Source organism: Corapipo altera, unplaced genomic scaffold (assembly GCF_003945725.1).
Source record: "Corapipo altera isolate COAL_440 unplaced genomic scaffold, ASM394572v1 99, whole genome shotgun sequence".
Classification (NCBI taxonomy): domain Eukaryota; kingdom Metazoa; phylum Chordata; class Aves; order Passeriformes; family Pipridae; genus Corapipo; species Corapipo altera.
The window spans coordinates 315994-388082 of NW_020884988.1; the positions used below are offsets into that span (position 1 = coordinate 315994).

The window sequence follows — 72089 nt, forward strand, 5'->3', positions numbered from 1 at the left end:
ATCTAAATATAAGAATGGATGAAAGGCATTATTCAAAAAGCCCTACAAATTAGGGTTCTTGAAGCCTCTTTGACAAGATCAGAAACAACAGAAAAAGGATTTCTAGTGTAGGTCCTCCCACTTCATACTTTTGAGCCACTGAATGACAGAATTGTCAGTGGCCTTGAAAAGAACATTTTCTTAATGGAAAACCATGAAAATGCAAGAATTTAATGAGCCTTGCCAAGTATTCAACTAGTGAGAAATCGCTCCCCCTCCTTAGAGGCCTGGGTTCAGCAGTTAATACATTGACCAGAGAGAAAGCAGAGCACTTGTCTCCCTTTTACATGCAAGACTTGCCTCTTGTTAAATTGCTTTGACTTGGTTTGCCTTATTCACCAGTCTGCTGCTGTCCTGGGGCAGTGAACTCTGCTGCCAGGGGGTTCCCTTGAGTCAGAGGGAGTTGAAAGGGAGAGCAGTGGGGAGAGGCCATGGCCAGAATTGCCTGTTGTAAGCGCAAGCAGAGAAGAAATAATGTCTCCAGGGCTTAACTAATGGAATGATGTGACGCTAGATGGGAGACCTATGGTTGGATTTCCTAATTCCTTGGCTGATGGTGATTAGAAACTTTGTGCAGTGGAGGTGCTGGGTCTGTGTCATTGCCTGGCACCCAACTGCAGAGCGTGAAGCTGCTTTCTAGTTTCAGCCCTTTTGGCAGCTCTATTATGCTGTAACAGGCATAGGGAAGGCAGAGTAAAGCTTTGAAACAGTCCAAGGTTGAAGCAGTGGTAAAGGCCCACTTGGAGGACTTATAACTTAATATTGTGAATTCCTGTCTTTTAGAAAGGGGAGACCACCTCCAAATAATTCCAGGGACAGACTGCCAAGCTCCAGGGTAATCTAAATTAAAACAATTATCCTCTTACAATTTTAGTTTATTTTGGCAATGCTAGCAAATTCTTAACGGCAGAGCAATTTATTCTGTGAAGCCCCAGAGGAAAGCACTGGGCAGCAACAGACAACTGAAAGCTCAACAGATTCTGTTTTGTCACCCTCTGGCTCATTGTGCAGAGCATCTGCACCAGGGTTAGCAAGGGGAATGCAGACCTGTAGTGACATTAGACCTTTTATTTTTGTGTCCTTTTTTCAGACTAGCTTGTCCCTTGTCTGGTAGAGTCTGAGCATCTGCATGGTGAATCTGGCTGAAGTTGAACTTCAGAAATGTACTGGGAGTTTGGGATTTGCAAAATGAGGTGAAAGAATGATCCAGTGATGGTACAGGCAGACAGTGTGGATACAACTCTCCCAGCCTTGGTTAGGGTGACCAATGTGGTAGTGGTGGCAGCAGCTGCTGTGACCTGTTGAATGGCCTCTTATTCAACTATTGCAGCTGTGGAGAAATTGTTTGAGCAATAAACCAAATTCTTGACTGTTATCTCCAGTAGTGCTGCCAAGGAGGAACACCCCTACAGATTGAATACTTGTACTTTTATCTCACTGTGTTGTCCTTTGCTCAGACTGTGGCATATTTTATGGAGAAGGGAAAAACTGGTGTGATGTGTTGAGGTCAATTAGCATTCAGACAGGTGGACCAGGTGATTGTTGTAGATCCCTTGAAACTCAAATATTCTATTTTAATATCTATATTAAATCCTTAATATTAGATATTGTAATATAGCCATGAGCTAGTTCTTTGTGTGCTTATTTGCATGTACACTTGCAGACATACATTAATACATAATTAAAAAAGCTATTATGTGTACTTAAAATTATAGAAACTAATTTCATAGCTGAAGGCAGGCCAAGACTAGAAGAGACCATTGGTCCACTTAATCCACTCCCTACTTGGTCCAGGCCAGGAAGTTTCTTTTCCAAATATGTTGTATTAACACCAGAAATAAAATGTCTAATGAAGGATATTTTACAAAAAGGGAGGGAGTTTTGGATGTGAAGACAGAAAAACCTCAACAGAAACAAACAAGCAAAATGAATGCCCTTCACTTCTTTTGGTAGCGTGATATGCAGATTTATTGTTTTTACCACTAATAAAGTGTGAATTTTTTCAGGTTCTGTTATCCTCTAGGCTATGGCTCTTGCCAAGTCTTTCTCCCTTAGATTAAGTTCTGAGATAATAACAGGGTTTCTTAATATTTGTCTTGATTAAGAAAAAAACTAATCAGAGATATTATTAAAAACCACTTTTAAACTATGAGAATGAATGTTTTTGAATTTTCTTGTTCACACTGAATATCATATCCCTGGAAAAGCTGAGCCCATATTTTCTGCAGGTAGACACTTGCTGTTGCAGTTGGGATGGGGGAAGCCGTGTTCCCACCTTCCTGGCTAGTTGTGTGTAGAATCATGGCTGTTTGTGTGCAAGTATAAATCTCAGAACTGGACAATTTACCCTAAGATGTGATTCTGTGTTAAAAGGCAATGCCAGAAGGAGTTGGATATCAAGCAGCAGGATGTGCCTCTGACAGGCCGGATGTGCAGAAACCTCACTGGCAGATTTTGAGATGCCTTCAGTTATGCCCTGACTGTGCTATTTCTCTGACAGCGTCTCAGGGTTGTTGGTTTTGTTGTTTCAGGGGGTTGTTCTGGTTTTGTTTTTGTTCTTACTAGAGTTCCCAACCTGGAAATACCTTAATACTTTTGAGTGTTTTACATAACCCGTCTGTAAAAAGTCAGTTTCCTCTTGCACGTACAAATGTACAAGTGTTTGCAGTGATCCCACAGAGCCGACTGCCTGCTCATTTGCTGGCTTCAGCTCTTTCAAAAGCAGAAGAATGTTCGTTCACCTAGTCTTTGCTGCTAAAAACATGCATGTCTGACTTCATAAATAGAAATAATTTCTCCAAAATGGGCCCAAAGGACCTACTTCCTCCTGATTTAAAAAACAGCACAGTTACAGTCAATTGCTTAAATTTATGGGTAACTGCTGCTTAGTAAAATCATGACAGAGTAGCAGGAAGAAAATGTATTTTTAACAAATACAGAGTGTTAGTGAGACACAAACTGTTAAGCATGATTCACACTTCAGGCTGCTCTGTCTATTAAGTGTTTAAAGCTATGGCATTTTATTATAGCCTTGGCTGCTTTCTATGTATTGTGACAGAGGGGTTACTAAACCACTGCCCTTTGCTCTATTGACTGGAGCTGCCCTGCTGGGTGCCTGCAACCTGTCCTCCTCATAACTGGTAGAAAACTTCTTTCATTTAAAGGAGAAAGTGTATCTGAGCCCTCTCCTTGCTGCAACAAGCCCCTGTGCAGACTCAGACATGTGAGCGACTCTACCCTGACACCAAAAAGTCCTAAGTGAACCTGACTTCAGTTTTAAAAAACTCTAGAAGTAGAACAAGTTACATAAAAGTTTGACAGAGTTTTGTGCTGGGTTTTATATGGCCTTGAGATAAATAGTTATGCTGCTGGCCTTTGTTTCTTCTTGTGTAAAGAAGGTAGGTAAAAACCTTGCCTCAGTCTAAAAATGTCTTGGGACAAGCATGATGAGAGCAGGGAAGGCAAGGGCAGCGGCCTCAGTGACAAGGGCACAGTCTCAAAGTGCCCAAGAGAGGTGAAAAGAGAGGCCTGGAGAGGTGTAATCTGGTTGAGCCGTAAGTCTAGAGATCAAAAAAGTCCACAGTATTGGAACAGACCCAAAGTTAAAACAGGGAAGCAAGTCATGGGACATGGACAGGTACAGGCAGAGCTGCAGTGCTGCTCGGGAAAGGACTTTCCATCTCATGGTTAACTTATTACAAACAGGAAGGGGAGGGAGGTTTTACAAGTGGCTATCAGTAAGTGAAATTAGACCCAAAGTGTTTTTCAGGACGCATTTTGTGACTTAGTGTTTCACAGGTCAGATGTGGAAGGTTAATGAGAAGGGTCAGTATACTCCTACGAGCTTGTCTGACGTATGTAGGTGATAACCTGGCAAATGTTACAGTTGATGAACAGAAACAGATGTATTTAAAAATGACCTGTGTTAACCTTTAAAAGTTGCCAGTCTGAGACTGAACTGTGCTTTGGTTTAAGGATAGAAAATTTATTTCTGGTTTTGTGCCAATGATTTAGTCATTGGAGAATGGGTTTACATAAGCAAGAACAAAAGGAGAGACTGAACAGAATTCCTTCAACCCACCAGATGTGCAGAGTTTTGTAGGATTATGGTGTTGTTATTACAGAACGTAGGATGGTAGATTTGCCAATGTTGCAAAACATACGTAAGTTGTAGAGGAAAAGGAAACTATTTCAGTCATCAGTAGAAATGTGATTTAGCAAGTTCAGAGCTGAAAGGCCCAGTGCAAATGTTCCTCTAGTATATCTATGTTTCAAAACCCTTGCATATTAAATACAGATGCTAGAGCACGCACTTTGGGGCAATATTGACACAAGAACATAAAAATCTTTAAGGGATGGTTACTAAAGGGTCTTAAGACAGAGCTTAAATTATTGCAACACTCAAAAAGGATGCCTGGCAGTCATTAAAGCTAGACAACATTTTCTACATTGGTGCAGGAAGATGTTTATGGTCAGGACAGACCATATGTCCCTGAAACATCTCAATAGGTCCTGCAATCCTGAGAAAGCTGCCAGGTGTTTGTAAAAACTGCAACACTAACATTTTGCAATTACAGTTGCTTTGTTTTGTGTCTTATTTTGTTGGCTCTAGTACAGGACTAATTGGGAAGGTGATTAATGATTTCTGAAGAGAATGAGGATTCTGAGAAGGAGACAAGCCATCTTTCCTTTTGGCACAAGTAAAAATAGTCCTGGTTCATCCAGGTGAGGATTGTCTCTAGTAACCAACAGCTTCCCAAAGGGAGAGTTACATCTGAATAGGATTCAATGGAAAGATTGTTTGGTGAGTGCAGCCACATTAGAAATTTTATCTTTTCAGAGTATCATAGTAAAAAAACCTCTGCTTAGAACAGGAAAGCACTGAGTGTAAACATGAAGTTGTAGAGGACGTGAGAATAAACAAATGGATCATTGGCTTAGATGTTGGTTACTAGGCAGTTCTGTGAATCATGGACTCAGTGTGAGAGATTGGTTGAGAAGGACCTGGGCTGACCACCTGCATGATGCAGCCCATGGAGGCTCATGAAGTGTTTCATGTGCATGGAGCTGGATAAGATCCTTGGCCAGATGGTGTCTGCTCTCATGGGCAGGATTAAGGGTTTACATCTCTCTTTCTCAAGCTTACATCCCTATAGGATACATGTACTATCATGTCTGTTTTGTCTCTTCCTGCCTGGGTTGTGCTGGGGCAACCTGCTGATAAGGAGGAAGAGCATGGATAACAGACAGGCATCTGAGCTGTTGAGAGAAGGCAGTGGCTCTGTGGAGGCAGGGGCCCATATCAGCTCTTTAATGAAAATTGCCACAGTTGCATCTTAGGACTAACAGAGAAAACAGCCTAGGTTTCTAGATAAACCCAGGAATCAGTTTTATACTGAGGTAACGTTCTTTCCTTTGACAGGTATTTTGCTTTAACATGCTACTACATTTCTAATTTCAAATGATACAAGGAAACCTGGCCATGAGAGGTGTTGACAGTGTAATTTGATTTTATTTGTATTGTTGGCACTTCATGTGTGGGACATTCTTTCTTGGTTTATTTTTTAAATGAGAAATATTCCATCAGATTGTGAAAAGAACATTTTCTGTTGCCCAATGCATAAGCAAAAAAATCTAATTGACCAAAACCCCAACATTATGAAGAACAGAAAAATAAAACAAGTTAAACAATAATACTTGACTTCTATGTATAACGCATTGTCTTCAAAAATCTGAGTCGTTTCCATCCATATAAACAAGTTATATAGTAGTAACAAAGTGCATGAAGCAAATTGCTAAATTTAACTAAGGTATTAAAATAAAAAGTACTTTAAAACAATACTTTAACACAGTTTCTTGCCATGATTCCATCATGCATCAACACAAAGCAGATCCTGAGGCAACCTGTGCCTTTGACAGTCTTTCTGTATTATTATGTAAATAAATGGAAGTAATGATCAAACTCGCAAGAGGGTGAAAAACATCAAGACAAACCATCTATTTATAACAGAGTTGTACTTAAAAAAAAAATAAAAATCAAAGTGCACTGCTGGTACATCTCATTTGAGCCTATCTGGTATGTGTATAACAGAGGGGCGTGATCCAGTCTCCAGAGGTTTCAACGCTTTGTTTAAGCACCAAGGGAATACAGAACGGTGGCTGTTCTGTTAGTAGCACTACTATGACTAGCATGACAAAAATTGTACCAGAATATATACGTAAACATCTTTTGTATACTGAGGAGGCAAACACTCTTAAATTATCTGATGTGTACAGTACTGGTACTTCATGTTTTGGTGCCAGTACCAGACTGGTCCAGTAATTAGCATTCAGATCTATTTCTAATTACAGATAAGGCATATAACAAAAAAGTAAATATTTGGTTATTAATATCTCATAGGGCTCAGCAACCCAACCAGTCAGAACTTATCTTCCCAATTTTAACAATCTTCAAACTCTTGTCTTCCATTTGTAGATAGTACTGATCTTTGAAAAAGTAGGTGTATCCTGTGAAGATAAATAAAAAGACATGATCAGATGGATCTTGATCAAAGCTTTTTTGTCTATGTGATTTCATGAATCTCAATGAACTGGAAGACTTATTTCTCAAAATATTTGCATGTAGTTGTATTTGTATGATTAAAAAAAGATATATTTTTAATCTACATTAAAATTCCCCTCCTGTAGAAGAAAGGTCTTGTTAAATGGAGCCTTAGTCAAGTTACTACTTTGTGAGCCAGAATTTTCTTGGAGAATATGTTTGTTGGCAAAATAAATGTTGAAAATGTGACTGAGCAGAGACTCGTGATACCAGTGGTGCTTTCAGACATTTATGCAAATCTGTGCAAAATACAAGGCCGCTTAAAACCAGGGCCAGGCTCTCAGCTGCAGTTGATAGGAAATTAAAAACATTACAAAATAAACCCAGTCATGCCTGTGACCAGGGAGATTATCACACTGAGTTCTGACTGTGCTAGAGCAGGATGGTGCTGAGATGGTGCTGTGACTGTGTGCTGGTATGGAGCTATCAAGGAATTGGGAAATTTCCAAGCTGTAGGGAATGGCTTGGTTGTGCTTTCTGGTGTTAGGACATCCTGTGCATCAGGCTCAATTTGGCTCCTACTCATGGACCACAAGAAATTAAGGTCTTCAATAAGTTTCACAGCGGACAAATAAGAGAGGTCGTTAGTGACTGAAATCCAAATCACAGCTTACCACTGTCAGCAAGACCCAGGACAGCATCGAGGTTATCTGGAACACCATTCCATGAGTCAGCAATGAACTTAGGGGATGCAAGCTCCATTTTCTTCTTTTCTTCATTGTACCTGAGGGAAATTATGTCTCTACATTACAAATCTGTGTTTAATGTTAAAATGCAACATAATTTTTCAGGGAGTCCTCAGCAAATATGACTCTATAAAACAATCAAACAGAAATATAACATCTGAGATTGTAACATTGTTTCTCTTTCTTTGTAATTATTCCTGGCTCCTTTTTAAAACCCTGTGAAATTTTACATCTTTCCTTTGAAAATGCAATTCTTGCTGAATTGAGAAGAAACTTTTTAAGGAAATTTTTTTTTTTGAAATGTAATTTGAAAATTCCAAACATATTTCTAGGAAAGGTAACTTTTTTCAGACAGCAGCAAACATCTAAAGATAGCGGATTTTAATGTGAAATGACTGTTTTTAAAATTTTGTTTGAAATATGCTTGTAGTCCATGCAATTGATAGATTGCTATTAAATTACTAATTACTTTCCTTAACATTCCATTGAAATCCCCTGTTATTTTCACATAGTCTCTCTCTTGGTGATGATCAGCACACAAACCCCAAGTTAAAAATATGTGCTTTTCTTGAGGGGGACACACACCCTCAAATCCACGATGGCTTTTGCAATGTATGTTTTAAAGGAAAGAATCCTCAGCTGATGTAAATCCTCGTCAGTCCAGGGCAGTGAGATGTAACTTGCCATGTAAGGGGGTCTGTCTGTACCCACATCCACAGATTATCAGTTGTTTCCTGTAGTCCCTGTGCTTTCCACTGCAGAATGCACAGATAGCTTTGGGCAAAGCCAGTTTTACACTCCCCCTAAAAAGTAATCCAGGATTTTCCCATTCATATGTAGGGAGTAAATGTCCCAGGCATGCAAGCTCATTGACAGGGAAGGTGGAAGGAGCAGGGCTGTTTTCTGGTTTCCACAGGTTTCTTATTCTTAGGTGGGTCAGTGCGAAGCAAGAGTGGAGTTGTCCTGAGGAGCTGTGGTGTGGGATATAGTTTGGACCAAGCTTCCAGTGCATGTGAGGCCTCAGTCACCCCAGCAACACCTCTTCAGGAGCAGTGGACTTCAGACAGATCATCTTTGACTAGTACTGCAGGGAGGGAAACACTTATGTTCCCGATTTCTATTTATCCACGACTGTGGGTATCTCAAGTTACCTTTCCCTCATTGCTGTATGGAACTACTTGGATTATATCCAAAGTTACACCAGTACAACTGAGCAGTAGATGGCCAAGATCAATTTAAGTTATTAGTTTACATTCCTCACTATTTTATTCCTTGGATGTTTAAAGAAAGTCTAGTACCTTGCTGGGTAGTTTTAAAACTTCATCTGTGGAATCTGAGCCAGCTCCTCTTCCCACCCACCCCCCCCTCACAAAACTTTGCTATGCTTAGCAGTCTTGTTATAATAACACTAAAATAGCTTGTGGTTGGAATGAGGGAGAGAGAAGGCTTCCAAAAAATCCATTTAAAGTAAGTGTGATAATGGCACAGGAAGGGCTATGGTATGTAACTATTTTGATTCCATGTGACAGAGTCCTTGTATAAAATGTAACAGCCACATACTTAAGGGTTATAGTGTCTGTTAAACAGAGATGCATTTTTTCCCTGAAATATTTGTCAACTGCTTGCTTTCTTCTTTACAAAGATAGAAATCACTTAAGCTTATTTTGATTCCTTAAAAACAAATTACGCATTCTGCAGCGACTGCAACGGATAAGGTACCAAGATAGAAACACTGCCTGTGATTAGAGTGATAAATTACTTGGAGGCCTTGCAGTACAGTTAATCAAAACAATAGCTTGCACAGAGGAGACCAGCAGTTTTGCTAACTCATAGTCTGTAGGTTTTAGCAGGAGCCTAAAGTGTTGCAAATGGCTGTATTAGTACTACTTGTAAATGCTTAAATGATCTCTACGGCACAACAATAAAAAATTAATATAATTCTTTAGCTTTTAAGTTGTTTTTTTTCTTTAGATAACGGAGAAGATTACTGTCCTCAAAGTAATTGAAAGTTATGATCAAGTGGCAATTGTGAAAGGGTATTTTATTTACTTACAGGAATCCACAGCCATTAGGATATAATGAAGACAGTCATTCAGTTTGATCATAACATGAAATTATTGTTCACATAAAATGGGCTCAATTATACTGAGACCTCCTCTGATATTTTAGATAGACCATCTCTGAGAAGGAACTCTTATAGTTTGGAGAATCTTTTAGGTTTCTGGTTGTTGTTTCTGATGTTTAACTTGCTTCTCAATTGTCAGTTAATGAATGGGTCCACTTTCAGCTTGTTGTGTAATGTCTGCATTCCTGAAGTAAAGTCCTGTTCCTGGAACAGGCTTCTGACAGTGACCGCAGGGTTAGTGTCTCTGTTTTGTTCTCATGCCATTTTGATAGTCAGCATGGAGGTAACTCACAAAGTTCCTCAGAGCACCAAAGTGCCTCTGCTTTTTAAGGTGATCTTTTGTGCCAGATCTCTCTGCCAGTTATGCTAATGAGATTCTATTAAATACAATTAGTAGACTCTCCAGGTGTAACATAGGATATTTTTCTACCACGGTAATAACCCTGAGACATTTTAAGGACATTCTTTCTTAATCTAAGAAGATAAGATAAGAGTGTGGTAGCAGGTCACCTGAGTTTCATAGGAAACATGAAAAAGATTTAGAGACTGTCAAGATGAATTTAAGCTAAGATTTTTCTCAGAGTACTAACAGATACACTTGTGGTTTGTTCAGATTCCCCCTGTGCCAAATATATTAGTAGAGCAAAGGTGTGAGTGACTGGTGGATCAGCCGCTGAAAGGATTTACAGTCAGCCCCAGCATGCTTTGCTAGTCACACTGCTGTTTCTTTTCAATACAGTGTCTCCAAGCCTGCTGGCTTACTGAAAGAATTTCAAAGGCAATCTGGTCAGTCTTTGGATCCAAGTGATTGGAGATCAGTGCATTTTTAGGAAACTCCTTTTAGAGTCTTCTCCCAGCATTTGTGAGCTGACAGGAAGGACAGCTTGCCCCCCTTAAGAGCCTGAGACCAGCATGGGGCGGTTGCTGGTACGTGGGGGCAGAGGGATGGGTTGGTAGTGACGAGCAGCCTGATAGACACTCCAGATACCCTCTTCTGTTGTGAACTGTTTTCTCAAACAGTTTGCTGCTGCTGTATTGAAACCCATTCCTGCTGTCAGCTCTGTTCTGGCAGACCTCATTTTGTATTCTCAGAAGATGAACCCCTGTATTTGGTCCCTGCCTCCTGACCCTCAGCATGCATTCAGCCCTAGAGACAAAACTGCCAACAGCATCCTACCACCACTCACTGCATCTTACTTCCAGTATCTGTCTCCAGCAAAGATGTATGTCCTCTTGTTTCTGCCCCAGTTAAAAGCTGCATCGACTCGTTGCACATCAGGGGGCAGTCCCAGGCTGGTGAGTTTCTTTGGATAGCCCCTGTCCAAGTTGCTGGCTGAATAAACCCAGTACTCGTTTCCTAAGCAGGGGAGAAAACAAAGCAAACAAACACTGTTTATTAGTCAGTAACAGAGGTATATTTCTTCTTTTTTTACTTTGCTATGTGACTTTTTATTGCACTTGCTGTATTATTAGTCTTTCTAGTACTTTACCATCTGTGAAGCGTTAGGTCACAATGCAGGTGTACTATGATTACAACTGGTTCTGCTACTGAAGTGTTACTTGCCTCTCAGAAAAGACATCACCTCAGTGTGCTTTTGCTTCCTCCCTTCTTAGCTGACTCATCTTCGAAGCAGACACTATCTTGGTACATTGGAGTTATGCTAAAATAAATAGTTTATACTGGTAACTTTTTGTATGATTAAGATGGTCTGAAACCAGACAGGGGTACCTGAGTTTCAGATGCAGCAGCTCATGTTCACCCTCTGTTTTGTTGAGCAGTTCAATTGAGTGATTATCAGGAAGTTTTTGCTCAGAGTTGCTGTTGTCCTTTGTCATTTTCTAATGTCTCTCCAAATATGTACTAGTGGAAGATGTAGTAGTGTTCTGTGTTTTTTACATGGAATTACAATTTACATAGTAAATAACTTCACTGGATTCACTGAAAGCCACAGAAAGATTAATTCATTAAAGGACATTTCTTTGATTCTGTGCTAGTGGGAAATAAATAAGTGAGGTATTAATATGAGAAAAGTGTAAAGAGTAGCATTTGAGATCCTCGGAGGTTATTATTTCACCATTCAGGAGCAAAGGGTAGGTCTCACTAATAAGTATTTTAAGATAGTTGTATTATTTTCAAACCAATTTTTGTTTTCTGTTAGTTCTTATTTATTTAAAAAAAACCAGTTTAGTTATGTTTGGAACTTATAAAGAAAGGGAGAGGTTTAGGTGGAATAAGGTTAAACACAGTATATGCAATATTTAAAGTGTTTTGGCTTGCCTGAAATAAAACATTTTTAAGATTTTTTTTTTTTTTGTCTCCTCCCTGTAAGCTAAAGCAAATGGCCTCTGAGACATGTGGAATAGATTATCATTACTTTTTTCCCTCCTGTACTGAAAATGTACAGCAGCTTTGGCCATATGGTTTTTACATGATTGGAGATGTTTAGTCATGTTTTTAGTGGGTGCTGGAGCCCATTTTTTGCTGGCTCAGTTTTTCATGTTGAAAACAGGCTCACAGCTCTGCTCATTTGGCCACTCCAGCTGAACCATGTGTGACATGCAACAGAGCTGTGCTTCCTGTTCTCCTTCTCTCCCACGGAGGCAGCTCACACGGCCACCTGTGTCCTCTGCCTGATGAGCCACCAAGGAAGATGCTTGGAAGCCAGAGTGGAAGTCAGTTTTTGGCAAAAGAGGAGGAGACAAGGAAATGCATGAGGAGAAAAAAAAATGTAGTCTTCTCAGGCAACATATGCAGAGACAATACCTTAAAATGGAAGGAAAGGGCAGAAGAACAGAGCAGTGACTGATGAAACCGAGCTCCCACTGTTGTTGTTGCTTTTCCTTTTAAATAATGACTCTTGTTTAATCTTGCTTACTGTTGAATGTCTCTTCTAGGTGCTTATAGCTCCCCTTCTGTTGTACTGGGGGCTGAATGTTGTTCAGAGTCTTTCAGATTCAACCTTTTGTCCTAAATTCTCAGCATGAGAATATGGAGATCTGTCACTCATACCTGATGGCTCCAATGGCTCTTAGACAGGCTGTTCCCTGGCCCAGTTACAACTCCGAGGAAACTGAGCTCCAAGGCAACATTATGCAAATGGCTACTTACGTTTTGAAACTTAAAACCAGTACCTGAAAAAAATACAGCCTTCTCATCCTGAGGGGCCTCGTAGACAGCATCAATTTTCTCTGGCAAATCAGGCCAGAATGTAGCAACAAGAAGAGGACCTGTGGGTTTTCCTCGGGGGTTTACGGTCCTCCACATGAATCTGAGCAGAACAGAAAGTTGTATGAGATTTACAATGAACTTATTCACCAGCACATCTGTTTCTCATCACTTCTGGCAAAGGCCACATAAACCTGTGTGTAGACACACATGTGCACACGCACGTTAACAGCAACACACACTTGCAACTCTTTTCCTACAGTGACTGAAAGGTCAACACATTTATTTAGGAGTATGTTGCTTGAAGGACTACACCATAAGCTGCATGCTGGACTGCAGGGGAAATTGCTGCACTGATTGCCTTGGGCTTCCTGTTGCTTTTTGCATCAGAGCAACATTTATCCTGTGCTTTGAGTATACAAATAAACTCATTTAACACGACATTTAAACTGTTGGAGCTCTCCTGCTGCTGTGTTTGGAGCAGATGGATGAATGTTTGACAAAAGCAGAGTTTTGTATTCCATGAATTGCTCTTGCAATTACTATTGTAGTGACTAAAAGTTCAAATCTAATAGCAGTATATCATACTGCTGGGAAGTGAGTTTGGCTGTAAAAGAAACTGCTGGCACTAAAAGTGTTCATTAGAGAAATGCAAAGGGTAATTTATTGGCTATTTTATGTATAAGTAGGATCATCATTTGATTTAAGCTTTAAAAAGCTCTAATTATCTCTACATGGCAGAGCTTTGTGCTGAGGACTTTTGGTATTAAAAATGGCACTGCTATTTCCTCCTCCATAGAATGAACAACTTTTTTCCCCAACAGAACAAAAGTTTTGACATGGTCATAAAATGAAAAATCAGCAGGCTGGTGGAATGCACCAAGCTCTTAATTTCTGAGGTCAAACAGCTTTTAACAGCAATATGTTTCTGAAGCTCAAAGTGCTGCTGGTGTCTTATTTTTTGCAGAGTATAAATTGTCATTACCCATTCCTGCCTAGAATAATTATACCTTTGAGAAACCCAAGATCTGAAATTGAATTTTAGTTTTACCTGGAACTTGGAGGAGCAGTCCTAAATTCATTTAATAAATTGCTGTATTTTTATCAACAGAAGTTTGACTGCAAACATTAGCTAGCTAGGACAAATAAAATATTTTGAAATGCATTTGCAAGTGTGATCAGTTGCTGTATGCTGAATTATAGTGTTTGATATGAGGAACAGTACAACTGGCAAGTGCATTGGTTTTTTCTCTTAATTAAAATTATGTATTAATTTAACCTGAGGTATGGTACTAATAATTAAGATAGTAATATGTTAATGTAATCCCATTTTGCATACAGAGATGTATTTTTAACATGTGCAAAAATATCTCTGAGCATGATTCATTATAATTTTCATTTACAAAAAAGAGGCAAAGAATAAGGCATATTGCTAATTTCTCTTTCCCTTGACAGTGTCTAAACACATATGAAATGCTGTAAAAGGTAAAACCATTTGTATCATGAATCTCTTTTTAGACAGAAAAGCAGATCCAATACAATATGGAATGGAAATTCATATAGAAAATCTTTCTAACATTGCATTCATGAAAGTAGCTCCTTTAAAATCCAAGTTAGAGAATTCTAAGTCAAACTTGGCCCTGATTTATGGCTGAATCAGCTCTAATAATTGCTATCTGCATGAATTCCAAACTTTTCAGAGCCAATGGAGACTTGAACACCAGATTTTTAATAAATCACACATTTCAAGGGTCTTGTTAAAATATTGAGGTTTTCTTGTGGAATGGGAACTTTGTCAAAGCTGAATTTTATTTTGTTTTTGAATGAAGTAGGAGGTATATTTTTATTTCTATTCATTGAGGAAACGGTAAGATAAATTATAAAATAAATTTGGCTTTCTCGTTTCACTTTGAACATGATAAAATGTTTTAACTCCTCTATATTAAATTTTAATACTACATTTATAGGCAGATTTATTAATTTTGTCACATTAGATATTTTACATCATATTTTTACATAACCAACATTTGCCATTATCACTATTATTGCATGCAGTTATCTAAAGGGCCCAAATCAGTGCATCTTCTTTAATGTGTTGGTAAACTTCAGAAGTTTGAATTTTTTTCAGTCTCAGAACAAAACCATCTGTGTAAATGCTGTTCTCCAGCATTTTGTGCCCAGTGGAAAAGCTCAGCTCTCCTCTATGGCCAACAGCACCTTCAGTAATGCAATAATTTTATTTCCTTGGTTTGAGGAGGGAGGAGAAACACATTTTTTGAAAAAATTAATCATACCTGACCTCCTTTTTGCTATTTACTCTCTTTGCCTGTACCATGTGACAGTTGGATTCTGTGCTTATTTTCATGAATCATAAAAGTCACACGACACACGATAGACATTTGTTTCTTGAATTCCAAAAGTGAGTCATAATGCTGTTTGCCTGATACTTGGAAAGCTGCAAGACTGATAGGCAAAGCCATTCCAGAGCAAAACAATTCAATAATTTTCTGCTTTTGCTGCATGTTAGATAAAGCCTGAACCAGTTTGAACAGATTGTTTTGGTATTTGCATACTTCTTAGACCGACTGTATCTAAATGCAAAATACTTCTATTTTGTTGGAATTATTTAGAATACTGGATCACTTTGCTGATTTAGGAACAGATTTTACATTCTTCCTCTGTGTGACTACCAGTTTGCAAAAGCAGAAGCAAGATGGAAGTCTGGCAGAAAACCAAGACCCACGAGTGAGGAGAAGAGGAGAATGGGATGGGAATGCTGGGAATACTGTGGAACTTGAAAGGGGTTTTACTGCTGTGAGAATGACTTTCCTTTGAAGGCACTGAGCTGAGGTGAATACTCTGATGCTCTTGGATGGCTGTGTTAGCAAACATGGGCACCAGTTTTGACAGACTTGTTGGGCTGGGGTCGTGGGGCTCTTGGTGGAAGGGCCCAGTGCAGCTTTCTGTGGGGCTGATCTCTTGGTACTCTGGGGCCATTTTGTGGCCAAGAAAGGGCTGTTCATTGCCAATAGGGATCACTGGAATCTTAGCCTGCTGCTGGCATGGCCAAGAAGAAGAGTTTGAAAGGTATCAGAGGTGTCTCTATAGCCAGATCGAATGAACCCTTTTTGCCCCAAGAAGCTGTCGTACAGATGGAAATATTATGTTCTTCCAGTCAGAAGCTTTAAATCCCATTTCTGCATTGCTAAAATACAAAGTCTGTGAAAAAGATTAAGTCAAACTTCAAACCCAAAGCGCCATTATTCTGGATATCACATAGATTGGGTCTAGAAGCAAATGCACTGAAGGAATTACTGTATACCATAGCCTGTAAAATTACCCAATTGACCGTGACTTTTTGTTACAAAATTCTGGTGAATAGAGCTAAACCATGCAACATAATAATGAATTTTTCATATCTTCTAGCTGAAGATTTTAATCTGGAATAGATGACTCAGGTCATAGACCAGGATGACCAGGAAATAGAAACAAGTATTAAATTGCTGTTTTGTGAGGCAGACTTGTTTGTTGGTTCTTGCTTCCTTTTAAATTTCCACTGACATCTGGCAAGGAGCAATGAGCAGGTGAGTTGCAATACTTCCTTCGACTTCAGATGCTCTTTATGTTTTCATATGACAGGAGGCAGTGTTTGATTTAGGCAAGCTCAGTGAATGTATGTGGGCTCAAATCTTCAGTGGTGTTGGGAGAGTGTTCAGGGTAACTGAGCATAAATGATTTCAAATTGGGCATTGATTTATGGCAGGGAAAAAGGAGCTTTAGTGTCTCTCACCATGGTGCTGCCAAGTCCCATACTCCTTAGGAGATGCTCTTCATTGCTGAGCAGCTGGGTAATACAGGCCCTGGCAAAGGCAGTGGGAGCTGCAGCTGTGCAGCCACCACATTTTATCAGGAATGTCTCTGCTTTTGCATCAAAAATGTCTTTGTTATCTTCAGTCTTGGAGGCTTTGCACACACAGAGCCTGTCTCAATCACCAGTGTCCTGGATGTGTTATTACAGCAGCCATGAGTCGTGTAACACTGTTATTTAATGATTTTGGACTCAACCTGAATTAAAAACAAATCAAGAACAAGACTTTGCTCATGGATTTCCGTGATTTTTTCTTTATGAACGCGGGAAAGGAACAGATCCTTTTTGGACCAGCCTATCATAATGAAAGTTATGCTAAAACCCACGATTTGCTAAAACAATGTCTCCATTGTAAAAGAGTCATTTGAGAATATTGCCACTAGCTTTGGGTGAACTACTTTTTTTTAGGAGTATTTTTAGAAGTTGAGATTGGAAATTTTTCTGTAATCAGATATGAAATATCTGTCCAGAGTACAAACTGTATGAAATGAAATCAGAAGTAATAATGCCTCCAGAGCTTTACTCCCCTTAAAGTGATGGGATTTCCATTGCTGAATTACAATCCATTTTGAAGTTTACATGTCTCACAACTACTTCACTGTTTTGAGCAACCCTCATGTGACTTCACAGGCCAGTAGAGCTGACACCAGGGTTAATTTTTGCTCTCCAATTTGTAAAATTGGGCAGAAAATGAGAGAATGGGTCTTTTTTTTCATGTGGTTTACTTTGTTTGGTTTTTTGGTTTTTTGGTTTTTTGTTTTTTTTTTTTTGAGGTTTATGGCATTTCCTTGTCCTGATTTTAACTAGAACTATCACCAGCCCAGTTGTCATAGCATTTTGATGTGCACAGTCCCAGTGTAGGGCGGAAACCAGAAAATAAAAGTGCCGAAAAACTACCTAAAATAATGACTGAAGTTGAAAATTCCAGACTCTCAAATAAGTTTGAGAGTATCTCTAAGAAAAGGTGAATTTATGACATAATTATCTCACCTACGAAGTGACAGGAACCTCATGCAGATCAGTAACAGAGAGTTAGAGGTCCTGCACCTGGGGAGGAGCAACCCCAGTACACACTGGGGGCCAACAGGCTGGAAAGTAGCTCTGTGAAAATGGACCTAGAGGTCCTGCTCAAAACCAAGTTGACCCTGAGCCAGCAGTGTACCCTTGTGGCAAAGAAGGTGGAATAATTTACCCATAAAACCAGAATTTGCCATCTGCTTCCCTTAGGAGTTGGTTAGGACACTTTGCCATCTCTGAACACACAAAACAAAGGGCAGATATTGTATCTGATAACAAATTTCTAGATTTTGATGAATATGTCTCACAGAGTCCTTCACTTGAGACCCCATTGGTAAGCAATTTATCTCACTTACCTGTCTTTGAAGAAAAATATTTCTCCTCTAATTTGTGCTACTCCATCAAATACAATGTCGTGCTTGCAGAGCTCTGGAGTGACAGGTCCAAGGGTTGGACGTGGGCCTGGTCCTGGTCCTGGCCCTGGCCCGGGTTCAACATCAGGTGACACTTCTGTGGTGGTGAACAGAGATATTCTGTTACACTGAGATAGTGCTGCATCAAGAACACAAGCTACCGTGATTTCTAGAAGGGGAATCATTTGGAGGCAGTGCTTGAAGGAGAAAAACTTATGATAAAATCTTTTAAGAAGGAGAGTGGTTGAGTAGAGCTGAGGAAGCCTTGACTTCCAGCCCTGCATTAATCTGCTGTGTGGTCTCGTTGGAGACATTGTGCCTGTGTGTGTCTGTGTTGAGCTGCCTATTTAACCTTGCAGATATTTAGAAGTGATTATACTGGGTTCAGAAGTTAACATTACAATTTTTGTTTTGCTACCTTCTAAAAGGAAGAGAAATGCATTCCCAAGTCCTTCAACTCAGAATTATCAGCAACTCTGCTGAGAAAGTAGTCAAAGAGGATTTTTCTTTTTTAAGGAAGTGCCAATATTTCCCTAGTTACAAAGATGAATTTTGAGCCATTAGAATGATCTTTCTGCCCTCACCAATAATCAGAATGTGTTTTTCAGAACATGAACTTTTCCATCTGGTTTATTTTGTTTTATTATTTGGCTTCTGCTATATTGCCATATGATTCTTAGACATCAGGTTGGCTTTCTGTATGAAAAAAAATGGAGTGTAACTGATTTGTGATAATACTAATAAGGAGAGAAAACAAATATTTTTTTTAAATTATTGGTTTATATAGAAAGCAGTTTGTAAAGGGTTATATCAGTTATAAAGAAGAAAGAAAGGTAATTTGTCTTGAAGTTTTGTCTCAGGTATTGAATTATGCCTTGAGACAACTGGGTTAAATTCTGAACTCTTATCAAAGATACACAGCATGAGCTTAGAAAACTCACTTAACCTTGCCCATGTCTCAATTCCCATTCCTAATTAAAGCAGCTAAGAACAAGGAAAAATGAAGATTCGAATCAGATTTTTATGTCATGTGATAATCATTTTGGTATACTCTTATTAAAATTTCCAAAGTGTTGAATACTGTAGAATATAGTTCCAGTTAGGGAGATCTCCCAGTAGAAAAATGAAAAACACAGAAAGAGAAATAGTACATAGAAATGACTACTTAATTGACTGTAGTATACTTGTCCCTCTGCAAGGTGGAAAATACATACATGCAAGGAATTTTAATCATAATAATACTTATGCATTTTACTAACACTATTGGTGGAGAAAATAACAAATTTTAAAGATGTAGCAATGTAAGAATACTTAAATCTACTTTTTCTCCAGGAGCTTGCCAAATACATTTACATTGAAGTTTCAGCTCCCACACACTTTCTGCACATTATTGTGATGGTACAGCTTGAATTGTTGCAGGAAGACAACATGACCTGTTTCCAAGCTGGGGCACAGAAAACAATGTCCTTCCCCTCCTACCAGAAGCTACTGTCTGGGAAGCTCAGGGTGTTATGGAAAGTAACATCCAACCCCAACCACATCAGGGGTTTGTCCACGCTAGGGACAAACATGGCATTTCATTGGCCCAGTAAAGGTACTAGAAATTTTCATATAAAGGTTTGGTTATGGGGGCATTTTGCAGCTCCTTCTCATTCAGTAAATTTAGTGAGCCCCCATTCTTAAATTATGATATTTGATTTAAGTAGAAGCCCTGCCATTAACATGAAAAAAGCAGGGAGAAAGGAACAGAGGGAGTTTCTGGCATCGATGGGTTTGTGCAGTTTGCAATTTACTGCAAGTTCTGAGTCCCAAATTTCAACCTGTGCTGCATGCTTTTCTGATGAGTTCTGCTGATGAGGGAGGACTTTACCATATAGTTCCTGGATCCCTTTAATATCATCCTGGGAAAGTCGAAAGTTCTTGGTGTAGGTGTAGATAGGGGCCATAAGAGCTCCTGGATCCTCAGAGTGCTCTAATCCCATGGCATGGCCAAATTCATGGGCAGCAACCAAGAAGAGGCTGTATCCTGAATAACACAGTAAGATAGTGTTAGCTGTTTTCATGTAAATAGAATTGTGCCACACAGGTTGTTCACAGTCTTACAATTTTACTTTCCTCGTTACCCATCAAAAAAATCTCTCAATAGTAAACATAATAATTAGCTTTTACAGCCTGCAATGGTGAATGTCACACATATTGCCAGTAATGACATTTCATTGGAGAGATTCTAAAACCTCTTTTGTAGATGATGTTTGCTGCTTTCTCCCATGCAAGTGACTCTGACCGCAGTCTTAATACTTCTATGAAAAAAAGGAAGTGTAGCAAATAACATCAAATATCTTCTTTAAGCACTGAAAAATTAAACTTGCCATCTAAATATCAAATCTTTCTTTTCACCATGAAATGGCTTGTAAGTGATAAACACATGTGTAAGTCTGAATCAGTACTGGTGTACCAAATATTGTTAGGTTAAAAATCATAAAATGATCTTTTATTAATTATGGCCAAACAGTACCTGAAATCCGGCATTTTTTTTCTTCTGAAAAGAAGAACCTGAATCTTACATTTATTTGTAAATGTGAAAAAGCCTTTTGCTACACTTAATTTTACCCATGTTAAAAATAAGGACAAATATTAACCCAAAAATAATTTTAAATACCCTTATTCACCATATGAACTTTATACTGTCTCACTTTTTAAACATATTTTTCATCCTTGGTGATATCAGTCACAAATGTATTGGTTTTTTTACATTTAACACTTGTTCCTATTTTGGCCAATATCAGCGTACTTCATGCCAGTGAAATAGTATAGTACTTGTGGCTTTTAGCTTTGGAAGGGAAAAACTATTGGGGAGAAAACCATCAAATTATTTGTTTATTTGGTTGGTTTATATTTTGGAAAGATACTTCATCATTATAACCTTAGAAGGTCTGTTTATTTCACGTGGATGAGCTCTGGGACTGGCTCTTTAGCTGTAGTCTCACATTTAAATGCAGGAATTTGTCCTGAATTTTGGGCTGGGGAGAAGGTGTGATGCCACCACTGTGGTCACTGTTCAGTTGCTGTTTGTTGCTGTGACAAACTGCGTTACCTTGATCCGGACAAAAGCCCCACTTGCGGTCGTCGTCGTAGCTGCTGGTGGACGCACACCACAGCTTGCCATCGTTGCGCCCTGCACTCGTACAGGAATCATATTTATTCCCAAGGAAGATGAAGGGGAATACACAAGGAGCTCCCTCTGAATTTCCACCAACTGTTGACATGGCTGTGGAAAATGAAGGGAAAACACAGTGAGAAGGGGGGGGGATCCCGTTCGCGTTGTCTCTTACGCTACACACTAAAACCGGAAAGCGAGCAGAAAAACTGCAGTCCTCTGAAGAATATGAAGAGTGAGATTAAAAGTAATATTTAAAAATTGTCTGACAGAGAATAAAAGAGTCTAAGCATTGCCACTGCAATGAACTAGCCAATAGTTTTGTTTGGGGGTAAGAGCGAGCCCCAGACTCATGTTCGCAGCTCTGAGATAGCAGCAGTTAACAGTGTTTTGTGGAAGGTGATTGCCTGGCAGGTATCTTTTGGTGGTCTTTCCTGGGGATATTTTAAAACTGTCTCAAATAGATGGAAGGTAGGATTAGTGTCAGAAAGGTTAAAGAATTGTTGAGTATCCACCTGGCTAGTGGGTGTCCCACTGAAGCTTTTTATACCCTGACAGCAGGGTGCATTTTAAACCCATATGATTTTAAAACATTTTCTAAAGAAAAGGATATATTAAATGTGAATAACTTTTTTTTTAACAAGTTTTTCTAGTGGTGAGAGGGTGCAACTATATGTAAATAATAGTTTAAAGTGGGTATCATAAAGAGGATATGAAAAGAATATAAAACTATTTAAATTCATTTACACAACTACCTGACAATTACATTTCCTTTCAAATTATGGTCCATCTTCTGGGAAGGTTCATGAGAGCAATACAAAGACAAAGCTGGTTGTGTCCCTAATTATTTAATAGTATTTATTTATCATTCATTATTTCTTATTAGTAAGCCATAAATTAAAAAAATATATCACAACTACCTCAAGCAATAGTCTTGTGTGCTGAAAAAAAAAGCTTAAACTAAGTGTATTTCTTGGTTCCAGTGATAGAGACTATGTTATCTAGGACTTTGAATACATTGATTCCAGATATACTGGTTCTTTTGTCTGTTGAACAATCCTTTAGAATTTTCTCTTTCTAACTGTGCAGCGAGTTATAATGAATGTGATCCTTTCTTTTATTATTATTTTAAACATCTGATATGTAAAATTGAAGTGCTATGCCTGGTTATCAAAAGTAACAGGAAGCCAAATACCAGTTCATCAAATCTCTCCTGGAAATGGTTAGGTCATTTTCAAAAGACTCCAAAAAATCAAAAGTAGGATGCATATAGGTTGGAATGTATCTTCAGGGAGCTACAGGGTGACTGCAGCTTCCCCTTGGTTCTGTTAAAAGCCAGAGACTTTAGAACTGCCATAGCTAACTTAGACAGTCTCAGTGCTTGTGTCTCTAATCTGTATCCTAAAACTGAACACCTGCCAGGCATTACAAGGCTATAAATTATTTTTTGCTCCTTTATGTGGTAAACCTCAAGTTAAAAAGTACAAAAAATTGTGAAGAAAGCTGAAATCTATTTTCGTGGCTAAATCATTTCACTTAGTTCTTCTGAATTGCTGAAAAGATCTATTAACACAAGCTTAACATACTAAACAGGATTTCTTTTTTCAAGTGTAAATGTATTAAGCTAAAATATTATTCATGCTTTCTTCTGTCACATGAGACTTCTCTTCCAGGGCCATTAACAAATTGTAATCTGCTTGTAATTATCCCACAGTGGTAGCCATGTAGCCAGTTCAGTGACATTTGTGTATCCCTGATAAACCTGGTGTGCTATGACATGCAATGTTGTTTACACAGATTGCTCCTGTGCCAGTGACTTCCTTGGCCACCGCTGTGTAAATTGTGTCTAACTCATCAACTTTTGTGTGCTCTGGTGAAGGTGTGTAAAATGAGACTTGTTACTTAAAACAATGACAAATTAGACTGTGTTATGCAAGCAACATTCCTCCTACCGGTCTCTGGACAGAACCCGTACTTCTTATCCCTATCATAGTCTTCAGTGGTTCCACACCATCGATATCCATCTGTCCTGCCTTCTGTTGTGCACTGGTCATAGGATTGGCCTTGAAATTTGAAGGGAAATTTGCATGGCTGCCCATCACCATTGCCACCCATTGTAAAAAGTGCTGTAGGGAGAACAAGAGAGGAAAACGTCAACACACAAGGCTCAGCATCAACAAGGAATCACAGTGTGCCCATGGCAATGTGTGAAGGTCTGGACAGAGATTAGACAGCCACCATGTGTGGTGCAGCTCACGCTTAGAACCTTTGTTTTACACCAACATTGAAGTGCAAGATAGATCAGGGATGTTACACAAGTGTAGAGAAAAGAATGACTGATTGATCTCTATAAGTGAGTTGGGAATGAAGAAAATTCTACCAAGCTGTTTGAATGTGATTTTGTGTGTATCCTTTATAGCCTGCCTCATAACACAAAATTGATACTCCTTCTTAAAATAACATTTAGAAAGAGGATTCTGAGAAAATGGTCCTTAATCCTCTGCTGACTCATTTACCTTGTCTCTAAGATGTTAGCTAGAATGGCAGACTTTATCCAGTTTCTCTAAAATGCTGGCATACAGTGAAGTTGGATAATAACCTGTAGGCTCTTCCTCTAGGTTTGCATCCCATTTCTGAGAATCCCCACAGCTGAGCTCAGGCACTCAATAGATGAGCAAGAGAGGACAAATAGGCTGCTCCAATAAAGCTGAACACTTGGAGGCTTCTCCTGTCTTTTGCTTGGTCAGTGTTCCTGAAGGTCATGTATTAGTCTTGTATTGTCTGTCCATATGCACAAACACAGCCCTGTGGCTCAGCTCTGAGAACCAGAAATCTCTCTTGTGGATGAAGGAGTACAGACTAAATTGACTCAAGGGTTCTGGGATCTCTTTTAGGACTTTAGTAAACTTTCTGGAATATCTAGAGGAAGACAGATAAAATCTCACATGCTGATATTAAAAAAATGTATGTCCAAATGAATTCCATGGAAATGCAGGTGGCTTGGAGTATCTGACACCTTGTGAATCTGCCGGTGTCTTCTCCTGCCGGTGGCTGCTCTATCTGTGGGAATCCTCAGTGGCAGGACAGTGAGTGCCATGTGCTGGTGAGGAGAAACTGTGAAGGCAACAAACTGCTCTAGGCCTTGCACTGAACAGAGACAAAAAAATCCTTCATGCAGCTGTGTCCTAATTCCCCTTGAGATTTAAGAATGTTTGAATTCCCAGTGTAAAAGATGCATGATTTGGACTTTTTTTGAGGTGCCCAAGGGCACTTTATCCCTCTCTCTCACCCAGTTAAAGCTGCAAATACCTATCTGGGAAGGCATACAGGTCAGTTCTAACTTTGCTGTTGTTGTTTTTGATGACTAACCAGCCATTACAGCCTCGGTGTCTTTGTGTAGGATTTGAGAGGGTTTACCTTTGCTTAGTCAGACACATCAGTGGGAAGTGATGTTACTTATGGGTGTGCTTCACTTCTCAGAGTAGCAGTAACTAAAACCACCAGACTTTCTGTGCCCTAAGGGTGACTGGGAAGTGTTCTAACAATGGGGTATTGTGACACAGTTGGTTCATTTTGCCTTTTCCACTTAAACTAGTAACTGGCCACAGCATCAGAGACATGAACCAGCAAGTTACAGAAGTAAGTTCCAGACCCACTAATGAGAGGGCTTGGAGTTTTGCAGTCCTGGTTCACGTATATGAGCTCACTGAACTTCTGATCTGCCTGAGAGAGTGCTTCTATCCTTCTGCATCCTGAGCATAGAAACAGCTGCACAGAGGTCCTGTCTCTAGGCAAAGGGAACTGCAACACACACTGTGCCTCCCCCAAAGGGCAAGCGGCAAATACTTGGTTTTGTTTCAGATGTTGTACTAAGTTCAGAAAGGTGCATTGATTAGGACTGTGGTTATTGTGATTGGAGAAAGACTTTATTTTTTTTCAATAAAGAAATTATAGAATTGGAGGGGAAAATTAAACTGAGTTGTTTAGATGACTCATTTACCACATGAGCTGCTTCCAGCTCTGGGTCTGGCAAACTCTGCATTTTAATAGCCTTTTTTTATGTCGGTTTGCATGTGGCTAAGTTGCAAAAACCATATGGAAAGTCGGTCTCTTACTGCTTTGCATGCAGCCTTTCTGAGTCACAGTCAAAATGCAGCTTTTCATTTTGCTTGAGGCAACATCATGTGATGGTAACAACAAAGGTTTATTAAGTTTTCAATCCCCCTGCCCTCTTGTCTATAAAATTGCTATAATGTAAATGAAAGTTAAAGACAGAGACTGGGTCAGTTTCCCCAAAACAAAAACTTAATTTATGTGTAAGGGGATCTTAAAGGGCCTGACTCTTGTTCTGCCTCATGGCAAGCTCAGCAGTTTAAAACTTGATGAAGATACATTGATGAGAGAGCAGATTCAAACTGGGCATTACTAATCTGTGAGCTTCACTGTTAGCTCTTCCTAGAAAAATCCACCAGTTGTGATGTCAGGAAACCTCAGTCTGGAAGGCTGCTAAAACCCCTGTGGCACAGATCCAAGGTGGAGGTAGTGCAGCTTCACGAGGGTTCTGCCTGGGAGAGCAGGCAGGCAGCAGCCTGTGAGAACTGTGGCTGATGTGAGGGGGGTACAGGCAGAGGACAGCTTTCAGCAATGTTATATACTGGAGAATCAAAGTCAGGAGCCTAAACTGCTTTTAGTGTCAGTGGAGTTGAGTAAAGAGAGATTCAAGATCCCTTGATGCTATATGGCAAAGGGGAGGTTTGGCACATCTGCACAGGATTAGTGTAGTAACTTTCTGCTCTACTTTCTTCTTCTTTGACAAAGGATATTTGCATCAGTTTACAAAATTAAGGTACTGATCTGGGATTTACTTTAGAAAAGCCTGATGCAGTACCATAGCTTAAAAAATGTTTCTATGTATGCACCATGGCAATAATGAGAATTGAAACTCACTTCAGTGAGTTAAACATGACAGAAACAAAGACCAACAACTAGGAATGCTGCCCCCAACACAGACTCTGATGTAAATCCTCCTCTGTCTGAATTTATTTGCTGTGGTTTAGCAAATGGTAACTTGGAATAATGAGTGAACAATGCCACTCTGGATTTAATGAGAACCATCTGTGAATAACTACTCATGGATCTTGCAAAACAATTACATCAGAAACAAAAGGCTGTTCCTTCTGTTCTGTTTCAGAAACCTTGACACAAGCATATCCAGGAACTTCACTTTCAGAACGAACTCTTCCTGACAGTGCTTCACTGCTTATTTATTCAGCCTTGAATGACTTCAGGATTTTACAAAGGTATAATTTGGGGTACATGGATCTCCATTTGTCCAGTTACCTATAATGTGGGCTTTGCTCTGACTATATCTGAGTATTTGGAGCATTTTAAAGAAATAAGCCAAATTTTTCTCTTTTCTGGCTGAAAGGGTTAATCTGAGGGATATAAGATTTGGGGAAAGCGGGAAATGAAGGAGGTAGCAAAGTTTCAGGACAAAAAGATTGTGCAGGTAAGTACACGTGCATACATATAGCCTGCTGAATGAAATCTTAGGCTAAAGAAGCTACTTCTGAAAGTCATACAATTAAATGATAACTTTTTTTTTTTTTAAATTAACTGAAGTCTGTTAAAAGTTCACACTCCTGCTTGTTCATCCTCTGTGGTTGTATAAATAGCTGCCATCATGGTAGATCCTGGCTCTAGATGTGATCTATAATATGCAGTTAGGGGTTTAGAAATTCAAGAATAATTTTTTACCACATTAGGGCTAGAAGACTGACATGTTCTATAAGATTATCTTTGGAAACCACTAGCATCCTGATGCAGAAAATCTGTAATTTTATATTGGAAACTGTAGGGTCTTGTAAACAAGCTTGAAAAAGCCCCAAAATCTGTCAAGTAGGAGTCTACTTAGTGCTTGGCTGCAATAGGATACTGGAGAAGTTTGGGAGACAGAGCACCTGAACTTTTTCTACCTACACATACCGCGTGTGTTCTTAGCAGACACGAGCACATTAACACACATACATGTGTTATAGTACTTGTGAGGCTTCTGGGATATGCTGGGCTGTGCTTTTGCCTTCTTGGGCTCACAAACCCCTGAAGATGTTTTGTTAGCTTTGCATCTTAAGTATCACTAATTTTCTTCCAGCAATCTCCCTTCTCTTTCCTTGTAGGAATTGCATGTAGCCATAATATTGCATGTAGCCATAATATTATAGGTAAATTTAGTATTAGTGTTTCAAGTAGGATTAGCACGAGTCTGAAAAAAGCACCATTGCTTTCTGGTTTATTCTCTTTCATAATTCTCTTATTATTTGTTATGACCCAGCAGTAGTAGGCAGGAGTTTTAATGACCCTGTGGATCCATTGCTTGATATGTAAGGTGAAAGATGAAGCACTCCCTGCTAATATCTACCCAAAGCTAATAGCAGTACAAAGGGAAATAAATGAATGTGGGAAACTGCAGTTCTGGGAATGTCTGTTAATATATGTGCCAGGAACTGGCAAAGAGGAGATGGAACAAGTGGCTAAAAGCAGCTTACCTCCTCTACTCTTCTCACTGCTGATAAACTTGCTCAGTAGGCTACAGCCAATTATACCTAATTGCTTCTCTAAAGGTTTCCTGCTGTGTGATGTACAGGAGATGAAATTCACACTTGTACTAATAAAGTCTCTAAAATGTTGTATCCTCAAGATGTAAAGACTCATCAAGATTTTCAAGCACAGAAAAATGTGCTCCTGTTGTTTAACAGGAGACATGTTTTCATAATTTCATTTGAAAGATAATAATAAACTTGTGTATACTTGTGTTGGCTACACGAAGGCATTATACACTTTGTCCAATCTTTACATGAGTGTTTCCAAATGTGAAATCATTTGCTTGTGAAACAGAGGATTCTGTTCACATTCCAAAAAGTTGGAAATTAAGTACAGTCATAGCTTTCCTAGACCCTCTAACAGTTTTGTACGGATACTGATGCAGTGTTGTGGTTTCTGAAAGACATTAATTCCCATATCTAAAGTGGGCTGTTGTCCCTGCTTCATGAGGAGGAGTCCTAAGACATGCATTAAAAATAAAACCCTAAATTCTAAAAATGCAAGTGCTCTCCTGGCTAGCAATTTTGCAATGTAGCAACATATAAATAAATTTGTACTAGCACAGGTGTTAGCTAGAAAGTTGGTAATTTTCATTTTGAAAAGCAGTATGAGATCATTTAAAGGGTGATTTGTGACAATAATAGTGTCATGTTGCTCTGCAAGGGCTCCTATACAACCTGGGCCACCAGTTGGTAAAATTGGTAAGCAAAGCTATGGAGGTTTGACTTAATGGGTTTCATCCTTAATAACTCATTTTTCTCAGCTACTGCTCTTGCAGAAGATGCAATTTCAATTGTTTGTGGAATGGTCTGCAATTTAGGGAGACATTTCTGTCATTTAGTGTCCTCCAACTCCAAATTTTGCCCAATCCTTACTCTCAGAGGTCTTTCCTTGACTGTAAAACTTAACTTGGAGTGTCTTTGATGTATATATGGGGCTGACATTGCTTCAGGCACACATTTAATATGTTTGTGTGTTTAGAGAAAGACCTTGACCTGGTTCTTCATCAGCTACCAACTCTTCTAAACCGAGGGAGAGTGTAATGAGTTTTGTCTGCTTAGAGAAAACGAGGAGCTGTAAATCTAAATCTGCCAGAAAGGAAGCGGGAAAAGTACAAGGAGAAGTGGATGAGCAACTAAGGGAAAAGTCTACCAGGAAAAAAACTGTAGAAACATTGATTTACTTACATTCATGGGGACAAAAGCCATATTTGCCATCTGCATCGAAGTCTTTGGTTGTGGAACACCAGAGGAATCCATCATTGCGTCCTGCATCTGTGCAACTGTTGTATTCCTTGCCATTGAACCAGAAGGGAAATTTGCAGTATTCACCATCTGCATTTCCATACTTCACTCTAACCACTACAAGCAGAACAAATGCAGTGGTGAAATTAGCCACCAACTGATATAAAAAAAAATCTTCTTTTCCTGGAAGATACTGATATAGAAATGCAGTCTGAATTTCCACTTTGAAATTCAATATGCTGCTGGTCTCTCTATTGGCATGATGATCAGAGCTGAAATAATAACTGGCAATTTTAAAAGAATTACATGGATATTACTCACAGTGAAGTGCTAGAATCAGCCCAGAAAAATATATATGTTGTTACCATGGTAAGGCAAAGTTATAAACATGCTGTTAATACATTTAGTAATTTAATTTTATTGGTAATATGGTCTGAAATGTTCAGTATAGTTCCAAAGGTTCCAGGCAGCAGCTGAACATGAGCTGAACATGTCTTGTGCCTCATAAACCACTTGGTTATTTCCAGTGTGACTTGAATGAGATCTGTTGGGCACAGGGGGACAGGGTGGAAATGCAGGCACACCCAGATCCTGGGATTTATTACAGTTTATCACATGTGGTCTTATGGCTACAGTATTGGTGCTGTTATATATATATATATATATATGCATATTAATATAGATAATTCACTTATCCATAGCATTTCTTTTAATGGCAGTAACTAACTGGTTGCTTGTGTAGTATTTTCACTTATATGGAAACAGTTTCCTTCTGTCTCTGGGGCAGGGATCCAGTCCAGGTAGTACAGTTACTAGTCAGTGACTCTACTAAAGGTAAAACACAGCCCAACAGAAGGAAGATGACTATTTTGGTATTAAAGTTCAATTTTTTTTTTCATGGGAGGACAGATGAGAAAACTAGAACGTGAAATGAAAGACAAACATGACTTTTCGTTCTTATTCTAAGTGTTCCAAATTATTTTACAGTACAAGAATTATAATTAGTATATGGTTGTAGAAAAGTTCAAGCAAAAAAAGAGGTTCCAAACTACTAATACTTAGCCTTGTTTGTCTAGTTCAGATGATATTATCTGAACTGCAGTTGTTTCTTCTAAAAGGTGTGAGAACTGCCTGTTAAAGATTCTTGGAGGTGTTCTTAGTCCACTGTTGGATGTCAATTTTGTTTCACTCATCAGCATGAGTGATTTATAGTCCAGTTGTTTTTAAGATACTGTGAATATATAAAAACTTGCTCAGGTGGATGGCTCTACTTTTAACAACTGGAGCCACAGTTTAAATAATATTAAAAGGGTATGTCAGCAGAAAAACATTGACTAGTCTACCTCTTACAAATGAACTAAGAGGTGGTGTAGTTTGAATGCCTGAGAACTGAAATGTTCAAAAATGTAGTCATGGCTTTGTACTTTTACCACAATTTGTGAAGGTTATGAAGCATCAGGCCTATTGTTAATTCAGTTTTTCATGAGGCAGCAGTAGAGGAACAGAAAGGGAAATCCTTTGTGACATTTATTAAGGAATTACATAAAATTGTTGTAGAGAACAATCTAAATCATAAAAATAATAGAAATGAGTTTTCAACTCCTAATATTTACTGACAGTCAATGAAAACATTTAGTGCAGTGCCCTGAAACAGCATTAAAATACAGCAGCCAGCAGGCTATATGTTCTGAAACATTAAATAGTCTGGTACCTTGTCCCTCTCCAAGAGTCCACAGTTCATCATCATCAAAATGGGAATCTCCTCCAATTCCTGGCCCTGGTGCAAAGGCATGAGCCAGGAGACCGTCTTTGCCATCAAAGGGATAGCCATCACCGTGTTCTGCAGGAGGAAGCAGACAAAATGATCTCAGTTTCTAAAGACCTCAGCTCTGTCAGACTCTCTACATGAATGATGATTATCATGTGCACTTCCCTATTCAAGACAGCAGCAGAATACTCTGGTGAGGGAGTTTATTGGTTTGGGTTGCGTTGGCAAGACTGAACCAGAAGAGAAGCAGCCAGTTCTTACAAAGAACATTAAGTGTCAGTACTGCAGTTGTCACAGCATGTTATTTTATATCTCAGAAGTATTGTGCAAAGGAATCAAAGATTGTGAAGAACAGTGAAGTATTGTGCATTAGATGTATGACTGCATACGCTGTTACTTCTCAATGGAGACTGATAGGGAGCTGAAAAATAAATGTTGTAGATGAGGGATACTTTGAGGTAATTTGTATCAGTCTCCAACACAGAAATTGGAAAGTAAAGTCAGATTTCATCTTGCAGGCTACTCTTTTCTTTATGCAGGATTCTCACTACTTCGGGCAGGAAAGCAAAGCTGAGTGTCTCAGCAGTGAGCCTCGGGAAAACTTGATCTTGCTGCTCTGAGTGGAGCCTATTCCTCCTCCACATCAACCACCCTGAGGCTCAGGCAGCTCACAGGGCAGCAGCAGGTTAAGTAGCTCTCCTGTTATTACACTGTAGGCTTTTCTTGGAAGTCCACCACATGTGGGTAAGGCAGGCTGGCACGGGCATAGCCCTGGTATTCATAACCTTCCCACCACACTGACCTGTGCATCAAAGCTGGCTGCCAGCATCTCTAGTTGCATCATTTCTGGCCTTTTGGTCTGATGTCTTGCCATTTAACAGAAGCCCTAAATACACAGGCCTGATTCTCTACTCTGTTACACTGATTTCAGGCTGGTGTCACTCTCAATACTAGTTCAGTTCATTCATTGCAGGAGAGTAGTGTCAGTTGTCAAGGAGAAGATTTTAACATACGTTAGATGCTTTACTCCCATTTATTTCAAAGCAGATTCTTTGCTTAAGAGAAAGGTTAAAAACGAAACAAACTTGGGGATGACTCATCTCCTGTGGATGTGACATTCAGTAAAGTGATAAGAATGACTGAATGTGCAAGGAGCTCTTTGCCCACAGTTTCTGAGCTGACTATAACCAGCAAGTTCTAAAACCAGTAGAAACACTTATGCTTTTATAAGACTTCTTTTTTTTTTTTTTTGTGAACCGAGCTGGCCTGGATGAGGATATGAAAATCTGAGTGTACAGAATCTCTGAAGCTTTTGAGGTCAACTCATCAGTAGCTAAAGCAAAGAAAACCAGCTTGAAATGAAGGCTTTTACAAAGAGCTCAGTTATTCTTTGAACTGTTCACTTCACTTCCAAAATCTACCTCCCAAGTGATTGGCTGTACAAGTATCTTCATTAGTATTAAAAATTCTGTGACTGTCCAGAAGAAGTCAAAATTCCCTGTGTTTACAAGGGAAAACTATAAACATTCTTTCAGAGGAAACCAAAATTAATTGAGAAGGCATGTACAACGAAAATGAATCAAGTCACCTATAATCAGCTGGACTCAAACCATAATTCAGTTTGTGATGCATGTTTTTAAATTCCTCCAGACCAAAGAACACATTGAAAGCCTTCATTCTGCTATGCTAAAGAATGGAAACCAACTATGGAGTCAAAATTGAAATCCATTTTTCAGCTCCAGTATGTTACAACCTTCACCACTATCAATGGAAAACAACGTACAGAGCTATAAATAAATGGTATGATGACATTCCATTCTCTTCTGTGGTGGGAAGCCAGCTCACATTGTCTGAAGATCTGTACCAATATTTCTCAGTTCCATTTCTGATTTGTAAATTTAAAAATAAAATTTTACCCCTAGCAATTCTCTTTTGGAAAGATAAATATAGTAGAAGGATATTGTAGAAATACTACTCTCTCTCTCTCATGTATAAGTAAGGAAAAAAAATCCTTGTGAAATTAGATCTTAGCTTGTATAAGCCAAGTGCAAACAAGGACAAGATTTGCCAGAAAGGCTCATGGGTGCTACTTACTGAGGGTGGATCATTCCAATACTGGGGATTAATGAAAGGAACAAAACCAAAAACATATGTAAAAATAGAAAAATATACCCCATCGGCCAAAATTAATCATAATGTCTGCTTCTCCATCGTTTATTCGGTTAAATCTCAGCGGTGTGACATCACTCCAGACTTGAAAGGCTCGAGCAAAGGCATCATCTACTGTCTCAGGATCCAAATCCGGGGTATAGCCTATAATCCTTAGAGGTAAAAGCAAGAGTTAATTAACTCACACACCTACTCCCTGTGTTAGTTGTTTACATGCTGAGTAGATTTAGAGGTGAACCAGTTCAGAGGTAACACTGCTGATATTAACACATGAGATCTAAACACCTTCCTTTGGATTAGAGATGTGTTTAGGTGTGGTTCTTGTTATTTATTTTATTTTGGAATTGATGCAGCAGCAAGAAGAAAATTGTGTATCCAGAGGCTGTAAAGCCTGCTTGGCAGTGAGCCTTACACAAAATATTCTGGGTTTTGCATCAGCACTGAGATCAGAAAAGGAGCTCAATAACATTCTGAAAGTTTCAAGTGTGGATGGTTTTCTCAGAAAAGCAGCCTTTCTCCCTCCTCTTTGTTGCTGTGTGTTGTTTCATCCTGTTGAATGCTAATCCTTTACTAGTGTGTAGGTTACGTGGGAAATAGGAGGAAAAAGCACATATGATAGAGACATAGGCCTGATATGAGAAAGGGACAAACTCTGAAGTGTGTTGCTTTCTTCTTCATATGTTTTAATTGGATTTCCTTGTGCCTTATTTCATAACCCACTGTCCTCTATACAAAGACCAGTTTCCAATTGATTTCTGCTGGGGCTGTGCACAGTGAGGGAAACTACTTTGTGCCTAAGGAGAATGAGGAAGGATCAGAGGAAGCACATAAGCAAGTGAGAGCTTTGAGGGCTACCACGTTTTTTTTCGGTGTTTGTTGGGTTAGTCACAACCTGAGGGATGCTTTGAGCCAAAACTTGTGAGGGAGCAGCAGACTAAGTCAAGCGGCTCAGACAAATCTGCTGCTTGTTCTCATTGGTGCTAAAAGTTTCTTCTTGGACCACCTCAAGGTAATGATTTTTTTTGCTATTGACTGTAATTAAAGCTGTATTGGTCCCTCACTCTCTAGCTGAAGATGAAGAAATTGAAATGTGCCAAACTTATTGCAGGAGACTTGCTTTAACTCATGTCTGTATATACTTGAAATATGATTGATTTTAAAACTTGTTTGATGATCTCCATTTTTAGGACTGCTGAATGCAGATGAGTTTGGCTTCTGCAATCAATAAGTACTGTGAGATACTCCTGCTCCAGCTCCCTCAGGATGCTTGCTGCAGAGCAAAGAGTAAACCCCAAATCTCTTTAGTTTCAACCAGAACCATAGAGTTGATCTTAAGATGATTATTCCTGAAATATTACAGTGACAGAGGTATTTGTTAAAGCATCTGGTAGTCATCCAAACACAAGGGGATTCTCATTCAAGGAATCCTGTTTAGCCCTCTAAGCACCTACTCTAGTGCTCAGTGGCTTGTCTGATTGGTTCTTGAGAGCACTGTGGTTATTGTGAGCAGAACCCACCATCACCAGTCAGTACCTGTATGTTATATGATTCTTTTCCCATTTTGGCTTTCTTGGAAAGAAGTTGTAATTGGCTACATCGGGGTTACCACAGCGGGGTTTCTTCATTGTCTCAATAGTGTTCTGATCCAAGTCTCCTGTTTCAGGCAGCCCAAAAAATTTCTGCATTTTCTTCAGGGTATCTTTCAGGACAAATAAATTGCAACTGTCTTTTGGGCACCCATAGTATTTATTCAGGTATTGCTTGGGAAGAAAAAGCAGAGAACAAAGACTTCAACATTCATAAAAGAAACAGTTAAACATCACAAATAAATTCTGTCATTTGGTGTTAGCTTTCCATTTGTAATTTGCAAGTTTTCTTTTCAAAATTAGTAACTGAGGCACCAGCAGAATCTCCTTAATTGACACAAAACATCCTTGATCACGCAACATTGCTAATTAAGCAATCATTTCCATTATTAGCGATCACCTTTACTTAATAAATTGCTTTTACTAAGTAGAGCATAGAACTTTAATGTAGAACTACAGAGTAAAAATGGGTTTGTCTTTTTTTTGTTTCTTTATGATGTTTAAACCTGCTTACAGTTTTAGATTCTCTGTAATGTTTTCTTGGAAGAATTTGGATTATTGAGAAACTTGTCAAGGTATCAAAGCAACCTCACAAATGAGACCACGTTATTTTCAAAGGAAAAACCCCATTTTTTATTCAGACTGCACAGAACTGTTTGAATGTTATGTGTTTGCTTTTGAGTTAAACATTGCTAAGACCTGAGGAAGAAGGTAACATCTCAGTTGCTTGGACGCTGCAGGCAATCAAGATCTGAGTACATAAAACTCCACTGAATGCTCCAGCACATTATGGCCAGACTGATGTTTCTGATACAATCATGGTGGCAATCCATAAAATTATCTCTCATTAAAAAAATAGTGGTCATAAGAGGCCAAAAAGACAGGACAAATCCCATTATTTTCTTCTCTTTCCTAAAATGATACCCACTAAATTCTCCTCCCTTTCTCTCAAGTATGGGTTTGTGATATTTGATGATATTTGATGCCTAGCTGTCAAAGAAAAGCTACAAAGCCAAGTCAAAGGGCAGGTGTTCCCAAACTGCTGTGCAGGCCACCCAAATGGGAGCTGAGCACAGAGCTGAGATGCCCTTGCCCATGGTGCTGTTAGACAAGAAGATTGCAGGTTGGTGATCTTTCTGGTAAAAATGGTCTGTAGCAGAGGAAGGAACATCCTTCAGGTATTGTATCAAAAATATTAACTATAGGTAGGAAAACAACTAAACAAGGTAAAGCTGCCAAAAATATATCAGAAGTATCAGGGAGAACTTATTCAAACTGAGGATTACAAGAAGCCTGACAAAATGACTGAACACTTAAGTTCTTGAGCCAGAGAGTATTCCCAAGGGAAACATTGCTTTATGTGTCTAATTAATTGCTGAAGTTCACCCAAGGAGACTGGGGATAAGACCACAACATCAGCAAAATAAAGCAAAGGATATTTGATGACTGTAGTTGGTCAACCCTGAATTTCACCACCCTCCTCACAAAGTCCAGGGGAACCTCATCTACCCTGCATAGGAAATGGTTCAGGGCTTACTCAGAAAAGGATTTAATCAAAATGTTACACCATTTCCTTCAGAAGGTTCTCCATCCACCGTGATTAAGCACAGAGTGAGACTAGTTTTTGTGATTTCTGTAACTTCTGATGTGGTATTTCTCCAGCAGAGACTGTGGCAAGTAAAGGGCATAGAGTGGTTTCACCTTTGCTTCCACTTAGCTGCTGCCTACACATAGTTAATGGGGCCTGGTGGAGATTATGTGAAATGCATTATGAACATAATCAAGCAAGCCAGTTTGGAGGCTCTGTTCTTATCCCAGTTTTCACTTTGGCGTAGTTTGATAGATTTTCTTATGCTTCTGCTTGCATCTCCCAATGAGGTACCGTGATATCATACAGACTGTACATCAGAACTGAAGTTTAGTCAAGAATCAGGCCTCTGCTCTTGCTAGTTTAGGTTTGGGAGAGAGATATACAACCAAATATAAAACGAGTCATGGTAAAGAATTTTACTTGCTAGGATTCTAAATAAAAAGCTGCCCCCTTTCAGTGTTTTCTGAAATGGAAATTTTACTGAAGATGAGAAATGAACATGACCAGCTGTTCTATTAGAACAGAATTTTGAAGAAAATGTAATGTCTATGTAAACCACATCTTGGCCTAGGCTGTGAAATGCAGTTTCCCCACAGTCAGCAGGGAGCTGTGGTGATCTGGAATTTTGATCCAGCCCATTAATGAAACAGAGTCCAGCTGCAGCATAGCAATTTGTGTTCTGATGCTGAGTGTTGGGGCTGTTCTGATGGAGGGTGTGAGGAAAGGCAGTCAGTTAGCATTACCCAAGAATACTCCAAGAAAGACAAAGAAGAACTGCAGACTTAAACCAGCTTGTAATTTTCCTCTGAGTACACATAATAAATAGGTTGTTGGAAAGAAACAGATGAGGGGAGATGCGGATTGCTGTTATTGAATAAAAGCCTGGCTGTGTCTAAGAAAAGAGATTATCTGAGTGGTTAAATTACTTAGACATGTGGGACCCCACTCTCCTCTCCCAAATGCACTGGCCCCTTCCACCCCCCCATCCCCTGGCTGCTGTGCTGCTAAGGAAAAACCTTGGGTGAATTTGTTTTGTTAAAGACTGAGGAGTGCCCTTTTTGGGTCAGTTTGTCTGTTTTTCCTAAACTCTCCAACACAGCTGCCATCTGGAAATTCTCTCTCTACCCTCCCCCAGACCTTCTTTAACCTGGCAAGATTTCCCAAGATGCACACAAACTCCTAGAGAAAAGTGACCAACTTTCAAATCTCTATGCCCTAAAATAAGAATAATTTATCTCAATCTTCCTTAAAATGGATTTACTGCTGAAGAAGAGAAATGTCTATAATTTACATGCTAAAATAAGGATAATCCATCTCAATCTCCCTTTAAATGGACTTCTCCTTAATGTCATTTTTATGAAGGTCCACAGGGCTAAAATAAGGTTAGAATAAAATGCTGTAGAGTTATAGCTATAATTTGCTAATATCACAGAAATCCAGACTCCTTTTTCTGTTCCAGATAGGATTTGGGAAAAAAATATTTTTTTAAACCCTTGATGAGATTTTTTTTCAAAGTCAAAACTAGTCACAATGGCTTCTGAAATTCAAGCCTGCTTTCAATTGCAATGTCCTTTAAAGCTGTGTTTATGCAACACACGGTAAACACTCTGGAAAATACACTTCTGAAAGCTGTGCTACATGCATTAAGGGAGTCTCAACAGCCTTCACTTCTATTTGATTTAAGTAAGAAAACTAGATGTCTCTTATTTGCCCTTCTCCCCTCTTACTATTGCAATCTTTTGATCATTATCGCGATGATTTAATGAAAATATTTTGTATGTTCAGACTTAAGGGAAAAAAAAAAAAAACAAACCAAATCACTTTCTTTGCTGGCTTTAAAAATTTTAAGAGAGGAAACATTACTTGGCTCCAGTTGTAACTTTTGAAAGCTGATACCTTTGCTAGCTAGCTAGCAGTTCCAGAGACTCCAGGGAGAGAATGCTACAGTCATTCCTTAGCCTCAGCTGAAACAAGAAAGAAACATCTGCTTATGAAACAACAATATAAATCTGAAGCAAAGATGAAACCAACACTTACCACTGCTAGTTCTTTGTCTGTTTTGGGAGTGCTGTCTCCAGGAAACTTAATGATTGGTGATGGTGCAGCTATAGTTTTGTTAAAAAGATATATTTGGATGAATAGTACTTGAAAAACGAAGCCACAGCCAATGTGAGTCTTCATTCTGCCTAAACTTGTGCTCTCCTCTTTGGAAAAAGCTTTTCCCCACCGTCTCTCTGTTACTTTAGCTGCACGGTGCACCAGTTGCTTATCTGCACATCTTAAGTCTCGGCACCGTTTTCCCTTTTGCTTGCTCTAGCAATTCCTTTGTATGTTTAAAACATCCAGATGCGCAGTCTCAAGCTACCACAAGAGGAAGTCTGAAAACTAGTGGAAACATGAGAAAAGGGCAGTTACCAGATGTGATTGCTGTGATTTTAAGGTAGCAACAGGCAGATACTTATTATTGCTGAAAGAGGCCACATTTTCTCCTCATTTGCATACCTAAAAGTGTTTGCTTATGCCAGAGTGCAGGAAAAAAATAAAATCTGGCTTACTCTTGAACACGGAGTCCCATTTATATTTTAAATTTAAAAAAAAAAAAAAGGAGAAAGAAATTACTAAACATTATTTTCCTGACTAAGAATTTTAATTATTTTTTTTTTATTTTTAGCCTATTTTTATGTCACAGACATAGTGATATGCTTTAGTCATGTGCGGTCACGCTCCTACACAGTGCCTTACAGCAAACATTTTGATTATGGATTTTGGGCAGACCCTGAACAGGCCAGTGCAGCCGAGTGAGGCTCCTTGTCCCACTCCTGCTGAGGCTACACAGGCTGTGTACACAGGGCTCCCCCACACTTGGTGTGAGCCTCGCTCCCCCCTGCTCTGTGCAAAACGTGCAGAGCTCTGAACAAGATTCTTGTGGCTTGTTGGGTTTAGAACCAGCTGGAGGCTTTGCCACCAACAGGCACAGTGTATCACCTTAATCTAGGGGGTAAGAGATAAGTAGGCAGATTCAGAAATAGAAATTAACTTCAGTAACTGATGTCAGGGGAACTGTACAAAATTCAGGGTTTGCTTATAATGCGGGTTAGATCTGCTGGTGCAGCTGCCTTAGTCTGAAATTTTCATGTAAATATGGCCATTGTCATGGATGCTCTATTTGTTTTGTCATTCATAATATTGCCAGCTTTGAGATGTTATTACAAGTGGAACATTGTTTTAGCTGAATACCCCTAATCTAGGGGTTTGGCTCATGACTTGTCAAGATGGGAGGTAATTTTCAAGATTCAGGCAATTCTGCATGAATGCAAACTGTGTTCTGGCCAGCCAAGTGTCTTCAGTTTCTACTGAACATGAGTCCAACCATGACAGTTCCTCTGGGTTTTATGTCACCATAAAGGTTGTCACAGCTTAACTGAATGTTAAGTGAAATTTTTCCAGATATGACTCCTATTAACATAGGACTGTTAATGAAAAGGAGATACTTGTCTGGTATTTTGTGTTTACTGGTAATATTTGATTGTAAATAGTAAATATTGACAATTCTTTGATTTATGCTAATATCAAGCTATTTTGATAACTGTACCCCATCATCCGTGAACTGAATAGTCTTACATAAAGGTGAGGGTTTCAAAGGGTGGGCTGAGGAGCTCAGGGAGAAAGCATTTGCAGGAGCTTTTGTTGCCCATACAGTTCCACTGACAACCCAACACAGCAGCTGTATGCACGGCTGTGGGGTGAATCAACCATGGGAAATGACACTTAACACTCAAGAGAGAAAAGGGAGCTACGGGAACTTCGTGCATGAATGGAGCTTTCTTTGTAAGGAAGTAGCTTTGTCTTTATACCCTCTCATCCTTCCAGGAGTGTAGCCAGTGTGGCTTGACTTAGAGTGAACAACTTTCCCCTAATGGTTCATCTTCGAAATTACACCTTCTTTTTCAGCTTTTCCCCACCAGCAAAACTCCATGGTCATTAAAAAAGTTGCCTTAATAAACAGCAGATCTGAAAATATGATCCATTTTTTCCAGAGCCCAGTACATATATGTGGAGAATGACTCTTCTGCTTTGTTTGTGACGACAGCTCGTATTTGTATCTGGCCATGTGACACTGTAAGAGAACAAAGGCTAAGAAAGCCTTCACTAGATGTGCCAAGTTGTTCTTAGCTCTCCTTAATTAAGCAAGTAAAAATACTATGTATCATGTTGCAAGATTCTGCAGTTATCTCTGTGCTCTGTGTTAGGTCAAGGGTTACCACGAATCTTAAAGCATAAGAACTATGCCATTTTCATAGGAATTTTAATGTAATTTATGATAGCTTAGTAGCTTTCATTTAGAACAGTACTGTGGTGAAGTCATTTAAAGCCAAATGTGTGTTGGCACATTCCTGTTGCACTCGTAAGCCTCATTGAAAACTAATGAATGCTCTGTTCTCAGTGTGTCCTAATGAACATCGGATCAGAAATGGATGAGGAAACTTTTGAATGGACTGTGAGGTTTGAAAATCTCACTGTATTTTGTTTATTGTCTTTGCTCACAGTGAGAGTAGGTTGAGGTCACCTTCTAAATGCACTTCCTAAAAGGAATTGTCAAAGCAATAGAAACCACACAGTGATGCATTGTTTCTCACTTTTGTTTGCATTTTGTTGGTAAATTGCTTTGTTGATAGTACTTCAGTGAGGGAACAATTAAACAACTTATGTTCAATTAGGAAACATAATAGATAATGGAATACTGGATTTACAGGTACTGGGTGAACCAACAGATTGAGTTTCTGAGCAGTCAGTGAAAGGCACTCCGATTCCACTAGCACCTGAGATCAGCAGCAGCTTATGAGATCCTGGCTGAGCTGCCTTCTTTCACATAGGCAAAGCAAAATAAATGGTGGTAACAGTTATTTGTGAGAGTAGAAGTCCTCTTTTACTGCAAATGAACTTGGAGTGAAATGTTTCTTATCTCCTCAAGCTCTATGGGATCATCCTGTTCCTAGTATGCTACAGAGGTGCTGCATTTACAGGCTAGGAGTGCAGCGGTGCTAAATCCTGGAAGTAGGGACATTGTGCTGCTGGCTGTCCTCTGCTTTGAGCCAGAGGTTGGGCTGAATGACTTCCCGAGATCTGTTCCAGCCTGAATTACTCCATCATCTACCACTCTTGCTGAATTTGAAAAAAACATAGTATGATGTGTTTTCTCCAACTAGATAAGCTTAAAATCAGGGACACAGACTCTGAAGCATTTGAACAGATGCATTTTGACATTGACAGATTGACAGTTTAAGAGCTGTTAGTGTTTAGTGCATAAACATTCCTCAGCACTCCATACTCTGAAGAGATTGCCTCTGACATTAATTAGTGACTTCCGTATGGATTCCCTGTAAGTTAAAAATTAAGGAAAGAAGCAATACAAAGCAAAGGGAAAGAAGAAAAAGCCCCCCCTCAGGAGAACATAAGACCATTTACCAACGTTACGGAAGAGCTGAAAAATAACCTATATCTCCTTTCTCTTACCTTAATACTCTGTAAGATATTACGTTTATATACACAGACACTACCTCTGGATCAGCTATAGGAAAAGGAACACAGTTATAACTCCTTCTACAACCTTGATGTATTTGTGGGAAAAAATTATTTCCATGTGGCATAGAGTTTCTATATTCGATATTTATTTGATATATACATTGATTCATCTCTTCTGAGTCATAAAAAGCTCCTCTCTAGTTCTGTGTTTGTTTCAGGTTAGAACCACTCCATACAGAAAATTTTAAACCATCTACTTTATGAGTAAGATGCCAGATTTACTTTTTAAGTGCTTACTTTCATGCATTAATAGTTACTGTATGGCAGAAACCACACAGTCTGAGATGACAAATGCCTCTTTTGTGGACATACTTCAGTAATAACAGTAAAAAGGGAATCATGATATCTTTTGAGCTGTAAGCTACATATCTCAGAAGATCTGACTGTGATAAGAGACACATGAGTTTGCACTAACATGCTGTTTTTATCAAAGGATTTTTCTGTTTCAGAAAATTATTTTTGAAATTATTCGGGAGCACTCAGCAGTTTCAGGATTAGACGTCAGATGGTGTCCTTGGTAACTTGCTGACAGAGTAGTCATCCCTCCAGAATTGCACTGTAGCAATTCCTACTGTCACTAATTCCAAAATTTTATCAAAAGCTGATGATTTCCTGGTGGTTCCAGAGGAGTATGTTAGGCAGAGTGTCAGTGAGCACAGGCCGTGGGATGATGATGGATTTATTCCTAGTGGGGTTTCATGTTTTAATTTGAAACCTGTTGCTAGGCTGAAGAAATAAATAATCATCAGGACAATTAAGATCTTAAGGAAGCAGCTGATCCTCTGATTACCGACTCAGCTGGCTGGAACTGGGTGCAGTGGGATGTGTGTCCGCAAGTAAACTGTTGTGGTACATGTAATATAACCTCTTCTGGTATTTCTCACTTCTAGGTTATGTGCTGCAAGTTTATAGCTTCTAATTCGGGAAGCAAAACAGAAGTTTGATTAATGTGGATGGACTTCCATTGATTGTAGCAGGATTTGTGAAAAAAGAAATGACCAATTAAAATTGTCAGAGCCAATGTGGTGTTTTCGGAGTGTTTCAATTAGAACTTCTAAGGAACTGGAAAACCTGAAGCTCAGATGACGGAAAAGTTTGCCTGAGCTTCAGGAAAGGTGCCAATGCAACTAACCCAAGGTCCAGTTTATCCAGGCCTTTGGCTCCTTCATGGTTTTCCAGGGTTGGCTTGTGACTCGTTCTCTTTGCAGAGATCCCATTCTGTATTTTTTCCTGGATCATCATTCCAGAGCCTTCTTTCTTCCTGTCTGAGGAAGAGAAGTTTCTAAGCACAAGGAAACCAAAGAGCTTACAGAAGAAAGTATAGGACTGGACTATGCTAAAGGAGGAATTTTGATGCCTTTTGTCACATGTCTGACTTGTAGGGCACTGCGGTGGAAAGGCAACCAGCGTGGTGCCAGGCTGAGGCCCCACCAAAACTGAGGTGCATAGGAATCATTTATCTACTCACTGCTTGCTTAGTGGCACCTCTGCTGAAGATGGACCATCTCTCCAAGAAACAGTATTGATATACTAAGGGACTACTTTCTTTCTGTTTGGCACTGGCAATTCACTGAGCTCCAAGTGCTGTTCAGTGCCTATAGCAGAAATAGTGGCTGTCTCCTGCAGTTGATTGATGGAGACGTGTGTCCCTGTAGGAACAGAGGAAGGTGTGATATTAGCAGTTTATCTGTTTTAGTGAAGTTGTCTCCAGGAAGCAGTGGTTAGTCAGAGGAGTCCCCACAGGAGTTTAAAAGGATTAATAACTTCAGTGAGAACTCATTTATATTACAGGCAAGTGAGCTCATCTAAGCCCTGTGTGTTGAAGGGCTGATCCCAACAGAACGTAAGCATTAAACATCCCCATCCTGTGTTGTGTGGATGTGCTCTCTGCCTGCTCAGCATCTGGCTCAGACTCCAGTGATCTAATTCGCCATATCTGACCACCACATGAGGGAGTCTCTAAACTGTTGGAAATCAGTGTGTGTGCACACAAGGGGGTTAGAGCAGGACAGTGTTGTTGACAAAGGGTCAAAAGTTGGTACCAGATGTGATTTTTGGAATTTAAGGTAGCAATTATAATTTAGCTTTTGTTTCTCTCAACCCTTCTGTTTTGGGAAGTTAAGTCCTAAGGATGTGAAGTTCCGTTGACACATGGATTTAATTTGTTAGCTTGCTACTAAATTAGAAGTGAATTTTAAGCAAATCTGTTACTCTCAACAAAGCATTTTCCATTGCATTTGTTCATTATGCTTCTGCCTGAACCAGAAATTCCTGCTTGTGTCTTCAGCTGGTGTTAATTGGCATTGCAAAGCTTCTGTTGGGCAAATTAGTTCAGCGGAAATACACTGAACTACTTAGGGCGAAACCCCAGGCCAAGTCTGCATGTGCCACCAGGACAAACTTTGAGCCTTCTTAATGCTACCAGGTGGTCTAGAGAAGGTTTAAAAATCAAACTCCTTTTATAAATTTATCTCTTCTCCCTACTCATTTTCCCAGTCTCTTTCTGACCTGCTTTTAACTATTTTGATTTCAAGGACCTGGAAGGATAAAGTGACATCTGATATTCCTGTAACTTGAATTTGTTGTGTTCTGATTGCTCATTTCTTGTGAGCATTCTGCTAGAGAGTTAGTTCAGAAATTATAACACCTTTGTGAATTTTGTTAGAAATAATTTCAAACATTTTTGTTTGAAGGTGTTCATGGCCTGCTTGTCATCTCTGAATTTCAGACAAACACTAGATATAATAAAAAAATGGATATTTTTTGTATGTCCATTTAGAGACTTATTATAGTATACAAGATATGCCTGACCTGCTAACTGTTAAGGTTACTAATTGGAATGTGTCTTTAGAGAAAATTATGCCAGTAAAATATCAAATCTAATGCTTTCAGTAAAAATGACATAGTTTAATACTCCAAGGGATGGGAATGGGGAGATACTCCAAAATTTGCAATTCCTTATGGTGGAACTGTGAGAATAAAGAAATAGTTTCTATACAAGATCAACAAATTAAAAATAGAGGTCACAAATTGGACAATGAGTTTAGAATATTGTGAAAGTGTGTACTGAGAATATTTTTCAAAATGAGCCTAAAGAACTCCCTTCTAGCTTATGGGCCTGTTGAATTTAAAGGAAATGAGCATGGTCTATTGGTCAAGACAATCTGCTTGAGGAAAGAAAAATTCCAGATGGCTCTGACTTCCTCAAGGGCCTTATTTGTTGGCTCCAGGGGCACAGGCTGCCCACACACCAGTGGTTTGGGGAGAGAAAACTGAGTTCAAGATGCTCCTCAGCACTGAGGGGAGAAAAAGCTGCAGAGGAGTAAGAGAAAACCTTTATTTTGGAAAGTGATTTGAGCTGATTTTGTGTAAGGATCTTTCAGTTTTGAGTTATCAATATTCTCTGAGGACCATGTATCTATAAAGGGCATAGAAAACCTGAGTTATTTCTGATGCAAACCCAAGCACCCATCTTAAAACTTAAAGAAATGTATCAGTTTATATTGTTTCAAAGAAGAACTTAATGACTATTTGTATCTGATATTTCCTCTATTTCTCCCTTTTCACATACAGGCTCTTCCTTGTATTTTCAAGCATCCTATTCCATGGTAATTTGCAAATTCCACTTACCAGGGGATTTGCCCAGCTGGTTGCAATGTCTGAAACCCACCGAGCTGTTTTATGTTCTTTTGTACTGCATTGGTAAGGTGTCTAAAAAACCCCAAGTGGTGTTACTTGTAGGGAAGGGAGGGATGTCTGGTCAATGGCTTATCTATCTGAAAAATAACTGGACCTTGTATATACGAGATGCAGAACTAAGTTGTCTATAAAGGAAATGGCACACACTGCTGGCTTGGCAGAAGAATGAAATCTCGATGCTGCTGTATCTGGTTAAGTTTGGTAAAGTCAGCATGATCATTAGTACCTGGGGACAGATCCTGCCATCCCCATTGGTGTGGCCTCGTGTCATATATTGTCAATGTTGACCTCTATGAGGTACCTTGCAGTGTAACATGGGAGTAAAGATGATGGGATCTAGCCCTGAGCTAGTAAGGTGGCCACTACTACCCACATGGTAAGAGCAAGAGCTAAACTGATGTGATTGCATGATCAGCTCCTAAGCCCCACAGCACAGAGCTATGGCATTTGTGCCTTTCAAATTTCAGAGACAAACCCCAAGGAATAATGCACAGAGTGACCCATTTCTCGAACTCTGGGAAGAGGCACGTTACTTACAAACAGTGCCACGCCAAAGACTGGCTGTTCCCCACCGCTGTTCTGTTTGTATTCATGGGAGATCTCTTTGCTCTAACAAGCAGCAAGTGCAATCCTGAACTTGTCAGAATAATAGTTCTGCTTGCTTTGCTGCTGCTGCCGGGCAGCCGCTTGTTGATAGGCACAGTACATCTCGCTTGTCATTGTGGTGTTAGCATTCAGACACCGAGGGGCCTTAATTAATGACTTTGAAGATATGGTCTTTTATAATTCATGGCAGAACTTTAATTAAAATCAAATATATAGCAGTTGAATTAGCAAAGGATTTAAAGTGCACAATCTTTGACGAAGACAGTGATTCCCTCTGACCACTGGTGATGGATGCTGAATGCAAATTCCATTTCATCACAGCAGACTCAGAGAACAGAATGGCCTTTTTTTTTTTTTTTGAAGCAGAGAGGTCCCTGTAATGGTAAGGTCAAGGGGCTTGCAGTCATTTGATTCCCCCTCCTACTGCCATTTCCTCCTTTAAAATCCTCATGTATTTTGAATGTCTGTATTGGTAGGGAAAAAAGGACACGGTTTTGTATGATGCTTGTATACTCATTTATTGTTTGTAGAGCTGAGGTGGAAAGATGCTGTGTATGGTTCAGGTATTCCCTCCAGGACTCTTGTCAAGGCAGTAAGAGAATTCTTATTTCACATCAAGGGAAACTGAAGCAGTGCTTTCACTTGGACAATGTAGGAGAAGTTCATGGAATCTTGAAGAGTTCAGCCTGGTGCATTGATCAAGTGCATGTCCTTCTGGCCTGTGTTAGGATGACTGGACTTAAGCAAACATGTAGAAGAATTTATTGCTGTAGATTAAATCTTTTGTACCAGAGAGCATAGTTTTCTTATGACAGTTGATTTTATTTCAGTTTATTTGATCTTACTGTATGTCTTGATTCACCTAAATTTCTTATAAAATATGTTTTTTATCTAGGGGACTTATACTGCTTTCCCACTAATGCAGTGACTTCCATGAAATTCATGGAATGAACTTCATGGTCTTGCTGGTTATTCTACCTACTAAGAGTAAAGATTTAGAGGATATTTGTGGCTTTGATTTTACAATTGTGGATTGTATTTTAAGTTTTATCATCTCATCTGGTTTGCTAAGGGATGGGTCTTCCTTTCTGTGGGACTAGTTGATTGTTTGGGGTTGCCAAATTTCCCTGTCATATGTGTGAAGGCTGATCTATGATCTTACCATCATAAACAAACAAACAAGCAAAACTAACCAACAAGAATAACTACCTGCTACACTTAAAATCTAATAAATTAAACAAAATTTGCGATGTAATATAGCTAAGGGAAGTTGGTCAATAAGTCACATCAAGGTCTCTCAAAAAAATTGCCTTGAGAGGGAGATGAATAATGGAAAAAATTGCATTTGAATAAATTAGTGACTAAAAGCTGGCAAAAATTCAGAAATGTCTTATTTAGTAGCTATAGAAATGTTTTAACAGCAAGAAAATACAATTCACAATTCACAATTTTTTTCAGCAGTTTCTGAAAAATGTCTTTGGTAAATACTGAACATCATTCAGCCATCTGTAGTTACCATCTTTACCTTTAAAGCGACAATAACGTCTTAGTTATAAAAATAGAAATATATCTTATAAATATGAAATAGCTTCCCTAGAAAGGAGACGTTACTTGATTTCTTCAGTGGTTGCTCTTAGTAATGTTGCTAAAAGTTCATCAGTTTTATATTACTAACTTTTCAAGTAGTATTTCAACCGAGTGCTAAAACTACAATTTTTTAACTGTTAAAATGGAATTCCTGAGCACAATCATGGAAGATTTTTATCTAGAGTTTTCTTCTTTTGTTTTTATAGTCAATTTGCTGAAGCAAATTGTTACTCACGTTTGATTATTTAAGGCTGTTTGGCTGGCAGATATATTTGTACATGAGTCTTAATAGCACTGGGCTGTTTCTGCAGTCCAACCATTGCTAGGGCAGCTGAGGTTGGGCTTTCAGAACACTGAACCAAAGTAAATGCCATCTAGTTGCAGGCTGTCCTCTCGTTGAGCAGTATTTCATGGCATCACACTAGAGAAACTTTGGTTTATTCTCAAGCTCCAATATGAAGAAGTTAGCTCAGGGTCTACACCAAGGCTGCTCAGACACTTCGTGGCTCTGCAGGGGGGGGCAGGAGCTGTTTGAGGAGGCTGTTCAGGAAACCAGCTCGTGACTTCCTTGCTGGTATAATTAGGTATCAAGGTCAGCTTCTTTCCTTTAACAAGTTGTACCAGGCATCGCTTCATCATGGAGATCTCAGGAACAGAATCACGGCCTCAAAGATGCCAAAAAGGAGAAAAATCGAAGAGGACCATGGGAATCCCAAGGGGGAGAAGTGAGGAAAGCCTGCCGGCCCCGCAGTGCTTCAGTGGGAGGTATCGAGTTCAAAGGGAAACCTCCATTAGTGTGGAAAGCTGAAAAGGCAGCACCCCCTGCCTGTCCTTCAGAGGGCTCTGCTGGCTTTTAATGGGAAGGGCTGGATAAAGGCAGCATTTTAATGGGCACAGGGAATGTTTCTGTAAAGGGATTAAATTCCAACTTTTTGTCTTTCAACATTTTTATTGCTCTTCCTATGCTTTTTATGAGCCGTTAATTTCTTTCATACTTGACCATTATTAATATAGGGCAAATAAATGGCTAAACTGCTTCCAGAGACAGCTTGATTGACTGTACAGCGTGGCTACATTTTCCTGTCAGGAAGACTGATTCTAGGGGCATTTGCACAAGTTCATGCTGGGTTTTATTCCTGATTTTAGGATGATATTAAGTAATATGGCTACTGCTGCACACAAAGTCTGGATCATGTAGTTTTTTCTCGGTTTCAAAGAATAAAGTGCTTAAGGTTTTACTCTGAAATTTAAATGAAGATTTACTTTGGTTTCTTTTCTGTATTTCCTAGCCTCCCCCCACCTCCCCAGTCTGCTGTAATGTAATAGATTTGGATTGGGAATAATGATCATAAGCAAATCAATAAATGTTTATTGTTGATAGTAAAGTAAGCAGTGGGAACTTCTGTTTATGGTGATGGATTAACAGGCATTTCTGGAAACATGCCATTTTCTATGGTGCAAAGTTTCTCCCTTTTTTCCCCCCCCCCTTTTTTTTTTTTAACATTACAATCTGTGATGGAGTCATCTTCCTATTCCAGGGAGGGATATACTTTAAAATGCATCGAGTTGTCTTGCTTTCAGCTGTTCATATGGAGTGTCTTTGCAACCTCAACAGTTGTAGCTGATTTTTTTTTTCTGTTTGATCTCCTGAGTAGCTTTGGGAATGGCAGTCCACGTCACCTGAGATGAGACATGATGCTTTACCCAGAACAGTGATTTCATTCTGGATGCTGCTTTACTGAGCCTTTGTTCACTTCTCTGGTGCTTGTACCTGCAGCCTACAAATCTCTCTCAGGTAATTCACTGAGCAGAAATCTGTAAGCTTAAAAAAACCAACTTTCTGAGTTCCCAAGGGGGAGGTAGGACATTTAGGCTTCTTTGGGGAGTGAAATAAGTGATTTACCATTTATTTTGGTGCACTGAGAGCTAATAAATTAAGACAAGAAGCTTTTCCACACTCTTGGTCCAAGTCCTACCTCTCCAGCATCCCTTTCTGACCATAGTGACACTCAGCATTTGCTGCGGCCAATTTTAAGTCAATCTTAACCCTATTTCTGCAAGAACTGATCAAATACCTTTTCCTGATGACTGAATTTAACTTTTGCTTACCTTAATAATACCTAAGTTTGAGGGAAGGAGGACCCTTCAGGTGTCCCAGCTTTATTAGGTTTTGCATTGCATGCCCATTCGAGATTTTTACACATTAGCTCTTCCAGTTTTCTGCCTAGATTTGCCTCTCAGAATTCACCATTTCAAGAACTGTTTGCAAGTATGTTGCTCATTAATTCAGTCTTGCTATGTGCCAGGCTCTTTCATAAGTATGTTAGCTCATATGAACAGAAACTTCCATTTTCATTTCACTGAAGTTCATCAAGTCTGTCTTCTCAATAAAGCTGATGAGATCATTCCAAGAATCTCCCCAATACTATATGCAAAAGGGAAGGTAATCTTCTGGCTCTGAAGTCAGATGAAATCCTAATAATCGTAATGTTGCAGATTGCAAACTGATTGTCGCAGTGAGATTTTGACCTAATACAACATCTCAAGAAAACCAGTGTAGGTGAGCTCTGTTTATATTACTTTCTGGTTTATTGCAGATAGGCATGAGAACTGATTCATAGCAGCCATTTGTTATTAATGTGAATATACAGATTGGAATCAATGAAATATGCATGGATACACTGCATGTTCTCTAGAGGAATTCATGAGTTATAGCTCAGAGGCTGCAAACATCTCCTTTTACCCTGGATCAATGTTTTGATTGTGTAAGGAATATTGCTACTACTGAAGTGAAAAACAGAAAGACAGAAGAAATGGTCAGAGACATTGTTGGTATTTTAGATTCTTGTAGTTGTAGGAAAGGTACCACACCTGATAAAACTGCAAAAACAAACCCAGTCCCTGTGAGGATGATGAAGGGAAGAATCTTCCTCTTCCCTTAAATTTTCTAGACCTATAATTAGTGTTCCTTTCCCCTCCAGAGTTAGAACAAGGTGTAACAGGGAATATTGCAGTTCTAGAGGAACAATCAAAACTATGATGGGAAATTATTTTTTTTCTTATTTGGGTTTTTTTAACCTGTGTGTATAGATGCTACACCTCATAAATTTGTGTGGGATAGCAACCAAAGTATTGATAGTTTCTCCAAGATTTGGAAGAGAACTTTTTTTCAAATTAAAGACTTCAACTGCCAATTGCTGCTTATTCTTGCAAAAACTCTTATGTCCTCAATTTGACAGAGCACCTGAGCACTTTTTTTACTCAATAGTCATGTGAAACAAAAGAGATTAGTCTTATGCTTAAATGCTGGATTGGAATGTATTTGCTTGAAGAAAATTAAATGCATTTATCATTGTAAAGAATGTAAATTCTATATTGTCAAATTCTAATAGGCTGAAGTTCAGTCGAAGAATAGCACTACTCATACTCAGTATGAAGAGGAAAGAATGCATAACAGCAAGAAGAATATTTAATACTTCCAAAGCACCTTTCACCCAATGAGTTCACATTACTCTGTGCATAAAAATGATCAACATTTCAACACCTCTGTGAACTAAGCTGAATATCTCTTTTCTCAGATGGGAAAGTCAAAGTACAAAGACTTTGAATGATTTATCTGCATGAATTGGTAGCAGAGCTAAGAATCAAATCTTGGCTTGCCTCAGTCTGCCATGCTATTATTGCTCATACCAACTATTCAGTCATTTATACTACATAGAAGTGACAAGCTCTGTCATTCAACTGGATAAAAATAATTTAAAAATATGATTTCAGTACAGCTCTTATTTGCCATTCTCCAAGATCCTTTTATAAGAAGTTTGCCTTTTACTCTCCCATGTCACCAATCCTTGGATTTCAAGTTTACTGCATTCATTCTGCTTTTCACTTCCACCAAACAAAAAGTTTGGGCTGGCCAAGTCACCTTGCCCAGTGTTAGGACACTGCTATAATCAAAGTTGGAAAAGGCAAGGCTGTGTGGAAAAGTCATTTCCCTCTTACTGGCATATCATACTAGATGTGGAGTTTGTTCCTTGCTTCTCACTGGGAGAGCTATGCAGCAATGTGTATTTAGAAGATGTGTAATGTGCTCTCCTGAAGCGTGGGCAGAACCTTTTCTCATACAACCCTGTGATACTTCTCTCTCCCCCAGCCCCTGTGGGCTAAAATTATTCCCTCTCCTCTCACCCAGTTGTGAGTCATGGAAATGGGTCATTTAAGGTCCTTTTTGTGTCAAATGTAATGCTAAAAATAATTCTGTTCTCATTATGTAGCAAACTGGAATTTCTAGATCCTAGGGAAAATTGCATAAAAAACTTAACATTATGAGTTCTTCACAACCTATGTGTTTTGACCAAGAACTTTTCAAGTGCGGTAAAACAAATAGCTTGTGCTTTACTCCTGGAAGTTTTGATGGTGCATTCTTCCTCTTATAGACCTTGGAACATTGGCCATATGTTTCCCTGGGGAACAGGACAGAGTTTCTTACTTTAAAGACCTTTAATTGCTTTAAGGTTTAACATTTCTATTGTATAGAAGCCAGATGCTTTTCTTAGTTCATCTGTCTCTCACACAATGCCCACATGCATGTCTTCTAGTTTACATGCTGCAAATAACTTTTTCTTAAATGCCATTACAGTGAGGGAAATGACTCTAAAACAATGGCACTCGCCCCCTAGACCTGCTCCCCATATGTCTGACATATCTGCTCACTTAATGGAATCGAGCTTTTGCTATTGCCAGCAACTAAGAGACAGTATAATTGTGGGAAAGTGAGCTGGTTTCTGCTGTCTGGCACATCAACAGCATCACTCTCAGGTAAATTTCAGTTGCCAGATTTTTATTATTGGTGATGATATTTGAGCCCTTACCATCAGTCTTCTCATTCCAGGTTGCATTTGCAGAGATGGAAGCATGGGGAAAAAATGAAAGAGGGAGAAAAGAAAATCCTTTACCTCATAAATGGAGTAGATGTAGCCTGGAAGATATTGAGAGACACTAATGGTTCATTAAAGCACATTTTCCTTATTCTTAATTTGAAACAAAGTTGGAGGGGGAGCAAAGACAGTTGTTAATGGCGCTTGTAGAAAAAAAAATGTGTCAAAGTATTGAGATATCATGATGGATTGTGGGTCTTTCTTTTTAAAACGTGTGACATGGTCTTACTCTGTTGCCTGTTTTATGATGTGTTTCTCCTCTAGGACTTCAGCTTCATCCCACCATCTGGCTGCACACACAAGCTCCTCTTTCTGCCCCTCCAGCACACGCTCCAGAGGCACAGCTCACTCGTATAAAACTTTCTGCAATGGCATTTCTGAGTACCAGCATGGTCATGCTGCCTCTACTTCTGGTTCAAGAGGACTCTACGACTAGCACTTTGTAAAAATTAATTATTTCTTTATTGTTGATGAGGTTCATAGTACAAAGTAATTCAGATATTAATTAGTTGTTTCTGCATAATTAGTTATTTCTGCAGATTTGGTCTGAACGTTTGGCACCAGCTGAAATAATGAAATCAAAGCTGTTGTGGTTTAACTTCTGGGTTGTTGGTCAAAACAACCCAGATTTTGATTTGAGTCAAAACCACTTGCTAAATGGTTGTTAATGTGAGTCGGGCCTCCCATCCCAGGGTTTAGCCACATCCCAGGCTTTCATTTCCCCACTAGGGAGTACCTAGTGGTACTGGAAGGGCTGTAGCATGTAAGTTTGCTCATTAGTGTGTTCAGTTCCTTTGCAATGGACAGTGTTATGAGCAAAACATGAACTCTTAAGTGTCTTCTCACTAATCCATGTTATTCAGGAAAATATAGAGAACTCTGCTAGTCAGCCTGGTGTCTGTAGCAGCTTCAGGTATGAAGCAGTTGATGAAAGGTCACTTGATATAATAACAGATGATTTCCTGTGGACTTTCAACTCTTTGCTAAGTATCAAAATTCTTCCTTTAATGAGACCTGAGATTACTGACTGTATGGCTTGGTTTGTTATCAGAGTTAGAATACCATCATGCTTCATTTATGAGTATTTGCATAAATCAACACATCTCCTTCTTTAATAGGATGTACAATGCTAAGATCTTTACTTAGGCTAGAGTTGCTTCTTTCCTCATATTTTATGGAGCACATGGACTTGATTTTTAAATTTTTAATTCTAACACATCTTATTAAACGTGCAGGCATAGAGAAGCACCACCAGTCAAAGACATCATTATTATATGCATGGAGGGTTATCTTCTGCTTTTCTACCCTCATCATTCATTAATGATGCACAGAGGCTTGTCATTTGTCTTTTCAATTCTTTGACTTTATTTTATTGCTCATATTTTATGACAGATGGAGAACTCTGTAGCAAGAATTCATCATCAGCCTTACGTGTCTATGGAAATATCATCTCTGTTAGACCAGGAAAAAGTACCTTTTGTTCTCTTTGTATTTTCCTTATGAACTTAGTCTAACATCACTTTCTTATTGATGCTGTTTCTTGCAGTCTTTAATTTTTCTAAGAAAACTACTAACACAGCTCTACTGTGTGCTGAAGAAGCAGCTGACCGATATAGCCTCACTTTTATCTGATTTCACAGCTGCTCCTATGAAACCCCACTCACATCAGGTACATTCACTGGAACCTCAGTTGTAACTCCGGTTTGGCATTCAGATAGTGACCTTAGATATGATTAAGATGCTGCTTAGTCTTTGTAAAACTGCCAGATAGAAATCTCTCCTGCCAACTATGTTGGGTGTGTGTCTTTGCAAAGCAAGCTGTGGTCCACTGGGAACAGTGAGGAGACTATTAAAGCAGTTCTGCCTTCTACATGTCGCTTTGGTAAGCCCCCCAAGATACTCTGATCAGAGTCTTTGGAGTGTTTTAAGTTTTTCAAGTTCAGTTTAAAGAGCTTAATCAAACTTTCTGACACAACTGGCACACATTAACATTTTTCAGCTGTAAACACACAAACCCAGGAATTTCTAATTGCCAGTAATTAAAGTGTGTGGTTGGTTTTGAAATGCTTTCCTATTTTGAAGAAGTCTGAAGTGGTACAGCTCCCCAGTGATGTTCCCAAGGAGACAGAGGCCTGCCTGAGGCTGCCTTGATGCCTCTCAAAAGGTAGTAGGGAAAAAACTGGTCTGTGTACTCATCTTGCATAAACATTTGAGCTGGGGCTACTCTTGTGTTCATAGAAAAAAAAAAATTTAGTTGGATAACTCCTTTTTATTAAGAAATTAATTAGTTCACCATGCCAAATATCACTTACTGCCTGATATGACATTTAAAAGGATTCTGGTGTGCATCAGTTTTTTGCTGAAGTGGTTCAAGAGCTCAGAAACACAAACTCATACTGTCCCAGCAGGATGTGGGTGGCTTCCATTGCTTTATTGAAAACATTTACGAATGAAATGTTCTTTGGACTGCAGCTAACTCTGAATTACTCTGAAAAGATCCAGAGACCTACCAGTTTTGGGGCCAAGTTACATGCATTTCCTCGGAACTCTGTGGAGCACAGAGAGAGGAGTCCTGCCCTGGTGCTCCAGTGCTTTGTCCAAACACTGATGTGAGAAACAAGGATGAGGGGGGAAGGTCTCCCGGGGAATATGATATACTAGAACTGTCTCAGCCTCCTCTGGAGCATCTGGGGCTAATGACTGCTAAGAGGAATTTGATAGGAGGCATAGCCTAATCTAATATGGTAATTCCTAGATTTTCATGATAGCTTGATGCTTGACAAAAGCCACTACTGGTTTTTCCTTCCATGTGCTCGCAGAAGATTCTTGCATAATCTATCTTAAAAAAAGAGCAGAGCTGCTGAGCTAGGGCTTGGCAGTCTATCCTCTAGGGATGCACTTTTCAAGTATTTTTGCTTCTCAGAGTGGTATTTCTGGTGGCCACATCACAATTCAGTTTTCAAGTGCTTGTCTTTTATTATGTCTTGCAGGGTTTCTTGATCTTCCTGTCTCTTCTAGTCAGTTCAAAAATACGGTAAGAGCAGCCTTTATTGTGGTGTTCTGGCCCTTCTGTTTTCAGTTTCAGCTGTAGTGAGGAAGCCCAGAAGGAAAAAGGCTTTTTTTTTTTTTTTTTTTTTTTTTTTTTTTTTTTTGTGGAGGATGGTTAACCATTTGAAGCCTGAATTGGCTGAGCAAGTGCAGAATGGGGTGATGTTTCTCACTCTGAAGATTCAAATTGAAAAAAATTAGAGATCATCTAAACTTTCTGCATTCAAAACAACGTGAAATGAATTAAAAAGATTTAATATGTAGGTCTTTGCAATGTATTCCACTGAAGTGCCAGCAACCCAGTAGCATGAGCAGTAACACTTTTTTTACAGGTTGACCTGCCAGTAAGTGCACCCTCCTCTGGATTGCTGTCCTGCACATGTGGAGAATGGTGAGACCATGACGAAATGTTAGGGAAGGGGCATTATGGAGCCATCTGAATTTGATTCCTTATTTGCCATCTTTTATCTCTGCTTCTGCTCCAGGGGAAAGGGTTTTGATACAGCAGAAGTGCTGTAGTTAACATGTACTGGACTGTGAGTGTTTCTACTGTTATATTGCTTCTACTGCATATGCCTTTTTTTCTGTGGATAAATATATGTGCCAATGAAATAAGTAAATATATTAAAAACTAATCTGACATCCTGAAATTGGAAAGAGAGTAGTTTACCAAGCAGATTAGGTTTATATCTAAGTACCTAGAGAGAAAGTGTGTTGGGGGATTAAACCTGTTAAATTCGAGTCACTTAATTATTCTAAGTCATTCCATAAATGTGTGTTCTCCAGAGTGTCCATCTCCTGCACAGAGTCACCTCATCAACAGGAAAGACAAATTGAGCATGTTTCCATAGCACATGGATTGGGAAAGAACAAGAATCAGAAGCTTAACAAAGCATTTTTTACCTTGTAAGAAGAATGATGCACAACTTATTTAATGATTTGCATTTTATTTTACATTCTTCAGACAAGAAAGGAGGAGTTTGGAGGTTTTTGACAAAACAAGATAAGCACTACTCTGCTAGCAGAGAACATGGATTCTGCAGTATTTTGGGTATGGTGATAAAATGACTCAGGTGTTAGCAATTCTGCTACTTCCCTTAGAAGAGGGTTTCACAGCTGAATAAACATCACCAGAGGAGTTCTTCCTGCTGTGATTTCATTCAGAAGAGAAGTGAAAAGGATTGTGGTCCCCCTCATTCAGTAGGGCAGAAACATACTGGGTTCTTTGGGAAACAACATGAAGTTGTTTGGAGGGGAAAAGGAGAAAGCCTAAATGTGCAGGAGAGAAAATGTGTGCCGAGGATTTATGCTTTTAAAACGAAAGCAGGAGAGTAAAAGTAAAATGTCCATTCTCATGAAGGCATCTGCAGTATATCAAACAGCTTGGCAATTATGGGATGGTGATGTTTTCATTTATTCTTCAACTTGTAGATCCCATTTGTAGGCAGAATCCACTGAGTGGGAACATCAAATACTCAGCTTGTAGTCAAGCAGATTGCTTTTTAAACAAGGAAATCTTGGAAGACCAGAACTCTAAATGTCCTGCTTAGAGCCTTTCCATAACATTTTTCAAATTCCAACTCTGACACTTGGAAGTCCAGACCACCTGCCTTCAGAAATCCATGGAGTAATTTTACAGGGATTTACTCAGGAAGTGGCCATGGATCTGCCTCAGCTCTGCATGGACAGGTTGTAGCTTCAGGGCTGGAGGGAAGTCCCTGAAAGTCTGAGCAAATTACTAGAAATGCAGGATTACATGGTTTTTATAAAAGTAGCTTGCAACCAGGATCCAGGGGGTGCCTGTCCTGCTTTCTCTTATATCCCAGGGTAATGAAAATTTTCCACTCAAAGTATTTTAATGAGGATAATTACACACACTTGCTGTATTTAGCTTGTAATGTTCTGACTTCTGAGCTCATGTTTGCAAAGTTACAAATCAGAATGCTATTTTTAGATGGAGACACTGTCTTGGATTCATGCTGAGTATAAATATTTCTAAGAATAAGGGGCCCAAATAATTCAAGAATGTTAAATTCATCTAAATACTTCCAGCGCATGGGTGAAGTTTGTTGGCAAGTAAAAAAGGTTATCTCTGTTATCTTACAACAGGATCTGCTGAAGTTACAGTTAATATATATTTTCCAGGCTTGTATTTATTTAAAGATCATCTAAAAATGGCAGGAAAAGTGACATTTTACAGATTTAGAATTATAATCTCTTTTGGGTCTTCCGTGTCAACCCATGCCAGACAGTTCACTCTCTGCAGGCAACAAGTGATAATGAAAGCATCAGATTTATCTGAAGGGATACTAATATCTATGAAAGTTACAGGCAGTCAGTGACCTTCAGGCACTGAGCAGAGCACATGGCCTGGAACCATGTGTAACTGAATAGCATCAATGCTTCCACTCTGGAGGTACCTGTGCCAGCCTTTCTTCGGAGAAGTTGCCTTTCTGAAGAGTCAGGAGAAAGGAACTATGCCAAGTGTGAGACCCAGTAAATGTGCATGGGATTGTGACAGTGAAATAGGGTGAAAGAAGGAAATTGCAATTTCTTCTCCTTGTTCCAAGCTTAAAATTAATCCAGACAAACAAGACCTTTGCTCCACTTAAACTGACAGCAGAAGTACTTGTGGGAGTCCATACAGAAGTGAAGGGAGCACATCACACTGCTAGGGCTGTCCCTAACTCTGTGCTTCCTCTGGCTGTGTATGGTGAGTGTGCTAAATGCCACATCACTGAGCCACGAGACGAAGGTCTGAGAATGATGGTTGTTTATAACTGCCAAGGAGGGTCTGTTTTCTCAGGTGCTTGAGTTGCTCATTAAGAGCACATTGATGATGAAAACTCTTATGCCACAGGTCTGTGAACTCTTATGAGCAAGAAAGATTATGAACTACCTCAAAATAACAATGTCAAGGTGACCTGGATAAATATATATTGTTCACTTGAATTAAGCAGTGAAATACAACCTTTGTAGTTGGTGTTCACAGCCCACAGATGAGGTAGGAAATGCTTGTGTCAATTAATATACATACAGTCATGTTGAATAATGCCAGATCTGATCCTAATCCTAGTACTAACCTTATTGAGTTCATACTAATCTTACCAGGTTCAGAGATCAATCCATTGCTGTCAAAGTGTTCTAAAGGCATCCTCCAGCTCTGGAGCCACTGACTCTTAGAAGGTGGTAAAGTTTAAACAAGGAAAAATCATGCTATGAGCTTATTGTCTCTTATGTTCTTCCCTTGACATGTACTCTTGACCCCAGGGACAGCCCTAATAGTGCTAGATGGGACATTTTCTTTGAACTATTATGGCCTTTCTTATGTTCTTAAGCTAAAGGCACCCACTAATCTTAACTTTTGGTCCAAGAAGGATTATGAATACTAGGGTTGAGAAACAGGAAATGCCTCTTGGCATGAACTTCGGAACTTTTTTTATGTGTGTCACAGAGAATGTAATTGGGAGTGACACCACTTTGGAGAGGGATTCAGTTTCTCAGACTTAGCAGAAACCCACTACACAAGTCTTTTCAGATCAAGACCATTTGCTGTTGTACCAATCAGTAAATTGGAAGCAGACCTGACAGGATAGGTATCCTGTACTGTACTGGAGCATGAAAGCATTCTGCACTAACTAGGCCCCTTCAGGCTGGCTCATAGGGTTGGCCTTACAGAGAGCCCTCTGAGATTTCCAGTCTGTGTGGCTTCCTCAGGCACACTGTGGGAGGGCGTTGTTGTACTGCATCCATATCCAACTCTGCTCAGGTCAGAGGGGCAACAGAACAGATCAGCTCTTAGTTTTTGAACACACTAACAGTGTTAAGAAGGATCTTTTTGTTTCAGGGAAACGTGAAGGATAGACCAACATTGTCCTGAACAGTTGCCCAAAATCTAATGTTTGGATTGTGAGCTGCTCAAAGCATGCATTTTATGTCTGTATTTATCTGAAAAATGCCTTCCAGCACCCTATTAAAAAACACAAACATTTATAACCTCTAGCCATTCCATTTGTGCTTGTCTAACCACGACCAAAACATTCCTTCCTCATTCTCATCCTTATCCTTTCTTAACTTCTCATTCAGACATGATGGAGTGACGGTCTTTTCAAGCCTTCTGTGGTAAGAAGTGCTCTTTCTCACTCTTCTATTCTGCTGTATAATATCAGCAAAAGTAATGGACAGCATGGGTAAGAAATGAGTGAAACAAAGGCTTGGCTTGCTGCTTGTGAGAGAAAAGCAAGCAGATGAACTCTAAGTAAGCAGTGGAATGATGATCCCACTAGGTATTCTGCTGTCTGGTACTATTTGGGATGCAACATCAAAGAGAAAAGGAGCAGTCACCACAAACAGATGATTATAAAGTTGTTTTATAACTGTCTGGAATAGCTTTTAGCAAATTAGTGAGAGATACTTGTCTTTAATGCTTGGTGACACATGCACAAAACCCCCAGCACATCTCGTTTCTAAGGCTTCAAATGACGACATATGTTTCTCTGCCATCCAGAATATAAACAAATATGAAAATACCTCTTTATCTAATACTGATTATGGTCTCAGTTCTGAGCAATATGGAGGAGATTAAAGCCTGATGCTTCTGTGTACAGCCTAAGGCACTCTCACAGTGGGAGGATGGCGGTCCCCTTGTTCAGTGTACTGTTCCAAATTCCATAAATGTCTCTGTCGCTGCTGTCACCTGCTCCCATGTAAGATCAGCCTAGTTCTCCATGTCAACTTTGTTAAGTGCTTGTTCTTATTAGCCTGAACAGTGACAATTTGTTATTGCGGGCTGCTCTGGGACATTTCCCTCTCCAGTAGTACATTGTTTGCCAAATCTACATGTTATTGCATTTGTCTGTGCAGTGCAGACTGCCTGGGAGGATAAAGCTAGATTTTTCAACTTGAACACTTTGTAGCTGTAGGCCAAATTCTGTTCTCAGTTACATCTGATCAGATCAAGGCTAGCATTCGGTCATGTCATGCAAATACCCCCACTCTGCCATTTACATCAGGATAATTGCAGGCAGAATGGATCCCTCAGTCTTGGATATCCTTCGTTTATTGAAATGTAACAAAATATCTTTTGTGTTGGTTTTATTTGTAGAGTTTTGTATTAACATTTAAACCATCTAGGTGTTTTGAACATCATTAAAGTCACTTAAGAAAACAAGACAGTTAATTTCTGGGTAAGGGATAGCAGGGTCATTTGATGGAGCAAACACTTCCAGAGTCACTTCTATCAGAGGAAGCCTAGGGGCAGCTGCATTCCTAGCAAAGAATTTTGGCAAGGTACATGAAACCAGACCAGGGAAGCTTCTAGAGGCAAACAGAGCTTTGTATCTCCTAGAACACTCTGTTGTGGTGCCTGCAACGCATCCTCAGCATTCAATGGGGAGGGAGATGTGCTTAAAATTTCTCTGCCTTCTTTTCCTACCTAGTTCTCTGGAGAAATGGAACAATTCTCTTACAAGGCAACAAAGCAGTGATGTTTAAACAAGCAAGACATTTGCAAAGCAAATGTGAGCAGGAACTGAACTGCACAGATTACTTCAGCTCCTGGCCATCCCTATGGTCACTGATAGGCTTCTGACTTACAGCTGTGAGGAATGTCCTCAGCTGGTGTAACTCAAAATGAGATCCCTAAAGTCAAAGGGAACTGAAATCACTTGTGCTACCTAGATTTGCAGCAGCTGAAAATCTGAGTGATGATCTGTATTTCAAAGGGACTTAAAGGTTTTTTCCCCCCAACTCCTTAAAGGTTGCTTTCACTTGGCAGGAGTTAGTCTTTATGAATGGTGGAGTGCATCTACATCTTTGTTGAAGGCATCATCTGCTACAAAGTAAGTTTTACTCAATAATGGATATCAGTTTTTCTGTGTGTTTCAAAGACAACGTGAGTAATGTAGAATCCCTGAGTGGCTTTACTCTCCTTAGTCTTTTCTCCCACTAGGAAAGAAAATACTTTTCAAATCTCTTATTATGAAATTGAAAAAAAAAATCCCTATTTTCTGCTTTAAATACATAGCTAGACCTGTTCAGTTGCTAATTGAAAAATGGTTTGTTTATATTTGGGAATAATTAGTGTCAATATCATGTAGTGAAAAAAGTTATGAAAATGAAGCTACCTAACATACCTTCACTGAAATCAGCAGGCCTGTGCTACTTTGTCTTTTAAGTTTCAAACATGTTTAGGAAGCACAGAAATTAAGTAACTAGACATATTTCATTAAATGGGATGCAATAAGTTTTATGGATCAATGTTATAAAACTAGTGAACAGTTAATTACTAGTTTTAGGCTACTGAATAAGGAACTATGTTTGGAGTCAAAGGAACTTCGTAGCAATGTTTTGTCTCAAAAAGGAGCAAATATTTTATGGATTAGGTTTGTAGGTATCTTGTACCTTTCTCTTAGAAGGTCGCAGATAAAGCTGAAATACAAGAGGAGAGAGGATTAACTGCACATTTCTGGGCCTTGAGATGTCTTTGGTGATAAACTGATCTGACCATTTGGTGACCTTAAACAAACTTCAGAAAGTAAAGCCAAACTTTGTGCAGGGCTTTTTCATTAGATTAATTGAATCTTTTGAGGTGTGTAACTCTGGTTAAGGATAAATCATGATTGTGGCTTTTTGTTTTTTTTAATGCACTTACAATTGAGCCTGGGCTGATTATTATTATGTATTGCAGTTCTGCCAAGAGGCCTTGGAGGTACTGCAGACAATTTATCTGGCCTTCTCAACTTTTGAGAAGAAAAAAAAATACGTGGGATGGAATGTTTCCTAATGAAATATAGTGTCTCAAGGATTTTGTTCCTGTTTAAAAGTTGTATTTTGTAGTGGGGACTGATGTAATCTCAACATAAAGAAGTTCAGATTTTAGTCAAAACAGCTGATTTGGAACCCACGTGTTTGGATTAGCAAATATTTCTCATTTCCTCTAAGTGGTTTATTTGGGTTGCTTCTAATAATGAAGAGTATCAATGCTAGGCTGCTTATGTGGGCAATAGAGAAGATACTATGATAAAGGACTTTTAAAACTTGGGGGTTTTTTTTAATTGCTTCAAGCCTTAGTGTAGACTGCTCTGCCTTCAGCCTGTTTGGCCTTTAGGAGACAGCTTGGCTTTCCAGACTCAGGTTTCTGTTGAGAGAAGGTAATAAATTACTTCAGAATTTCAGGAAGCATAAATGTAACATAGAGGAATAAATTCTCAAAATTAAATGGGCTTTGCTGGGTAAGCAAAACAAAATTCCTGCCTGTATTTTTAGTTTTAGTGTATATACATAAGGCAGGCCATGTGCATTTGTGAAGCCAAGCTTACCACTGTCAGTGACTAAATACCTGCAACTGTGAAGCTGAAATGAGTATTTTGTGTCAGCTCAGCTGGAAAACCAGAAAGTCTTGAGAGTACTTCTGGCATTATCTTAAAAATAGTATTGAAAAGTATTGTGTTACTATACAGTTGCAATTTATGGGTATTGATCTCTGCTAAACTTGGGGTGCAAATTTCCATGCAGGTGTGGAACCTTGCTTAGTTTAATTGTCAATGACTTCCAGGGGTGTGGGTGTTCTCTGTGTGGTTTAAGAGGACTAGAATGTGATGTGCTGCTTGTTCATGTTGTAAAATGGTTTTACCTGAATCCACAAGTAATGAAACTTTGTTGACAGAGAGGGAATTGGATTTTTCTGAGTCTGAAGAAAATTCTTTTATTCTGGTCTTTTGAGGCAATAAAAAAATCCAGTCTTGTAGCTGTGGTGTCAGCCAGGAGATTTGATGCCTTGGTGGATTTTTTGGGTTGTTGTCTATGTCTTGTTGTACCTGTTCATTTAGGGCTGAAGTGCACCTGGAAGTACATAGAGCTTATTTGATTCACCTGTTTTCTATAACTGAACATACCTGGTGTGCTCCAGCACAGAGGGATTACAAATGTCTTCATCTGAAACTCAGTAACTGGGGACTTTTTTCTTTTCTGTGTTTAGTTCACAGCTTCATTGTGTGGACATTTTATTTCAGTTAACAAGTAACACAGATTCTCTAGCATATATTGGCCTTTTTGCATACATAAAATAGGTTATAGTACAATTCTTTAAACACAATCATCAAGCTCAGAAAAAAAGTCTACTTTATCTCTGCATTATTTTTCTGAAAGTATTAATCAAAAATCAGTAAAATCACATGAGAAATAACTCTGCAAATTGTTTGTCAGAAAAGAAAGCAAGGAAAAAACCCTCAACTCTCCTACAGTACTTTTCTATATTTAGACTTTTAAAAATGTATTTTAGAAGGTTAATTGTGGACTTTTGGGGATACAAGTGAATGCCAACACAGTTTGGGAGAGTTAACCTACTTTTAGTACATCAGAGCACATAACATGACCTTTGGGATTTTTGCATCTTCTTTTATTGCTGTTGCTGAGCCAGTAATAGTTGCTTTTTCAGATTTTACATAATAGTCTGTGCAATTTCTCTTGTCTCTATGGTACCTTACCAGTTTTTGCTTTTTCCATGTGAATCCATTTAGACTCGCACATAAATCACTCTGCTGTTGTGCATTATAGTGCAGTTTTATTAGTGATCTGCATGTTAGAGGAGTTTAAGTGGCCATGACATACTCTGACAGGTCTTGTAGATTTTTTTTTTTTTTTTACTTTTTTTTAAAGAAAGATTGTATATTCAGAAAGGAAAAAGAAGGGGCGGGGGGGGAGTTAATTAGTCAAATGGCCAAATCCTTTAAGGAAGTCTGAGTATTTCTTTGTCAGTGAAACTAAACTCTGGGTTATACCTGCCCACATACATCAATAGAGGAGGGGAAGGCCATAGTTTAATTTGACCCTAACAGAAATTCAAACCCTCCTGAGCTGAGAACACGGAGGTGTTCTCCAGGCTGTGGCTGATGCAGGCAATCATTGTGGCACAGCCTCTGAAGCAGTTCCTGGCCTTGCAGCAACTGCAGCTTTGAGGTGACAGCATTTCCCCCCTGCAGCTGTGCTCTGCAGTTTGTAATGGGAGGCATAGGATGATATTTCATTTGGAAGGAATGTCCTGCTGGGGAAGCAGCTTTTGGGCAATGTGTGATGAATGTCCAGCTCAAAAAATTGCCATATGTTTGCCAGAATAGCAAAGTAATGTGACCCACCCCTGCGAAGCTGGGCGAGTGTTAAAGGTTTGTATTATCAGCAACAACTAAAAAAAAGTGTGAAGGAAATTAAATGGCACGTTTCCATGGCTCTTCACGTGTGAAGGGGATACAGGAATTGAGATGTCTTGTAGTATCTGTATGTTTTCAGTAATTGGCCAGTACAACCACAATTCTTTTTTTCTGAAATTTAGGTCAGTGCCTGATGGTTCAGGGTCCCGTAATGGACACTCTAAACCTTGACACTGTTTAATGTCCAGTCCAAACCCTATGATTTAGGTGTATTCTTGGGCTTTTGGAGTTTCTTTCAATCCATCAGACAATTCAAGTGAGATGGGAATTTCTCTGGTGTAAAACTAGCGTGGGATGAAGAGGTTGAGTTTTTCTGCAGGATTATGTTATGTGTATCTCTGATTTTTAAAGACAGGTACCTTTAAATATTTTTCTACAATACAGAGAAAAATATTTGTCATAGGTATTGTAATGGAAGTCAAAATTTAGAGGGCTCTCTTCCTAGGTGTTATGTTGTTACTTCCAGCAGTAAATGCAACTTGTGTGTCTGTATTTCAAAAAAACTGTTAAAGTAGATATGAAGATAATTTAAATTTCATGTATTTCATGGTAAAAGCTAGGCAGCTCAAAAGGGGATGTCGTTGAGCAAGAAGAAACACTGCAGAGTAGGATGCTCACCACAGGAACCAGTACATTGAACTCCCAGGCTGAAAGACCTTATATAGCTACAGACTTGTTTTAGTAAATATTTATGATCCAAAGTTGTTTTCTGCGGGGTGTTTTCCTTCGACCTTCAGAGAGCCTTTCTGTGTATTTATTTTCTCTTTAAAAGCAAAAAGCTTTTGTGTGTATTTGTTTTAAAATAAAAAAAAAATCTAAGTAAAAAGTGTTTGAAATGCTGCGAGGCAGCAGTTTGTCCTTTGTTCTTGTCATGGTAGTTGGTTTCTATTCCATAAGACTCTTGATACCAACTGCAGACAGGCAGGCAGGTAAGTGGTGAATGAGAGGAAGAAACAATTTAAGGGCTTTGCTCTTTGCTGCGGAGTTTCCCGCCCGGCACAGAAAGTCAATGGTTTGGCAGGTCTGTGCAATGTTATTTAGCACATCATAAATGCTCTAAAGTGCCCTTCCTAAGGTCAGATATCTGCAGTCAGTTCCAGGATGACATTTCACAAACATTCTGAAAGAACTAGGGTGAAAAACAAAGACTGTTTTTTAAAGTGCTTTAGTAGCCCCAGTTAGTTGTAGCTCCCGCCAACTGTGATGGAGTATTGCTTTGGGGGCTGGGTTAACTCTGGATAAGAGCAGCCCTCCTAGATTTCAGGTTGCCAGCTGGCCAATGGATCTTGAACTAAGTTTTGGTTTGGATGTTGCATTTTAAGTGGCATTTGACCATTTGTATACTTAGCACGTGGCTGTAAGATTTGGAGTGGGAGACAGTGGTAGTGCCGTGTGTACAGCTGGGAGGGTGGCAGGATGGAGCAGTCCCTGCAGGTGGGTACAGTCCCAGCCCCAAATGTGGCAGGAAAACCTTTGTGTGAGCAGCCTGCTCTCACTCTCAGGCTTCACCAATAGCTGTGAACAGCATGATAAGAAAACCAGTAGAGTTTCAGGAAGATTTTGATCTCAAGCATCAAGGTGGCCAGGCATTGTGGTACGATGTAAAAGAGTAGTTAAACTTTTGCTTGTCCCAAAGGTGTCTCTGGACTGCTGTAAAATATTTCTTAAGTTGGTCTTCCTGTGGAGTATTGCCTAATTGAATCCCACCATAAAAGTGACTGGTATGGGCATTCTTGAATTAGTAACAGGTTTTTTTTGGTATTCTGAGGATTCTCTACTGAAATGACATCATGTAAAACTGTGATGTACCAGGGCTAAAAGACAAGGGCAAGATGGAACTTTGCCCCTTTTTTTATGATTAAAGAAATCAAGGTCATCTAAATGAATTCAGGGAATTTAATATAACAAAGACAGACATCAAAGCATGGAATAACTTTATCTTCACAACATTTGTAAAATTCTATATTGAAGTCATTCAACTTACGGAATAAAATCTGATGTGTGCACATGTCAATGCTGTAATCCCTCAATCAACATCACAAAGATGAACTTTTTCAGCATTTTATTGAAGATTAACTGCACAGATTTCACCTTTTTTCTATATTTTAACCCATTTTCTTCTTTGCATGTCCCCTAGGGCTTTCACTAGTGACATGTTTAAAAGTATTTAACAAACTCAAGTAAATAAGGTGTCAAACTGGAAGATCTGGTCAAGCTCTAGAAAGAAGTTTTAAGAGGGTGAAGATCCTACTGCTCCTGGTTTGATTTTATCAAACACCTCTTCAGAAGAGAAGAAAATATTTTGGAATCTTTCAGGGCTACTTTTAAGATTGTTTCTGCTACTTCCATTGGAGATCCATTGCATTTTCTTTTAACAATCCCTATTGAAATCCACTGGAGTTTGGCTCTTGCATGCAGCTGGAGACAGTGGTGACATAGGATCTGTGTGCAGAAAATGCTGAAATAGATAGAATTCAAAAGAATCTGGGAACAAGGAAGAAGTCTGGCTTCAATGCTGCTTGTTCTGGCTAGTGGGATATTTTCTGTACAAAATTCATGGTGACTGGAGGCTGCACTATGCACCTCTATACTAGTTGTGTTCCACAGTAGGATTATGAAAGGATTTGTGGGCATGGGAGAACTGGTTTGGGGTCCAGCTCCTTTAGGAGTTCATGCACTGTTCTCCACTGAATGGTGTGACTGAATTTTGTCTCAAAACTACTCCCTTTTGGAAGTGCTGTTTTGTACTTGAAAAGAGTGTTTTGGGCCTCATGAAAAATACAAACAACTGATCTCATAAATCTGAAGGAGAAAAGCAACCCTCAAGTCCTATGCCCTATTTCTTCTAGTCCGGTACTATTGAACTTCCAGTTTTTCCTGTCCTGTTCCTTCCTGGCTTAGATTTGATAGTGGGTGTTTTTTTTTGTTTGTTTGTTTGTTTGTTTTTACTGTATTGGTCCTTACTCCTTGTCAAGAAAATTCAAACCTTTTCTCTCTGATGCTGTCAAGAAGCACAAGGCAGAGCCTGTAGTAGGCAGATAATGCAACCAATCTTGCAAGAGACTGCAAAGTATCTTTCTATACTCCACCACTATGTGTAAGGGAGGAGTGTTGTAAAAACTCTAGTAGCCATAGGGGTTTTATGAAGTTATTTTTTCAAGGAATAAAATCAACTGGATTTATCAGTTTGCATAGTTGGGTCACATCAGAGGAATAACTGCATCCTTTGGATGGATGCAGATTTGGAAAAACATGTGTGGGACTGATCCCTTTTGGCCTACTGACTCCTCTCCCAAAAGTTTGGCTTTAGATTATAGTGAGTAAAATACTTTACTCATGGCTGTGTTATAGAAGCAATCTCTTGGTTACCAAACTGCTCTATCGCTGGTCTGAAACTAGGAATCATTTAGCAGCACAGTTTATCAGAAGGTCAAACATCACATGAAGCCTTTATTACTTCCAGCATTTATATGACTAAATCAATTTTTATTCTTCCTTGATTTCCTTCCAAAGTTTAAGGACTTAGTAATTTATAGGTTCAGCTTAAATAACCACAAGGGGATCGCAAATGTATCTGCAAAGCCAGTCTTGGTGTGCTTTGTGTTTTTTGCTTTGTTTGAAGGATTCATCTTTCACAAAGTGTTCATCTACTGGGATGTTTGTTCTCTAAGAACAGGTGAATATCAGATATAAAGGTATGAGAACAAGTATTTGGGATTCTTTTTTTGAAAAACACACCAATATCTTTGATCTTCCAGAGTGATCTGGTAATTTTCTGAAGACCATCCCGATATTCTTTCTTACAGAGTTAACCACAACCAGGAACAGAAATTGAAGACAGTAGTTCTCTAGACAGTTTTGAACTGCAAATAAGGTCTGGTCCAAGTTTGGATCAAAATTTTAGGTTTTTTTCATCTCTTTTCTCTTTTTGTTGAGATAAGAAATGGTTACCTTCAAAGAATCACTTCCTTTGAACTGAATAGAGATTAGGGTGTGATCTAAAGCTTTTACAGGAAGATCACAGGGATCTGTGATCGAAGTGTGTTGTAAAATCACAGCTTGGGTTCCTCGAGTATCTGCCCAGTTAATTTTTTTTTTAAGTACTAACATAAATGCAAAAATTGAAAGGTTTGAATATAGTGTCTTGTTCAGACAAAGCAGCAGTGAGCCTCCTTCTGTGGATGGGACAGGAAAATTCCCCACTTTGTGGATAACCACAAAGAGAATAAGGTGAGGAATTGTCACTCCCCAGAAAACTTCATTGAATGCTGTTCACAAAGACAAGTGAAGGCCCAAATCCTGCTTTTTGCAACTCTGATTTCATAGCGTTGTCTTGAATATTTTCTTGAGCTACAGTTTTCTCCATTCTTAACAATTGGCTCGTGGTCTTTGGCCAAGAAACCAATGTGTTCTGAAGTTAGTGTGCAATGATGTTTTTGTTGGCCCTAAGTATTTTTACTGTTGTAAAAATTTCTGCATGGCTGGTCCAGTCTCTGAAGGACTGCGCAGTGCTGTTGTTTCAGTATCTTCAGCAAAAGTTGTGTGTGATGAAGCTGAAGCAACACCCTTTGTGTACATATTAGTACTGGCAGGCAGCCACTGCAGCCTCTCTGAGCTCACTTCCAGTGCTGAAGTTCATCACTGATGTGAGAGCACCCTCCACTCACATCTTGAGATGTCACTTTTCAACAGCCTTCGAATAGCAAACTGGTAGACTTGCACAAAATTACACTTTATTTCTTTGATATTATACTGAAAAAAATTCACATCTTCCTCTGAGCCCTGTATTTGGTTTTTTGTTTGTTTTTTCCTTTGGTTCAAATGACTTAATTTGGAACTGGAATTAGATTTTCTGCTGCAAAATGCAGCTACTATTGTAATGAAGCCTTATCAGAGAAGCAGACTGCTGTCTCCTTGCCCAGGATTGCTCAGTTTTCTACTTTTGATCAGGTAGCTTTTAAAGAGTCACTGTCAGAAAGCATAGAATTGAACTCTTTCTGATTTTGATGAAAGGTCTGTAGGTGGCAGCAGGTTTAGTAGGAGCTAATTTTAATATAAATCTACTCTTGAATGTAACCAAGTGGTATTAGGAAGCACAGATCCTGTACGTTTGATACTGAACAGTCATTAAAGATATCATTAGGGAACTTGTTCTGTTGCAAAGTGTGAGCATATCCCATATATTCATGGTAGGTGGGTCTAGGAACTAATTGCTCAGCAGCTAAAATCGTTGTGGTAAAGTCAATATTGCCAAGCCAGGGTATTCTTAAAATGAGACTGCTCTCTCAGAGGATTTTGAAAGCAGTAGGGCTATATATTTTGTAACTTGTTTCTAGGTGTTCATCACTCATTTTAAAATTTTCACAAATACTTCTAGGAGACAGGACTCTCTGGTTTAAGTGAGGAAACACAGACCATGTTCTCAAATTTTGCTTAAGTTTTGCTGCCTACTGACATTTTGATCAGCACTGGCACTCTGGTGATACGCTGTAGAGAAACAAGTATGTTCTATGAAGGTAAGGTACCTCATTCTGAAAATACCTCACTTTACATGTGCCTGAGGGCTCCATAATCAATTTTAGAAAAATTATCACTATAATTTCAGTGGTTTCAATTTCTGTCCCCTTTTTTATAAATGAGTTGTGTCAAAATTTGCAATATTGAAAAACAGCAATGACAGAACTATGTGGCAGTGCTATATGAAGGCTCTGGATGTGATGTGTCCCCTACAAAATGAAGAGTCAGTCAAAAAGCAGTGATACCAACTGGTAACTTTGCAGCCATATTCAGACCAACATATCACCTCACTGTAGTTTGCAGTCTTCCTTCCTATTGAAGTGTATGTTTGAGCTTCTAAAGGTACTTTCCTGCCTCTTAGGAAACCAATTTCAGGAGAAAAAACTTTTTTTTTCTTAATTTTTATTTTTTTCTCCTACCCCTCGAGAAGTAAGAGCAGCCTTTTTAACATTCCCAACCTACTGGGTACTACTGTTGATGGTGCTAAACCGTGGGGAGCTGGTCACTCCTACTTCTGCAAGGCTGGCAGGTTATCTGCCTAACCTACTGTCTTATTAATTAACTGCTTGTTTATGTAGTGACAAGAAATCATCCAGACTTTGAAAGTAATCTTTGCTTTCCTCAAGTCTTGGCTTTTGACTGGGATACACCTTGGGCAGGGCTTTCAAGCTCTTGCACTCCAAGCTTTAAAGAGTTTGGCAAATATGACATCAAATAGATGGGACCAAACTGGTTGACCTACAGCTGTCGAGAAGTAAGGCAGCTTTTGGTGAGTAGTTTGTGGCAAATCAGGGCATCAACTATCTAAACATGAACAGATTAGTATTACTTGACTGGTCCTAGGCTTTCCTTTCAGTAAGACTGAATTCCAAGCTGTTTTCAGTCCTGATTCATGCTTTTTAATCTCTGAAATTCAGCAGTTAAAAGTACACAGACAAAGTTCTGCTTACTGTAGTGAGACAGAATCTGTTAAGCAACAGTGAGTGTAAAGATCTGATTTTCTTTTTTTTTTTGTGTATGTAAATTGTGTTAAACAAAACAAGCTGTTTTATACTACCTACAGCTTTAGTTTAGACTTGCAAGACAGACATTGTCTGGACTCAGTTTTGCCCTCCAAATGTAGGAAACTTTTTTATTTCTTTAAAATGGGCATTTATATAACATAAAACAGTTATATTAGATATGCTGTTCTTGCTTGCTAGGAGCCACAAGAACTTTTTGTAGGCTGGGTGCAACCCTCCACATTTATAGACTGTGCTAATATGAAAGGACAGCTTGGTTTGAAGTGCCCTCTAGTGACAAATGGGATTTTGGATGAGGCATTTGAGATAAAGCCAACTGGAAGCAAAGCAAACTTCACAGCCAGGTCATCTTTTGAGAATGAGTATTATTGCCCCAGTTTATTAATTTCTGCTCTGGCAGCACAGAGGGCAGAAGTAAGGTTTGCATGTCAGGACGGGCTAATATCTGCCAGGTATTCTTCTGGTGAAGTTTGTGGGTATGAGGAAATATCCTGAAAAGAAGCACATAAAGAAATTTGTGCGAGTAGAACCAATCCGAGAGTAAACACTGAGGAGGCAGAGGCACAAAGGCTTCTGTGGCCATGATCTGACTAATATTGAGGAAGACATTTGTAAGTAGAAGCTACAGCTTCAACTTCTCAGCTGTTGTAGTTCAGAAAGATACTCCTTTGCTTTGCATGTGAAATTTGCCATCAGACTGGGGCTGGTGAGGTGATGTGGTACTGCACTGTGCAGGGAGTGGCTCCCAAGTCTCTGCAAGGCCACCTGGTGCAGACTGAACATGTCAGAGCATATTTCCCTTTGGTGCCACTCCTGGAAAGAAGCACTGGAGTGTCACAGAGTGGACTTCATCACCT

At 39.2% G+C, this 72089-nt stretch overlaps 1 protein-coding gene across 1 annotated transcript; it reads right to left on the minus strand.

Annotated features, from left to right (window-relative positions):
- Positions 1 to 5531: 5531 nt before the first annotated feature.
- On the minus strand, positions 5532 to 38401 carry MMP2 (matrix metallopeptidase 2). The gene is made up of 13 exons (XM_027666252.1): positions 38068 to 38401; positions 34387 to 34613; positions 32857 to 33005; positions 30628 to 30756; positions 28860 to 29033; positions 23025 to 23198; positions 21010 to 21183; positions 19786 to 19941; positions 17859 to 18012; positions 12584 to 12720; positions 10649 to 10808; positions 7255 to 7364; positions 5532 to 6546 (listed from the first exon to the last, which is right to left on the minus strand). Exons 1-13 carry the CDS (start codon positions 38209 to 38211, stop codon positions 6443 to 6445), a joined length of 1992 nt encoding a protein of 663 aa, XP_027522053.1. The 5' UTR covers positions 38212 to 38401; the 3' UTR covers positions 5532 to 6442.
- Positions 38402 to 72089: the final 33688 nt, after the last annotated feature.

Bases quoted from the DNA above. Each gene is read 5' to 3' on its own strand.
- MMP2 (XM_027666252.1), bottom strand. From the start codon at position 38,211: ATGAAGACTCACATTGGCTGTGGCTTCGTTTTTCAAGTACTATTCATC. The intron at 23,199-28,859 runs GTAAGTAAATCA...TTCTCCCTACAG, and splicing joins TGGCTTTTGTCCCCATGAAT to CACTTTTTACAATGGGTGGC. The intron at 10,809-12,583 runs GTACTGGTTTTA...TCCCCTGCTTAG, and splicing joins GAAGGCTGTATTTTTTTCAG to GAAACGAGTACTGGGTTTAT.